The sequence below is a fragment of the Megascapheus bottae genome, chromosome 11 (genome assembly GCF_031878675.1).
Source record: "Megascapheus bottae isolate mThoBot1 chromosome 11, mThoBot2.hap1, whole genome shotgun sequence".
NCBI classification, from domain to species: Eukaryota; Metazoa; Chordata; class Mammalia; order Rodentia; family Geomyidae; genus Megascapheus; species Megascapheus bottae.
In genome coordinates this window covers 16,313,081-16,385,169 of record NC_143519.1, presented here as the reverse complement: position 1 = coordinate 16,385,169, position 72,089 = coordinate 16,313,081, and the positions used below count along the sequence as shown (strand labels likewise).

At 33.4% G+C, this 72,089-nt stretch overlaps 1 long non-coding RNA gene and 1 pseudogene across 2 annotated transcripts; one reads left to right on the top strand and one right to left on the bottom strand.

Annotated features, from left to right (window-relative positions):
• Nucleotides 1-8,245: 8,245 nt before the first annotated feature.
• Nucleotides 8,246-8,773, bottom strand: LOC150056779 (mediator of RNA polymerase II transcription subunit 21 pseudogene; annotated as a pseudogene).
• A 19,941-nt stretch (nt 8,774-28,714) lies between these two features.
• Nucleotides 28,715-64,456, top strand: LOC150056778 (uncharacterized). Of its 2 annotated transcripts, XR_016536984.1 has the most exons (5): nt 28,715-28,810; nt 31,985-32,005; nt 44,685-44,723; nt 47,834-48,034; nt 64,363-64,456. It is a non-coding gene; the product is annotated as an uncharacterized LOC150056778 (long non-coding RNA). The 2 variants fall into 2 exon arrangements; XR_016536983.1 differs by lacking the exon at nt 28,715-28,810 and having other exon boundaries at nt 31,908-32,005.
• Nucleotides 64,457-72,089: the final 7,633 nt, after the last annotated feature.

The following is a 72,089-nucleotide window of genomic DNA, read 5'->3' as shown; positions in this document are numbered from 1 at the left end:
TGAATAAAAGCTTATGGCTATTTGACCTGAAGAGCTCAGGGACAGCACCCAGGCCCAGAATTCAAGACCCAAAACTAACAAAAAAAATAAAAAAAATGCTTATGGCTAAAAGAATTAATCTCCACAACACAACAATTTTCATTTATTTGTCCAAATTTTATATATTGCTAAAATATTATGCTGACTAATTTAGAAACTTTAAAAACATAGTGTATGTATATCTGCATGTGTTAGATAGACTATATCATCATGTTAACAATATAAAATGCAAATTACCTGTTGTAAAGGGTCATGTGATTTAACCTCCTATAATTGTTGTACTATCTGTTTTTAGAATGAGAGAAATGATGCTAAACAGTGTATTAAATCATCAGACCTGAGTGAGTTCAGCCCTGACATTGCACATATGAAATTGTACTTTACTTTTGAGGCTAATGAAATCCTGAACTTCCACGTCTTGTTTTTAATAATTTCTTACAGTTCCTCTTTAGTGAGTGATAAAGCACATTTTAGACTCACAATGTCAAGGAAAGGTTATTCATCATTAATTAATAGCTGCTAAAATTTAATGTATTTCAGGAGACTGGCAGGTGTGAGGAAGCTCATTTTATAAGAAAATATAAAATGGACAATAATATCTTCATGTGGAAATCATTTTTTTCTTCAGTTCTTTTTTTGTATGGCAGTCTGCACGTGAAAAGTTGGCTTTTTGAATGTCTCAATTTCCTTATTGTATTTAACTTCCCTTTTAAGCATGAGTGAAGCTTCATATCACAGTGACTTTTTGGGGCTTCTGCATGTATTTGATTAGAAAACTTTCACATTAATTCCAGAAATAATGTGCCTTATCCCTCATTTTGGGTGTTACTCTTCGATTGGCAATTAAACAATACCATAATACCATCTTGTGTCTTAGTTTCTCAGGGGTCACAGACATCAGTACCCACTGAGCACAGTAGTTCAAGGTGAGCTTTACAGCATATTGAGCCCTCATCTCAGGATGTATTTAATACTAAAAACCTAGTCTAGGTGCCAGTGGCTCACACCTGTAATGCTAGGGAGGCTGAGATCTGAGGGTTGCGGTTCAAACCCAGCCCAGACACTAAAGTCGGAGAGACTGTACCTGCAATTAACGGCCAGAAATCAGAATTGGCCCTGTAGCTCAAGTAGTTGAGCACTATCCTTGAGCTGAAGAGCTCAGAGAAAGGGCCCAGGCCCCGAGTGTAAGAACTACGACCGACAAAGAAAAATAATAAATAAATAAATAAGAATAAAAGTCCAGGAGTGGCAGCGTGGCCTAGTGATAGAGTGCTCGCCTAGCATGCATGAAGCCATGGGTTCGATTCCTTGGTACCACATGAACAGAAAAAGCTGGAAGTGGCACCCTGGCTCAAGTGATAGAGTGCTAGCATTGAGCAAAAAGTGTCCAAGGACAGTGCCTAGCCCCTGAGTACAAGCCCCAGGAATAGAAAGAAAGAAAGAAAGAAAGAAAGAAAGAAAGAAAGAAAGAAAGAAAGAAAGAAAGAAAGAAAGAATCTCTATACTAGCATAAGTAATTTATTACAATATTGCAAGCCTAGCCTTCTGTCATTTATACCAGCTCTCAAATTCTGAACTTTTAGTGGTTAACTGTAGATGAGATTTTCATAGACTTCCCTGTCCAGCTAGATTCCAGTCACAATCCGCACATCCCAGCCTCCTGAATACCTAGGATGACAGGAGTGAGCCCAATGCATGTTTTTAAGATCTTTCAATTATGTTTCAGAAGACCATTCCCCAGCCTGCTGTTCAGACAATATATTCAGACGATATATTCTTTCCTGTATTAAACATTGTAATGTATGTATTTCTTCTCTTACATACTTCCTTGGATGAGGGCTGCAAACTTCTTAAGAATTGAACTTTGGGGCCAGCAACGAAGAGTAGTGAAAGAGTGCTCGCATAGCATGCATGAAGCCTTAGGTTCGATTCTTTGGTACCATATACTCAGAATAAGCTGAAAATTGCACTGTGACTCAAGTAGCAGAGAACTAGCCTTGAGCAAAACATGGCTAAGGACATTGTCTAGGCCCTGCTTTCAAACCTCAGGAGTGAGGAATAAAAAGAATTGAAAGTTATCTTTTTAATTTCTAGCATTGTTTCTAAAAATAATACAAGTTAATAGTCATTTTTTCGCAAAAAATATATTTTATTAACTTCCAAATTAGTGAGGTAAGCTCTATGTGCTATATAAAAATTGTCATTGGCATTTTATAACACATTAAGTCTCAACATATATTTGAACATAGTTATACTATATTTATTCTCTCAATAGGCTAAAAACGGGAGCAAAATGAGAAACATACATTTTCTTATCTCTTTATGTATGACCAAAACCTGGAAATAGCAAATACTTAGAAAATATAAGTTAAATGAATGGAAGGCACAGTGAAAGCTTTAATAAATGTTTCAAAACACTAGTGAAAAATGTTAGAGTCTTGGCTATTGTCCTGTAGTAAAGTACCTGCTTATCAAGCATGAGGCCATGGATTCAATTCCCAAGACCATACTTTGCATAAATGATCCTTTACTATTCCAGTATTTTAATCTATAGAATCTGAAGAAGTCATGCAGTTGTGCTTAAATTCCTAAAAACTAAATCATTCTGTGGCCAAAATTACAAGCAATTAACAAAGTTCTGTATAAATAAGCTGGCATAAACCTACTCTTACCATTCCCAATTTTACTGATATAATGATATTATGTTGGAGTTGATGGATACTTCATTGTACTTTATACTTTTTTATACAGTCACATGGAACGACAGGGATCTGAAAATAGCAGTGAATTCGTTCATATAGCATTCTGACAGCCTCTCTATAGAAGATTCCATTATATGATGATTCTGGAGTTTGTACTGTACATATGTATAAAGTTAATTTATACATATGTATAAAAGTAGTTTTCATTCCATTTCTATCAAAGTAAGTTAAATGTAAGTATTTCAGAATGTCAGAATACCATGATGAGAGGAACATTTTTCCAACGACATGTGTTTGAGCATCCTTCTCCTGAAGGAATTTAGAATGCAGATGTCCTAAATTTTATGTGCCAACCCATCTGTAAACCTCTAACTGTATCACAATTGTTGTCTCTGGATTTATACATATATCACTGTGCAAACACATTTAAATCTACTCACTCAAGTAGAAGAGCTATGCTTCAAGAAAAAAGGATAAAAGTATTGTGGAAAGTAATACTTTTTCAGATATATGTTTAAAAAGCAATCTTTCTCTTCCTGTTTTGTCATTACAGCCTTTTGGTAAATCTTTTAGATGATTAATAGTAAGGATTTATCCCTATCTCCCAAACCTAGATGAAAACTAAAACTCATTTCTTTTCAATTCTAAGTTAATATTACCTTTTTCGGTCTTCTTTGATTTTAGAGAATAATGATAACTATTTTCTGCAGAAGGAAAAATAAGACTTTAAAATTCAAGAACACGGAAAGATTTGTCTTTAGTTTCCATTCTGTCTTAGGGGGAAAAGTATTCACACTGTAGTAATTTCTGCTCCGATTTTTTTTTTCATTTCAGCTGAAGAGCTTTAGACTGGAGATGCAAGTGATAGATGGGTAAAATCTTTACATATTTATAGCATGCTGATTGGTACTAATTACAGAAGCATATAGATGTGGGATTTATTTTCAAGAGAGCTAGAATCAAATTTATAATACCATTTAAATTCTGTTAACTATACAATTAAACGTTCTCCATTTTTAGATTTGAAAATAAAAGTATTTCCCTCAATCAAATGCTAAATGACAGTTCAAATTCAACCCTCATTTTTAGGTGATATATAAAATTTAGAAAGCAGATTAATTTTGAAATGGTAAGGCTCACAGAAAAATTAATGTTTATCTTAGACGTTTGACATTTACACAGCAATAAATTTCGATGTCTTTGAGTTTACATGTCTTCTATACACTAACACACTCCTTTTACACTTATGCTATTATTTTTTCTTTTAAAAATTCTGAAAATATATATGTGCTTTACCAATTAAAATTATATTTCTTTTTTCATATATTTTATTGTAATTAATAGAAGGGTTACATGATAATTGCCAGATAGATGGTGCATTAATTCCCATAATTATATTTTTTCATATAATGATTTTCAATGAATTGTGGGGCAAAAAGTGATTCATATTAACAGCTAGATTATTTAAAATTTTGAAGATACTTTGTGATTTTGTTTCTCTTTTTTCCCTATACAGAAAACCAACCTTTCTAATAGTGGCTACTTTGAAAGAAGGTTAATGTCACAGATCAGAATCTAGATGACTCTGCTTGAATACATAATGAAGTGAGAATTAAAAATAAATCCATAAGGAAATAGATACACTTTTCAGCTTTAAAGCCTTGAAAGCTCAGAATTATTTGCTATAGCAGTATAAGATATTATAAGTGAATCATAACCCTCTTCACAGTGGTCAAACTGCGATAAGATTTGGTTGAAAATATGAAGGTTTGCTATTCTCAAGAGCAAGATTGTGTAAAGCATCAATTTATTGTTCATTTCTGATAGTGAGTTTAGGTATGTAAATTTCTTAGTTGTTGTCACATTTAATGTACATGGATGACAGAAATCTGTCATGAATTTTTTTTGGAACAAAACCTTTGCTAGAAGAGGAAGATAATGTAGTCAACAATCTAATGCATTTACTATAAAACTGAGACAAGTGGGGGAAGAAGTGGGTAAGGAAGGATGGGTGAGAATGCTGACAGGGATGACATTGATCAAGATATATTCACAAAGCTTTGTTAAATGGCAATTCATTTGTAAAATTGCTTCAAGATAATAATAAAAGAAGAGAGGAGAATACAAAACCCCTTTGTTATACAGTTCATTTTGAAAGACCACAGAACAATAATGCATTGGATTTCTATATAGAGATAATTAAGAGTTGTGTAACATAATTTTCAAAATTCTATATCATAAATATGTTTCATGTTTGCTTTTGTGACATATGAAATGCATTTAATAATTGATGTTCTTTCATTGTTAATTCTTATACAATTAGCTGCCAAGTATTCTGTCCTCCCAATGTACTCTTTTATTTATTGAAAACTCTGTTTAGATCTAGGCATATATTTTCATTTGCTTGGGCACATTTTTATAGTATGAATATGAACATTCCAATGAATAAATGATAACTCAGCCATTTCAATTGCATTTTTAACAGAAGAGTTTCACGTATTTACTTCATGGTTCAAATTTCTGTGTTATTAAAGGTCATATTTATTTTATCCATTTTTTTCCTCTAGATCTCACATGCTATGCAGAATGTAGATGTATAAGAAGATCCTAAGTTTGCAACAATAACTGTAACCACATTCCCTTCTTTCTTTCCTCATGATTATACTGGGTAAAGGTTCCTTCTGTGTGGCCCACCATATGCAGCCACTGTCTCCACTTGGTCATCATTCCAGTCCCTGCAGCTTATTCATGATTCTTCCCTATTCTTCAGACTTATGTACTTCTCAAATTCTCAAAACATGTCTAAGAGGACTGTAATAACTAGAAGATAGAATGTGTTAATAAAGTCTATCACATTTTCATTGCTGAAGAAAATTAAGATTTAATCACTGTATGACCATTCATCCCACAAAACTTTTAAAGTTTTTTTTATTTTAACTTATTATTTTAAATTTAATTTATTCTTATTCTCATTAAGTAGCTGTGCAAAAGATTTGCCATGCACAGAAGCAGTTTGTGAATATGTTACATAAGATTCTTTGTCTTCACAGGAAACACTGGAGAGTTTTCTTTACAATATTTCTTCATTTATAGATGGTGATAACATAAAAGTAAATGATTAGACAATTGATCAGACTATTTAAATTTGTTTTCTTATCTAAGTCATCAAATGCTCACAAATATCAACCATCTCATCTCTTTTTTTCATATGTTTTTGTTGTAATTAATACAAGGGTTACATTATATACATGCACCAGATAGAAGGTGCAATACTTCAAATACATTGATACCCTTTCTCATGTCCCAATTTCCCTCCCACCACTCCCACCCCTCATCTTGTTTTCCCGCTTTCCTATCCGATTTCAAATAACCAAATACGCATATATAAAATATATCAAATAACAAGGTAGAGTACTGCAACAATATGAGATAGCCAAGGGACAGCAAAGGAGATGAGAGATAACATACTACATTATGGACAACAATCACTCATTATATGGCTTTTATTTCTATATCTTGGAGATCCTTTCATTTAGTGTCATACTATATGGCCTTATGCATCTAGGTTTTGTTCTATTGTAAATCTCTGCTTGGAGTGCCCAGGGTTTCTACTGATTATGACAAATGAGGGAGACTACTGAGCCTATGTTCCTTTGAGTCTGGCTTATTCATTTAATGTGATTTTTCCTAAGTCTTTCCATTTCCTTACAAATGGGATGATGTCGTTCTTTCTGACCGCAGCATAGAATTCCATTGTGTATAAATACCACATCTTTTTGACCCACTCATCAACTGAGGGGCATCTGGGTTGGTTCCATATCTTTGCTATGGTAAATAGTGCTGCAATGAACATTGCTGTGCCAGTAGATTTAGTATGTCCTTGTTTCTGGACGATTGGGTAAATGAAAAGTAGTGGAATTGCTGGGTCATAGGGGAACTCTATGTTTAGTCTTTTGAGGAACTGCCATACTGCTTTCCATAGTGGTTGAACGAGTTTGCACTACCACCAACAGTGTAGTAGTGATCCCTCCTGGCTACATCCCCTCTAGCATCTGTTGTTGTTAGATTTCTTGATCCTGGCCATTCTAACTGGAGTGAGGTGGAATCTTACAGTTGTTTTGATTTGTATTACTTTTATGGCCAGAAATATCGAGCATTTCTTCATATTTCCATAGGCCATTATTATTTCTTCTTCAGAGGAGACTCTCTTTAAGTCTTTGGCCCATCTTTTAATGGGATGGTTGTTTCTTTGGAGGTAAGTTTTGGAGTTATTCAATTTTTTGAGCTTCAACCGGCACATTTCTGTTTATGCTCTCTATTTAGCTCTTTGGCTCTGTAGCATAATTCCTCCTCACTAAAGCCCTCAAGTCACAGATGTCATCCATAATTTTGAAAGTTTCTCAAAACTTCAATATACCATGCTCTTGAAAAAGGAAGAAAAACAATGGTAACACCAGAAGTTAGTAAAGTACACTTTTCCTTTTCCCTGGACAAGTTAATTAAAGATCATTATTAGGAAAATAATGTGTTTAGGTTAAGACGAGTAAAACATCTCAAAATCTCCAGATAGATGCCTCAATATTCTTCACCACTCTATATTTTTATCTTTGATTTGTAGCTTCATTTCACTTCTCTTGTCTCGATAGCTTGTTAGCAATTTAAAATTCACTTAACGTTATAGTAATGTGTTGATTCCTTGTCTAGAAGATCACGTGTAAATACAGTATTTACATTACCACTTTAGTTCGTATATGCAGATAATGGTGATAAGAGTCCAATAAACATTAAATATTGCTTCAAATAAAATTTATTGTGCTTTACAAATTCAGTGGGGTGTCTTCTGTAAGTACATTAGTTTTTTCATAGGTTGGAATTTGATGAACTGTTTCTAGAAATTACTATGTTAAGAATCCTAGAAAGGCTGTTTCCTAACATGAGACATTTATCACAATGACCTATGGCATTTGTTATATATGGATTCATAAGTTAAGATAGAACAAAAAGGACAGGCAGAAAAAGCCTGCAAGACCCTGGACAGAGGGAAGCTAGACATGGTAAACCCAGGAAGGGGGGAAGAAAAAGCCCCAAAGTAGGCAGAGCATATTCACCTCTGCAGGAAGTGAAACCTTCCTGCAGTGGCTCAGTAAAAAGGGCCTGACATACATAAAGCCCTGAGTTCAAATCCCAGTACCACAAAAACATATTTTTAATAAAATCAAAATAAGTACAAACAAAAAGATAGAGCAGGTTTAATTCACAGCTCAAATAGATAAAGTTAGGAAGAAAATAGTTGTTTTAGCTTGGAGAAAATGTAAGTATAGATAAAATAATCACTCTTTTCAACTTTATTATATGTTTATTTCTACATATTATGAACACAAATGCACACCTGCCTTGGTATCTTCATGCAGAGGGAGGGAAAACCCCAAAAGATGACACAAAGATGGCTTAAAGCAGATTCCATCAGGATTTGATAAGCTTGTTTATCAACAATGATGAGTGAATTAAAAATAGATGAAAGTTACTGTTGCGATGTTGGTATTTGTGCTGCAGAATTCTAATGGCATGGACAGTTTTTTTTCAGTCCATGGTGTGACGGTGGAAAGTAGTTGGGAAAGGCTGGGTGTGGGCCCCACTTCTTGTCTTAAGCTGGGATGGAATGATGCCAGCCAGTGCACTCTGAATCTTTCTCAGAAGCAAGTCTCCTCGATAAACAACATCTTCCAGACAGGTTAGCAGCCTTGTGGTTCTCTTCCTCCAGCTTATACAAACTAGCAGCCTGCAATGCAGCTGTGGATTCTTCACTGGGTAAGGAATCTATCAAAACAGCAATGTCTTTTGCTGTCCGGGCAATCAGTGCAGCAAAAAGCTGAGCTTACTCTTCTGTGGGGTTAGTGGGCTTGTCCTTGTAAATTGCTGCTTGAATGTTATTAAATGGCGTAAGCGGACCACACTGTTGCAATTCTCCAAGAACGAAACTGATCTACAAGCGAGTTCACCATGTCTTGGAGCTGCATGAGGCGGTGTGCCATGTTGTTCCCACACGCAACCCATGCTGGAGCTCAAAAATAATCACTTTTATTTAATACCTCTGTGACTTTGTACAGACTCAAAGTTGTACGATGTAAGTGATATTATACATACATATATTATTATTATTATTAAGGACAATCTTAAAAGAAACTAAAATTAAAATGTGTGTTAGTTATCAAATCAACAGTAGACACACATAAACCTATTTAATATATAGTTAGGGCCTTGGTCTGTAAAGAATATCTTCATGTTTATCCTATGTTGTCACTGTATCTGATTTTGGTATCAAGTGTACTGTTATATACCTCTGTTTGAATTAGGGAAAGGAAGAGGGAGAACAAGTTGATGAGACAAAGGAAAAAGGGTGAACCAGTGTATCAGCGATATTCACAGGACAATATGTTGGAAATGAACTTTACAACTTGGGAGTGGTTGAGAGGAAAGGGTAGAGGGATAAAAACATGGGAAAAAGGTAACAATGTTCATAAAGTGAGGTACTCTCTACCCTATGTATGTAAGGTAACCCCTTACAACATCACTCTGACAATGAAATTAAATTACAAAAGCATAAATATTCTATACTCAGGGAGTTTTATACCTCAATTAGCACCAGATAATAAATAATAATATTTTAAAATATATATTAAATTAAAAATTAGAATAAAAGCTGTGATGAAAAATCAAGAAAAATATGAAAATAAAAATGTTGAAAAAATCAGAGGCTAGTGTGGCCTATATTTATACCATTCTGTTCATTTTTATTAATGTTTTTTATTATTTATTTTATTGTATTTAATAAAAGGGTAACAAGATATTTGCCAGATAGAAGGTGCATTAATTCACATGCATTGATACCCTTCCACATGTCTTTGTCCCATTACCCTCCCCCCCACCCCCTCTTGGTTTCCCCCCCTTCCCTGTCCAATTTCAAGTAACCAAATACAAATGTATCCAATATATCAGATAACAAAGTGAGATATTGTGTCAATATGAGATAACAAAGGAACAGCAAAAGAGATGAGATAACATAGCACATTAAGGACAACAATCATTCATTATATGGCTTTTGTTTCAATATCCTAGAGGTCCATTCAATTAGCTTCATATTATATGGCCTTATGTATCAAGTTTTTGCTCTATTGCAAATCTCTGCTAGTAGAGCCCAAGGTTTCTACAGGTTATGATGAATGAGGGAAACCATTGAGCCTAAGTTCCTTTGAGTCTGGCTTACTTCACTTAATATGATTTTTTCTAAGTCTTTCCATTTCCTAACAAATGGGTCGATGTCGTTTTTTTCTGACAGCAGCATAGAATTCCATTGTGTACATATACCACATCCCTCCTGGTGGCCCTCTCAGCCTCCAGCATAGGGCCCAAGACTTCGCAGAAAGAAGCTTTTCAGAGAGAAACTTCTGGGATGCTTTGTCAAAGCATTTTTATTAATGTTAAGGTGGGTTTATTTCCCTTAAAAATGAGCATCCCCTGTGATGAGTCTTATATGCTTATTAAAAACACAAAACAATACCTTATCTTTCAGCTATTTATTAAACTCATTATTGTTTTTAAGGAAGCACACATACTGGGACCATTGTATCATGAACCACAAAAATTAAAATTCCAATGTTTAAATTAACCTAACTCTACAGAATTGAGAACTTCAACCTTCATTTCATTTTACTGGGATCAGGTAGATCCATGGTTGCATGTCTCGAGGATTCTGGCCTTTTCCATTTCTTAGAGCATTTGGATCCTCTGACTTTAGTAATAGACTGATAAGGGAAAAGTACTGGGGTCAGGAACAACTTCATGCATGCTACCACACAGGTGTATTTCAGCACATCCACTTCAGTTACAACAATTAAAATAGGTCACTTACCTCCTGTTAGAACCTAGGCCACCAGAAAGAATAGTTCTGTTCAGTGAGCTGCCCTTTATCTTTTGTATTTTAAGCATCACTAGCATGTTTCCTTGTTTAACATTTTCTTTCCAGATCACTCTATGTTAGTTTTGTTATGGTTGGACCTTATCCCAAAAGGGCTTTTATTAGCAAATATTTAAAGAAAAAGTTCAATTTTACCTTAATACAAATTAATTTTCTCTCCTGGTTCCCGGTGAATGGAAATAATTATTGATATCTATCTGATATCAGTCTATATCTGACTCTTATTCTTCAGAATTAAATGTGCAAATGAAGGCTTTGCTCTCAAGGGTTTATTTTTCCTCTTAAACTAAATGACATGAATTATTTCTTTCAGAATTATCTTTCTCCAAGTGTTACTGATGGCTTCTTTATTTAAAAAAAATTACTTTGCATTAGCAAGTGCCATCCAGATGAAAAGCCCATTTCAACTTGACATTAATTTCACACTCGATGCATAATACTGGACCTTGTCATTAGGGCAACTATAAACCATCACATCTGAAATGCAATTCTTCTACTACATTGCTATTTTTCCTCTCTTACTTAAACCCTGGTATGTACAGCTGACCTTTCCTGTCATCTTTGTCCCCTTTTCGTTTTTCTCTTTTACACAGTACTTTCACCACTAATATACCTTTTGTTTATGAAATATAAAGTTGCTTCTAGTATGAAGACACCTAAGTTCTCTCCTTATTTATAACAAAATGACCAGAGCAACAAGTATTTTTAGTGGCCACAATACTTGCAAGTATCAACCTAGACTACTACATGTGGAGGAGTGTTTGGTAAGTTGATATGCAGTTCCGTTGCTATTCTCTTTTCCCTTTTGGTACTTGATGAGGAAGTCTTCCATTCTGTATAGTCACAGACTGTGTATAATCTGTCATGTGTTAAGTCCCTTATACAGTCTGTCTTCATTTGGTGTGTATGGCGTGGGTGTGCACTCCAATCTATTTCTTCTTGATTTCACAGATTCGGTTTGCGGTCTACTTGTGTCCAAGGTTATTCTCCCAAATTAGTTTCACAGACAAAAGAAATACCTTACTCAAGATGCAAGATAAAAATTAATGTGCTTAATTGAGGTGATAAAGGTCTGTAGGTAGATTATCCCTTCTCCTTTTCTATCTCCTCTTTTTTCTATTCCCTTCCCTTGTTGGCCCTGCCTCTTCCATACTTTCTTCTCTTCTCTTCTTTTTCCTCTCCTCACCTTCTTTGTCCTCTCCCTTCTCATCCAGTAGTCTCATCCATAGCATCAGCTCCTCCTCTTCCCTCTCACCCATCCCTCTCCTTCCTCCCCTCCCCTTTTCTCCCCCTACCCATTTCAGATATTATCTTTGGAAGATGCATTTAAAACTGATTGTTTATATATTAATGTTCATTTTATAGTGTATTTCAAGAATTCACTTAATATGATCATAAATACATAGTGCATATGTTTTAATCCTGCATTTTCTGGTAGTTTCTTTTTGGTTCTACATGACTCATCAACATTTTTCATTTGCTTACAGTTGCTTTCTCTTGCATGTGAATATTTTCTTTTACCAAATCATTCTTCTATACCTATCATTAACACAAAAAATAAGCTAAAATTACTGGTAGGATAATATTAAGATTAATTAACTGTAAATTATTGATCCTATTATTAATCATTTCCTTTTCAATGCCTTTTCCTTTACCAAGAAATTCAAAATTTTATATCTATATTAAAAGTGACATAATTCAGGAGCTATATCTGAGAAGTTTTTAAAAGCTAGGACTATATTCAATAGCTACTTCATCTGGCTTTCATTTATATTTTCAGGGTAACTTGGCAGAATAGAAGATGCCTGCCTATAGAACTGGAGTCTTATTCTAGATTTGTCATTATGTAAAAACATCAGTCTCTAAGCTTCCTCATGTTTCACAGAATTCTTGTTTGTTACTGTCATTAGCATAAAATTAAATACAATGAATTTAGAAAGTGAAGATTTATAAAGTACAAGTTAAAGGTAAAAATCCTGAAAATTCACACAACTTGTTTATGATTTACTCTAAATCGCATAAAACTTATGATATGGAAGAGGAAAAACTTAGGTCCAAGCTATCTTTCCATATAAAGTTGTATCATAGTTTAAATACTTAAAAGTAGTTCAAATTAGACCACTCTTTTGTGGTCTTTTCCTTCAAACAGTATCAATGTATTTCTTAAGCTCTGATCCAAGAATTCTGTGAGAATTCTGTCTTTATGGCATTAAAATGATCAATTACTTCTGTTGATTATTGAGTGAATAAAAACCAAATACCAATTGAATGAGATCAGTTTTTTTTTGTTACAAATGATAAAAAAAGTTTTAATACATATTTCATAGAATCTTTATATATGACATGGAAAAAAATACAGCCACTCCATTTAAAGACAGTATAAAGAGTCCAGTTCCTTCCATGTCAAGTTCTAACTTTTCCAATTCTTAGTTACTTCATCTGACTCTATACAAAACCCCATTGAAAGTAAAGGAAACAGAGTTTTTAACTCCTCATAAAGTCTGTCTTCTTTTGACTGAATATGCAGTCCAGCCAATTTCATTCTTTTCTGTAGATTTGGTTTGTTGCCTACTTGCATCAAAACTTTGATCTCCTAACTTTAAATTCATCAAGTATTTCACTATTGGTAACTACATGGAAAGTAATAAGAAAGTATTATTTAAAGAGCAAATAAGAATAAATATTATAACATAATGTAACCCATCTATTAATCACAATAAAAGAATAAATATTATAATCTATTTTCTTAAAATTGAAATTAAAAAAATTCTGAAGTCTTGGTCCTCAGACCACTGAGAATAATACATTTTAGACAATAAAGTTACCCTCTGGATTGATTGTTTAGATAATTATTGTATTTCTATGAAGGCAAGATAAAGCCAAATTTTGTTATTACAATCAGTTTACCCCGTCTCTGCTACTTTTTTCCCTTTGGAATTATTCATGTTATAAATAAAGTTGATGTTAGGCCAATTTCTAGGACTTATAGTTACTTTAATAAGTAATAAAAGGTATACTTAATTTATCAATTCACAATTCATTTTTTCATAAATCTAATGCACATTATTGGTATTGAAAGCCTTATGGTTCTTTAATTTACATAACAGAAAGTTCAAATAATAAGCATTTCAAACAACATATTTTGAGTAACTAAAGCTCATTATAATATATTTAAGAAAAAATGGAGTTGTTAAAAGCTTTCAAAATGTTTCAAATTAGTAATTTTTACTTTTGCTTTTTTTTTTTCTTTTTTGTCTGTCATGGAGCTTGAAATCTGGACCTGGGTGCTGTCCCTGAGCTTCAGAGTTACTTCCAGTTTTCTAGTGGTTAATTGGAGATAAGATTCTCAGGGACGTTAGTGCCCTTTTTGACTTTGAACCGCGATCCTCAGATCTCGGCCTCCTGAGTAGCTAAGATCATAGGCGTGAGCCACAGCACCCAGCAGTAATCTATACTTCTTACTGTATTAATAAATTATTATGTAATGTTCAGAAATAATATAATATCAAATTGCTTAATCAAATGCTTATTTTCCCCGATAAGTAATTGTTAATGCAATATATGCAATGAATGTAATTTTCTTTTGTAGGGCAAAGATATAGGAGAAAAAAGCATTTTATAGGACTCAATGCCAAATATATTGGAATCTGAAAGATAATGAAGAAGTTTTGAGGGTAGAAAAATTTAAGAAAAATAGAGCAGTAAAAAGAAAATGAAAATAAGGATTTTTACTTTATATATATGGTTTAGATCTGAAAATAATGCAAATTATATATGATTTTTATGTTGAACAACAGAGAAAAGAGGGAAAGGAGAGCGTAATAGGAATGAATATTGCAACACAATAAAATATACAGTTCAAAATATAATAATACACCTAAACATGGTTAAATAAATGGTAAAGGAGAGTGTTATGAGATAATATTGTAATGTAGACATGTGAATTTCATGAAAATGTATTATAAACATATGTATCTCTTTCCCAAAGAAAATAAAAAGAAAGGTGTGAATGAGATAAAAGGAAACAAAATGAGGAAGATATCTTAACTTAGAAATCAAGTATTATATCTGTAGTTGTTTTTATTTGAAATAAAATATAGATTGATGCAAATAAGTCCATATTTGCCCAGTATAAACACTACTTTATACATTATTTACATAGTATATTATATTTCAAGCATTCTGTAAAGTGACAGGAATGTAGACAATGCCATCAATGTATGTGAAAGTAACTGGGCCCTGGTGAGTCAAATGGCAAACACAATACTGTAATGAATCCTTTTTGTTCGTTGGTTTTCAGTTTTGTTGGAAGAACTGTAGGCTTGAACACAGCAGTTTGAACTTGGCCTTAGCAGAACAGAACTTTAGCCTTGTAATGAATATTTTAAGAAGTATAATCCCATACTGCTATAAAAGGCCTAACTAGGTCATAAAGGTGTCAATAGGATTATGTTACTTTCTGGAGGCTCTTGGAAAAGAAAAGTAAAACCTTCTTATTCAGTTCTGTTGTTGCCAGAATTTGTTTCTTTGCAAGGGTTGGATTTAGAATATACCCTAATTCTCTTCCACTCCTTACTTCATCATTCTCAATCCTAGGACCATTACGAACTTTGAGAATCTGCTATATTCCTCAGCTCCTCTTTCATTGGTTTTTATTCCTGTTTTGTTACTACAAGATTACAGGACAGATTCAGTCTACCCCATTGCATATCTCCGACTAGCTGTCTATAGTTCATCTTTTACCACTAAACATTCAGATGATAGGACTGGGCCCACACAGATATGTCTTCCTACTTCATTATCTTTATCTTTATTTACAACTTCAGTTGTGTTTGAGATGGTAGATGAGGGCATCTTTGCTAATAGACAATATTTTTGTCTCCCAAAGATACTCAATCCAGACTGAATTAATGAGTGATGGTGCAGTCAAAAAGCAGTAGGAAGTTTTAAAAATACATGTCTACATCACTACCTCCCTACATACATATGTGAGTGTGTGTGTGTATGTACACACACACACATATATATATATATACATACATATTCCCAAACTAAATAAAATGTTCCTAGGTGAATTAAAAATTAGCAATTCAATGGAGTGAATGGGTGCTCATTAAGAGAAAATGAGAGGTTTTAATTTTGAGCAACAGAAAGGGCATCATTGAAAAAATGGAGTTTAGAAACTGATGTAGGTGGAAAGTATTCCTGTGTCATTCTTGGACATGTGAGCTTCATTTTAAATGCACTAGAAAGTCATGAGAATGTTTTAAGAAATAAATTTGCATGATTTGTTCCTTTATAAAACAAACTGGTAGCAGCACAGAAAGAATTGAACACAATTCTTTAAAAAAGTAGTGAAATAGAAAACATTTAGGTAATAAATAACATTCAACAGCAAATAAAATGATAAATAGCATCAACCTGGTCATGAGCCATGTAGAGATGATCTTGTGAGAGAATGGATTCTAACTGTGTTCTAGAGCAAAATTCAAATGAGGCAACTTGCCAGTCAACTGTAGGTAGAGGATTAAGTTAATGGAGAAAAAACAAATACTTAAAGATCTTACTCTCAGAAAGCAGTAAATAGGGAATGCAAGCAGGTTATTGTAAGAAGCCATCTTTATAAGATTTCATGAGACAGTTAAGACCCTTAGGAAACAATTTTACTATAGATTTGTTATTGTATATGATGAAACTGTTTTCAGGCTCTGGTGAAGTAGGCCGCTCACAGATCACCTGACTGTCATTTAAGCAGATATAGACACATACTCACTATGAATGACAGCATATCAATAAAGGATGCTTTCTGCTTCCATCTATACTGCAGGTCAGAATAAGAGCTTTTGCCAAAAAATGACCTCTTTCTTTCTCCACAGAGGGAGGCTAAATCATGCCAGACAACTGGGCATGCCTTCTGTGAGAAATTTAATTTAATCACATTCTTGGCACTCTCTCGAGATGAAGTTTTGAAGATGGAATTAAACATATCAGCTTTATGACATTGCCTATAGACAAAGAATCTGAATACCTAGTCGCATAGGGAAAAATGTTATCTATTAATTCACAAATATGGATAGTGATAGAATTTGAAACATATTTCTGTGGTATTCATATTATTATACTAAAGTATTTAGCCAAAGTCTTCCTTTAAAACTTTCCTTATGGATGAATACTACAGTGGAGACTTGCCAAAGCTCCTTAAATTTAACTTGTCATCATGATTTTTACCAGGATCAAATTACCTTTTCCCTTGACATAGTCATCGACTATATCCAAAATATCAATATATTCCTGCAGTATCTGCTCCATCCTTGTTTGCTTTCTATTGGTCATGATTTCTGAGCAACATTTTGTTTACTGCACTTATATTATGGTACTTGCATTAATATTTAAGAATAAAGTTTTTCTCAAGAATTTGTTTGGTATTTTACTCTTGCATGTTTTTAACATACTGAATGTCACTGTCTCAGGTATTATTTCATTTATTTGTTATATAGGATAAATTCTTGGCAATCTGAAGCTAAGCACCATTGAATGAACTTCAAGCTCAATTCAATATTCAAAGTTTTCTGAATCTATTGATATAATTAATAAATCAATGTCTCCAACATTGTTTTAGAAGCTATATAAAATTGGGCCGTGATGTATTCAACTGAAAAAAATTGAAAATTAAAAGAGTAAACATACTCATTTTAGAAAAGGTATTTTTATTTATTAGATATTACTATTGCTTTAATATTGTTTCTGGAAAAAATTATAAAAGCATGGCACTAACATCTTATGAACACTTGAAGAACTGAAACTCCTTTTACACACAATTAGCAATAACATTTTCAAATTCATTGCTGTCACATTGGAAAGGGCACAAATTTCAGCTGCTTATAAGATGATAACCAAAGAAGAATAAATGTTGAATAAATCCAGTGGTTTGTCCAGAAAACACAAAGGGTATCAAAGAGTAAAACAGAAAAGAAACAAATTGGGAGAATAAAACAAGTGATGGGTAACATGATCTAGTCTTCTGTCTTATTCCACAGGGCGGTGCTAGACAAAAGACAATGAGAAGGTAATGAGGTGTGGAAGAATTGTAGTGTCAGCTAACTGAAGGAGAAACCATTGCCTATTTCAATAAATGATTTGCTTAGAGCTTAGCAAGAGGCTGAAAATAAAACAATTTAAAAAGTATTTTCAATTAAAATGTAAAGTTACAGTCGATATAGACAAATGGAGAATTTGGGAAATTATTATAAAATCTAAATGAATAGTGCAGATATAAACATAGCTGAGCAGGTGTTCTTATCATATCTTGGGTTATGATGTTCAGGGTAGATGCCCAGGAGTGGTATGGCAGGATAGTAGGGAAGGTCAATTTTCAGTTCTCTAAGAAACCTCCACACCGCTTTCCATAGTGGCTGAACTAGGCTACATTCCCACCAGCAGTGTAGTAGGGTTCCTTTTTCTCCACAACCCCGCCAGCAACTGTCATTGTCTGAGTTCAAAACCTTGGCCATTCTTGTTGCGGTAAGATGGTATCTTAGGGTTGTTTTTATTTGCATTTCCTTTATGATCATGGATTGTGAACATTTTCTCATATTCTTTTCTGTCATTTTAAACTCTTCTTCGAGTAAGTCTCTCTTTAGTTCCCTTGCCCATTTAGTGAATGGTCTGTTGTGTTTGGGGGGGGGGGGGCGGTTATTTTCTTGACTTCCCTGTAGATACTGGATATTAAGCATTTGTCAGATGTATTATTGGTAAATATCTTTTCTCAGTTGGTTGGCTGTCTTTCTACTTTTGTGACTATGCTTTTATCTGTGCAGAAACTTTTTATTTGTAGGAAGTCCCATTTATTGAGTCTCTCTCCAATCTGTTGTGACCCTGGGATTCTGTTCAGGAATCTTTTACCCTACTGCAGATAAATGGATACAGAAAATGCGATCTCTCTCTCTCTCTCTCTCTCTCTCTCTCTCTCTCTCTCTCTCTCTCTCTCTCTCTCTCTCTCTCATATATATATATATATATATATATATATATATGCAATGGAAGTCTACATAGCCAACAAACAAGATAAAATAATGGCATTCGCAGGGAAGTGGATGAATCTAGAGCAAATCTTGTTGAGTGAGACAAGTCAAGATCAAAGGAACAAAAGGCACATGGTATCCTTAATATGTGGCTATTAGATCCAAACAGTACAAGAGAGAAGACTCAATATTTGCATATCCTATGCTATGGAAGTGGTATTGGAAATATAAAAATAACTACATAGACATAAAAACCTATGACTGTATAGACATAATGTTTTATTTCATAAATTAATATATACCTTAGCCTAATTTTGATCATGTTCTAAAAACTAATTGCCAGTGATTGTATATAGAGATTCCCTTCTTGAACACTTGTTTGTTAAACATGTCATTTGAAATATGATGTAAAAATCAATGTTAATAAATTCTTTAATAAAAAAGAACATAAAAATCTAAATGAATATGCATTTTGCCTTAAATTACTGAAATAATGAATGCCCAGCATTTAAAAATGTCACAGAATTGTAATATTAATGAGACAACCATAGGAAAGCAACAAAAAATACGTACATCACTTCTAGTGCAAATGTTAAGGTTTTCCTGAAATTGCACACAGTAATGGAATTATTTATTTATTGTACCATTTTTATTTTCATTGTTAATTCATTCTGTTGTGATGTTCTATTTTCCACATGAAGCCAAAAAGCTCTGTGAGTATCAGATGAATGTGATAGTTTTTATTCTTGTGGCAATAAAATTTGTGCCAGTAGTAATAATTAACATATTTAAAGGATAACACTATGATTATTTTCTTTAAAAATTTACCTCCTAGAACAATTTTGAAATAGGTTAAGAAATATTTCAGTGGCAAAATGACTTATAAACACATTACAGTATTTACACAACTGTTCTAGACTATTGTTATTCATATGTATAAATTATATGACTTTTGAATATGTTTGGTTGGGCCAGGAGTTTGGCCTAGTGGTAGAGTGCTTGCCTAGCATACACAAAGGGTTTGATTCCTCAGTACTATATACATAGAAAAAAGCCAGAAGTGGTGCTGAGGCTCAAGTGGTAGAACTCTAGCCTTGAAAAGTCCAAGGACAATGTTCAGGCCCTGAGCTCAAGTCCAAGGTAGGCAAAAAAAGAAATGTGTTATTCTAGATATCATAATAAATTCTCTACAGACTTGTAAAGAATATATATGGCTTTTATTTTAATTCTAAGTTATAAGAATATTTAATGTCATCCATTTTAACTTGGTAATTATCTGGCTAATAACTACTAAGAATAATAGGAATATATTTTGCTCTGATTTTCCCCCTAGTTTACTTGATTTTAGAATGTTACCTCTTTTGAAAAAGCCAAACTCCATTGTAAATGTAATCCATATTGGTTAATTTCTCATTTATGTTCTGACAAGGTATATTTTCTATTTAATCTCTATCTCCCAATACATGTGAGTATTTTATTGAGAGAATGTAATTAATTTGAAGTTTATTAATATACAAGGAAATGGATATACTTTCAGATGATATCTACTAGCCCTTTATAAACTTAAAAAATAACAACAAATGTAAATCCTATAATTTTGCAATATGTAGTTTATTTTTTCCCATTAAATGTATTTATTAAGTAAAGTATTTTATTGAGTAACATTTTAATCAAAATTCATAAATTTTTGTTTTAGTGTTTTTATATATCTGCCTATCAGGTAATATATACTTTTACCTTTAATTGTGAAAGTTGGCCATTCAAGAAATGATTTGTATATGCACTGTATCTTAACAAATATCACCCCTTTCATCATTCCACTTCATCTTTTCCAACCCAACTCTTTCCCTCAATTATATTAATTTCACAGGATATGCACTTAATGACTGAATTCACCCAATCTCTTTACCTAGCAGATTTTGTCTACAGCTCTCCTTTATAAACTTTGTGACACCTTACAAGTGTCAGTCTCTTGGTATTTATTGTGTTAGATTGTGAGTTTGTTTTTCTCCTCTTGAATTCTCCCCAATATATACTATACTTTTCATAACACATGTGTGTACAGTTGTATACAACCCTGTATTTATTTATTCACACATTTATAAATTAGTTCTTGCTTCTTTCTACATATTAGTGAAAGTGCATATACTTTATCTTTCTGGGACAGAGTTCATTCACCTAACATTTTTTTTCCAATTCTAGCCATTTCTTTGCAAATAATGCAATAGTTTCTTCTTAATGAATAAGTAAGATTCTATTGTGCATATATATATATTACATTTTCTTGATCCATTCATCCATTAATGAATTCAAATATTGAATACATTAATTTAAATATTTGTAGATATAAAATAAAGAGAAATAATATTGGGGAAGAGGAGCATTTTTTCCATGACAGTGGAAAAAAAGAAATCACCCCACAAATAGTGTTATTTGGATATGCAATTCTCAGAAGTGGCGCTTAAAATTACTATAAAGACTACAGAAAGGAAATATTGATTTTAGAATTGCTGTTCAGTTCTTTGCATAAAGAAAATTAAAGATGGTCTACAGTGTTTTTCTTTAAGCTTCTGTTGATTTGTTACAATCACATCTGTGACATCCCATTAGTATTTTTATGATTCACTCTGTGGGACCAAACTGTCATCAAGTATTAAACAACTGCACAGGATTTAGAAGTTTCCTCACCAAGAACAATGTGTTTTTGGCCAACCAAAATAAACTATGTTTACCATCTTTTATAAATTACATGGAAACATATAAATGGCAAGTTATATACTAGGAATAGCCTGCTATAATTTGGGGAAAATTAAGGGATTTGCTTGTTCACATCATTAAAGTGCAGTTAACAAAAGTTATTGACAGAGTGTTTATCTTATAGATTAAATTGCATAATGTCACAAACTATCTAAATGGTATACATTTTAGTTATCAGAAATTCAGTATTGTCATAAAATTCTTAAGATTGTATATTCATTTTTATTGCTGCTGTGAGAAATAACTAGACTGTGACTCTTCACTACACAGATATATTATTTGTAATTCTGTAGGTAAGAGGACCAGCATAAATTAGGTTATTGATAGAATACATCTCATTCTGAAGATACTGAGCAAATGAAATACAGTCTTACTGAAACAATACTGTAGCTATTATAGTGAATGCAGACCAAACACAATCAGAAGCCACTTTAAAAATAGAGAAAAATGCATTACTGAATCAGATATTCTTTACAAGGCAGTACCCTCCTGAAATGAAGACAGTATAGGGATTTCATTCAGGAAGCACAAACATCATTATCTATGAATGCACTTGGAAAGTGGACACATTTCCTAGAGTATACCATTGGTGATGTATGTCATTGTACATGCTGGATATGTTCTAGCTTCAGAAGTCAGACATATTCCTAGATACTTTTTAAGACTAGCTTATGGAACATATACTTGAAAACTTACCATCAGACAGGAATATTTATATGACAAGTTAGTCTGAGTAATAAAGATTCAAAAAGGAACATAGCATTCTCCAACCATTGACCTCATGCAAGATCAAAGAAGGGGAAAATCTCTAAATCTTTTTGTAAATCCAAGCAGCAACAAAGCTTTTATAATATCTACAGACATATGATGATTGAATTAAGTTAATTATTTATTTTTACATAGCTGAGATAATATATAAAGTTAATTTAATGTTTAAAATGAAAAAAGTTGACTTCTAAACACAATTCTACCTGGAAGTTATTTTTATTATATTTTAATGTCAAGGTAATTTATAGAGGAGTTACATTTACATTCATCAGGTAGTGAACATTGATTCCCATTCCATTTTGCCTCTCCCATCCCCTCCCAACCATATGGTTCTTCCCCTTCTTTTCCTATTTCAAATAAACAAGTTAACATATGTACTATATACCAGGTACCAAAATCAGATACAGTAACAACATGAGATAAACCCTAAAGGGAGAAAAAAAATGGCTTCACATAAGGACCTAAAGAACAAAAATTACAATGATAAACTTTTTGTTTCCATATCACGGGGTTCATTTTGCATAGGCTCATCCTATATGGCCATAGATACATTTTGAGATATTTGGACATTTATGGAAATATTCATAAACAAGAACATACTAAAGCTACTAGCACAACCATATTCATTGCAGTGATATTTCCTATAGCTAAGATGTGGAACCCACCCATATGCTTCTCAGTAGATGAATGGATCAAGAAAATGTATTTATACACAATGGAATTCTATGCTATCAAAAGAAAAAAATGACATCACCACATTTGTAAGAACTAGAAGTGGTTTAACTTTCATTTGCAATAGTGTATTAGTCTATTTTTCTAATAAAGTACTTTTCAAAATAATGAAAAGTTAAGATCTGTTTTTTTTTTTGTGTGTGTGTGTGTGGGTCCTAGGGCTTGAACTAGGGGTCCTGGTGCTGCTGTTGAGCTCTACAGTTCAAGGCTGGTGTCCTACCCCTGAACCACAGTCCCACTTCCCAAGATCTATTTAGATCATCTGAAATACATTCAAAGCTGAAGAGTCAAAGCGAATCACATAGAACATAGCTGAATTAGACATTTTTTATAGTACACTCTAAAAACCAGTGTTTCAAATACAAAATAAGTGTTGGCTCAGTTGTAGACTATGAAACTGAAAAGAATACTTGGTAAAAGAAAGCTATTTTGCAAGTTGCATATATATATATATATATATATATATTTTTTTTTTGCCAGTCCTGGGCTTGAGCTCAGGGCCTGAGCACTGTCCTTGGGCTTTCTCAAGGCTAGAGCTCTACCACTTGAGCCTCAGCACCACTTCTGGCTTTTTTTGTATGTATGTGGTACTGAGGAATCACACCCGGGTCTTCATGCATGCTAGGGAAGCACTCTACCACTAGGCCAAACTCCTGGCCCCAAGTTGCACATTTTTGACTATTATATTAATAATACAATTTCTACTTTTCAGCTTAATATAAACTACACACTGCTTACATTCTATGATACATAAGTTTGGGATCCAGTAACTGTTACTCTTGTCTTTTATGAGAGTTATATTTAACAGCAGGTAGTTTGATAAATGGATGTTTAAATGAGACCTTAAAAACACAATATCTTCATATTGTTAACAATGATAAAACTCATACTTATATGCCTTATGAAGAAAATTGCTGTGCTAAGATTTGTATATAGCTCATCTCAATTTATCAGTAATTTTTTTTCCGTTCACAACGATACTAATACAAACATGGCATTAGTATATTTTGTGATGAAATATTGGAAACATTTGTGATTGTCTCTGACACAGCATATTAATGGATAAAATCAGATGTACACTTAATTTATATAATAATATAATAATCAAAATCAACTAATATTTTATTCTACTCCAGAGACTATAACCCTAAAGGGTAAATATTCATACAGCTAGAATTTTTACTGAGGCAAAATATATTGCTCAACACTAAGTAACAAGGGAAATATTTTTTGTTGTTTAATAATACTAGAATGTCAAGAATTCAAGGTAATTATATAAACATATTGAAGGATCAGAGCTGAAATTAAAAGATGGGGAAAAAGACTTTTAAACTTACACTACAACATGGTATATTTAGAAGAAGCAATGCAAAATAATTTATATATATTTCAGTTTTTATGAATTGTAGAATGTAATATGTTGCATAAGACTTGGTAATAATGGAAACTAAACAAAACCCAATACAATATGAATAAAAGATGCCAGAAAATATACAAATTATGGTGTACTAATAAGTAGTGTTTATCACTATTCAATGTAAACCAGATGTTTTAAACAATTTAAAAGGGGGTTGATTTCCATTTAGAGCAAAATGTATTCTCTGCAAAATATTTTCAGTGCTTAGCAGGAAAACATTTTGTAACTATTCAAACTTTATAAAAATAGGAAAATGTGGAAGAAAGAGAAATAAAGATTTCTTTCTCCCCTTTATGGAGTTAAATGCAACTCTTCAGATGTGTGTATCATAAGAATTTATATAACAATGAATTACTTCAACTGGTACTCTTTGAATCTCAAAGCATAAGCATTGAGTGATATAATGTTAGATAATCTGAAGTCCATAATTATCCTGCTCTGTTATGATCAAAGAGATACCTGCATAAGGTGAAGAGGTGATGCTAAGATGCAGTCTGTTGTTCCATATTAGTCTGGTTTTAGTTGTTGTTGTTGTTGTTGTTTTGCATTGTTTTGGATGTGTAAGGATTAAACCCTTAAACTTAGCCTAATCCAGCATCATGATCTGGATAATGGATCTAGTTAGTACCAATAGACCTCATGCATATTCCATTGTGGAACACATTTGCGTCTCAATTCATAATTGATTAAATTTGCATTAATCATTATCAAAGATTCCTGTGCGCAAATGAAATGCATTTAGTTCATTTAACGTGTAATTGAGTTCTAATTGAGCAGCAACTGACTCAGAATTGTTAAGTACTGCTTAAATGTAGAGTAAGACAGGTACAATTCTGTAAGTCAAGTTTTCTTTACCACTCTTGCTCATTAACTTTGGTAAATTAGATCAATAGTTATTGTTCACCAGGGTAAACAACCTGCACATCCCTGACCTAATTCTTCACTGTTGTGTGGTGTTATATTTCCATCAGAGTTACAATTCTTAACACCATTTTTTTCATTATTTGTTTATTTATTTCTTTATCTCTTTAATTGCCACTTGTGGGAGTTGGATTGGGTACTTTCCTTGAATGTTTATGTTCAAGAATAGTGCTCACAGATCCACTTCTGGATATTTGTTGATAATCAGAGATAAGAGTAGAGTGGTATTTGGTTATTTGAAATTGGATAGGGAAGGGGGGAAAACAAGATGAGGGGTCGGGGTGGGGGGAGGGAAATGGGGATCAAGACATGTGAAAGGGTATCAATGTATGTGAATTAATGCACTTCCTATCTGGCAAATATCATGTAACTCTTCTATTAATTACAATAAAAAATATGAAAAAAAAAGAGTAGAGTGGTCTTATGGGCTGGGATTGTGCCCTAGTGGGTAGTGCCTAGTGCTTGCCGAGCACCTGTGAAGCCTTGAATTTGATTCCTTAGTACCACACACACAGAAAAAATTGAAAGTGGTGGTGTGGCTCAAATAGAAGAGCAGTAACCTTGAGCATGCCCAAGGCCAGTGCCCAGGCCCTGAGTTCAAGCCATGGATTGACAAAAACGAATAAACAAACAAAAAGAGACAATAATGTTCTTTCCTTACCTTTTTGGCTGACTTCAAACCACGATCTTCAGATCTCAATCTTCTGAGTAGATAGGATCACAGGTTTGAACCAAAATCTGTCTTTGATCACCTTTTTTTTTTCTGTTTTAGTTCCATAGCTTTATAATAAAAAGACGACTTGGGATGTTCTATTAGAATAGACACTGTAAATCATGTTATGTGTACGTCTGAGCAATGCTGTCAGACAGAAGAAAAGCATTTAACTTAAAGTAATCACAACAATAAGTCAAATTCTTGTATATTTTTACTTTCTATTCCCATTTGAAATTAGGAGCACTCTCCAACAATTAGTTTATAGTGTATTTTTGCATTATTCAGTTTTGAGACCCAGATTCTTTTCCATTAATAAAATCTGTATGTGTTCTTCATTACTTGTGAGCTCTTATTTATAATTTTACTAACTTACATAATTCCTTTATAAGCTCAAAATCAATGGTAGAATGACTTTGGTAGACATTTGTTGACATCATTGACTAGAAAAATATTGAATCATCTAATGAACAGGTTCTAACATAAAGTGGTATATTTAAGCTTGAGTCCTATAAATGTTTTTTCTTACAGTGTCCTCAGCACTACCTTTTCCACAATTTTGTCCTTTTTTGACAGACTGGCAGAGAGACAAGCAGTAGGTAGGTAGGTAGGCAGAGACAGACAGATAGTGAGAGATGACAGATATGATATATTCATATAAATATGGGAATATGCATTCAATCAGTCCTTCAGGAATGCAGTCTTTACCTGATCTGACTTTTCACACTACATCTCTTATGTTCATTTATATTTTTAGATGAAGGAACCTTTAGCAAGAATACTGAGAAATGTATGTATTCTGTCTTGTTTAGAGCTTGAAATCTGTTTTTCTTTTAGAAACAGATGTGCTGTGTAAAAATTAACTTTAATACCTGTTAGGTTACATGACTTCAGAGAACACAGTATTTTTGATATGTATTTATTCAGAAAATTCTAATGCTAGCACTAGGATAATGATCAATTATTTTGTTTTGCCAGTCCTGGCTTGAGCTCAGGGCCTGAGCACTGTCCTTGCACTTTCTCAAGGCTAGAGCTCAACCACTTGAGCCTCAGCACCACTCCCACCTTTACTATGTACATGGTACTGAGGAATCGAACCTGGCATGCTAGGCAAGCTCTCTTCCACTAGGCCAAACTCCCTGCCTTGGATGATGATCGATTTTAAGAAGTATCTACTCTATTTGAAAGACATGCTATGTAGAATTCCTCATTTATTTTTCTTTGAATTTATAGTAATAGTGGAACTCACATGCGACTGACTTAAGTTGCCCCACTATTTTTGTCTTAATATATACTTATAGCCTCTATAACCACTGAAAGCAATGTATTTATTTCAATATAAGTAATAAGACAAACAGATTTGTCTATTTATTTAGCATTAAAAAGGCAAAGAATGTAATTACAAGATCCTTGAGTTGTTTGGATTCTTCAATCCATTATACACATAGGTGTTCAGTAAAATGAAATGTGCTTTTTAAATTTTCATATTGTTAGAATCACATAATTGTTATTTATAAAACATATTCAAGAAGTGCATATAGTATAATGAATGACAGTAAAAGAAGCCTTTTGGCTTTTGAATGGGTCACTAGTATGGCCATGCTATAGAGAGGTGAAAAAATATTGCCTTTATGCTATTAAATATTGTTGGCCTACGCTTAACATTGGTTAGAGTTTCTTCTTTTAAATCTTTGTCTGTCTTCTCTATCCATTATTTTATTTCTTCTGTTCTGTTTTCATATCTCTACCTCCCATACCCTCAAGGTGCTAGAGATTTCCTCTTGAATAACTGACAGCAGACATTATTTATGATTTACATTAAAGGGTTTCACAATTTAGTTTCCCATGTAGAGAATGTCAGATAGTTTTTACAATGTTTCATTTTATTATTTCAACAAAAAGTGAGGACTTAAAACATTGTTTATATTCTGTATACCAAAATGCAAGAAATGTATATATTAGATCTACTTTGATTTGGGTAATAGTATAGGTAACTTATGTAACACATGTATCTATGTATATAATATTGACCATACTGGAGGATATTTCTACAATCATCTCCTTTACTCTTAGACAGAATTAAAATCTTGCTTTGCCATATGCAATTTAGAATTTTTTCATTTTGTTTTACTTCTATCTCAAATAGCTGAGGAAGTTCGAAATGGGACCTTAAAGAATGTCAGAAATTTCACATATTCTCACTAAATTTATAATTCAAAATATTCTTGTGTATTATAGCTAGCAGTATAATACAAACTGCAAAAATGTATGAATAATATATAATCTGCATTATATATTTAATATTACAAATATCATATTCCTTTGTTCAAACATCAAAAAATAAACAAATGTACTTCTCAGACAAAAATATTTCAGTAGCAAACATAGTTTCTTCCTTTTTTTTTTTTTTTTGCCTGTCCTGGGCTTGAGCTCACGGCATGGGCCCTGTTCTTGAATTTTCTCAAGGCTAAAGCTCTACCACTTGAGTCTCAGCACCACTTCCAGCTTTTTTCTATGTATGTGGTATCGGGAAATTGAACCTGGGTCTTCATGCATGCTAGGCAAGCACTCTACCACTAGGCTAAGCCCTGAACACTCAAACATAGCTTCTTTTATGATGATATCTTCTATGAGGTCATAATAAAGTGCATAGTGAATTTCTATGGAGAAACAGAATTACTAAGAACTAATACTAAAAAAGCTATCCTGGGAAGATTGATATACAGAAAATAGGATGAAAAGTTATAGGAATATGTGACACAAAAGGTAAGAAGTAATATACTCACTACCTTATGACTGTAATTGTAACCCCTGTATACATTATTCTGATGATAAAATTTAAAATTTTCAAATTTTATGTAAAAAAAGAAACCTAAAACCAGAAGACACTCAAGGAGAAGAGATTACAGGGATGAGAATTAGGGTCATGATGATTAGAAGGGTGACGGAAATAACAGATGAGAGTTTATATAGACTGTGGAAACAGGACAATGCAATGAGAGTTGTCATTACGAAGTTACATTGGTGAAATGCGTGATAGAATCACCTAGGTAACCATTTCAAGCCTGCTTGTAACATTCTAAGAACATTAGTAGGGGAGTGATAAGCAATCATTTCATACCCAGTGGTCACAGAAGAAGGAGAGATGGTCAATTTTACTCAAGAAACATCGTTTCTATATCATTGCACTATTCTGCATAACTAGGAAAAAATTAAATATATATAAATTCTCATTTCCTTGTCTGATGAGAGACTCTTAAGCACAGTGAATTTCAGTAATTCTAATAGAATGCTTCAAATAGTACAACAATTACCACAGATGTGATTCTATCAACCATTTTTAGACACCTTATATTCTAGACTTCAGTTCCAGTTTGCTTTCGTAACAGCTGGTTTTCACTTTGATTGGATATTCTGCTTTCTTCTTTGCATAAAACATCTCTTACATCATTTTCTATTCCAAACAGAACTTAAAATGTACATTGGCACTGAAATACTAGTTGATCATTTTCTGTGTTACTGTAATTCTCAGAATCATCAGTCTCTTCAATGTACAATGCATTATTTCTGTACAGCTCCCCCAAATTTAATGCTTGATATAAATACTTGATTTTTCATTTGAAATATTACTTACTTGAAGTATGTCTTGCTTACACAACCTGGGAAATACTATGAGATTTCTGATTAACTCAAATTACCCATTAATCTTGTGAATGGACCTGCTTTCTCATGCATGACATCCTAATGACTGGATTGTGGTCAATGGGAGAATACTACCTTTTCTGCCAACCCCACCTCAATTAGTAAAGACTTGCTTATTGCTTATGTTTTCTTTTTTCATATTTTTATTGTAATTAATAGAAGGGTTACATGATATTTGCCAGATAGAAGGTGCATTAATTCACATACATTGATACCCTTTCACATGTCTTGGTCCCCTATATTGTTTATGTTTTCTAGGTCAGTTCCAACAGACATTTAAAAACACCTTCTCTCCCTCAAAAATTAACTGTTTCCTATATGCCAAAACCAAGACTAGCAAGGTAAAAATCAGGAAATCAACTCCTTTTGCAATAGCCTCAAAGAAAATAAAATACTTAGGAATTAATTAAGAATTAAAGGACCTTTGTGATGAAAACTTTAAAAACCTGAAAAGGGAAATCAAACCAGAATTAAGGAAGTGGAAAAAAAACTCACATGCTCCTGAATTGGAAGAATTAACATCATGAAAATGGCAATTCGGTCGAAGGCTATCTACAAATTCAATGCAATGTCCTTCAATATCCCAATGTCATTCTTTAAGGAAATAGAGGAAGCAATCAAAAATGCATATGGAATAATAAAAATCCCCATATAGCAAAAATAATACTTAGCAGAAAGAACAGTACCACTGCAGGAATATTACTACCAAACTTTAAACTCTATTACAGTTCTATAGTAACCAAAACAATTTAGTACTGGCATGAGAACAGACCTGATGAACAATGGAATAGAACTGAAGAACCAGAAATCAACCGCAGACCTATGGCCATGTAACCATTGATAAGGGAGTCAAAAAATAGGATGGAAGAAAGACAGCTTCTTTAACAAATTGTGCTGGCAGAATTGGTTAAGTTCCTACAGAAAACTTAAGTTGGATCCTTTTAGGTCACCCTGCACCAGAATTAATTCCAAATGGATCAAAGACCTTGAGGTAAAAGAAGATACTCTGAAAACTTTATATGAAGGAATAGGAAATACACTTTATCTCTTTGGCACATGACCAGACTTCCTTAATAAAGACCCAGAAACACAAAAATTAAGGAAAGTTTGGACAAATGGGATTGCATTGAACTGTAGAGCTTATATATGGAAAAGGACATAGCTACCAAGTTAAACAGAAAGCTTACAGAATGGGAGAAGATCTTTACTAGCCATACAACAGACAAGGACCTCATATCTAAAATATACCTACAACTAAACAAAAATTCAATCACTCAAAAAAAATCCTCAAAGAAACATCCATCCCATTAAAAGGTGGGCTAAATACTTAAAGAGAGGCTTTTCTGAAGAGGAAATAAGAATAACCAGTAGACACATGAAGACACACTGGATATCTCTGGCCATAAAAAAAAAATGCAAGCCACAGTATCTTAGAAATTCCACCTCACTCCAGTTAGAATGGCCATGATCAAGAACTCTAACAACAGATGCTGGTGGGGATGTGGCCAGGAAGGACTGCAATTACATTGTTGGTGGGAGTTTAAGCTCTTTTAATCACTCTAGAAAGCAGAATGGTGATTCCTCAAAAGACTGAACATAGAGATCCTATGACCCAGCAATCCCACTCCTAGGTATTTACCAAAATATCCAGAAACAAGGACATATTAAAGCTACTAGCACAACGTTGCTCATTACAGCATTATTAACCATAGCTAAGATAGGGAACCAACCCTGATGCCCCTCAGTAGATGACTGGATTAAGAAGATGTGATATTTGCCTAGCTTGAACAAAGACCAGGGTTTGATTCCTTGGTACCACAGACATATAAGAACCTAGAAGTGGTGCTGTGACTCAAATGATAGAGCTCTATCCTTGAGAAAGCCCAAGACAATGCTCAGGCCCTGAGTTCAAGCCCCGGGACTGGAAAAAACAAACAAAGAAAAAAGACAGTATCTCATATGCTCCCGCCTAAAGGAACCACAGAAACTTGAAATAAGTTAGTGGAGCTGTGGCTCAAGTGGTATTGTACCAGCCTCTCAGTGAAAAAACTAAGGAACATGCCTGGATCCTGGGTTCAATCAACAGTCCTGGCACAAAGTAAATTAAAATAAGTTAAAAGAACTTTGAAAATTAGTTTGCACGTAGCCTTGCATTTACTGTGCTTTTTTATTGTCTTCATTGATTCCAATTGTCTTATTTGGCTTACCCGAACATGGGATGGAATTTGCTGTGAGAAGTCCGGGACCTTCTTTTACCAGGTAAAACTAAGCACGTAAATACAAACGTCAATATTTGATAATAAGCAATATGGTACTTACATTGAAGCTCAAGAATATTTTCCAATCAGGCTTTTATTTCCATTGTATTTTGGTTAAAATATTTTGTCCTTATATCACTGTTCTTATGTTTGATCATACTAGAAGTAGTTTTTATTTGTCAGATAAAATTTATGTTAAAGTACCCTTTAGTAAAAACATGTAAATAGAATAAGTTTCAGTAATAAGGAAATTCTGTTCAACATGTTTAAAGTTAAAATCTAGGTAGGACTCCTTGTAGGAATAGAAGAAATAATATTAGATATGTTGTCTTTGATAAATGATGCCATTATGGACAATGGTTCTAAACAAATTTTTCTAATTAAACATCAGAAAATATGTGGAAAGTTAAAGTAAGAATACACAGAGTTCTTACCACTAGTATTTTTCAAGAATGCAAAGCAGAATGTCATAAAGTCAGGATTTTGGTTAGGAAAACCATATGATGATTTTATACTAATAAAAAGCTTTTAGGAAGTAGGATGGATTTATTGTACCATCTCTAGTACTTGAGTAACTGTAAATATTAAATACATATTAAATAAATTAAGCAGTTTATTATCAGAAAGAAGATAAACATTAGTCAGTATATATGTATATATATATATATATATAATTTTGTCAGTCCTGGGCTTAAGCTCAGGGCATGAACAATGTCCTTGGATTTTCTTAAGGCTAGAAGTATACCAGTTCAGCCTTAGCACCACTTTTGGATTTTTCTATGTATGTGGTACCAAGGAATCAAACCCAAATGTTTGTGCATGCTAGGCAAGGACTCTACCACTAGGCCAAACTTCCAGCCCCCATTAGTCAATATTTAACAACATGTATGTGCAATGCATTTTCCTCAATGAGGTGATTTCTTTTTAGTTTAGTTAAAGATTAGTTAAATAGAACCGCTCTTCATCTATGATCTTCTATTTTACTTGAGAATAAAACAAAGAAGAAAATGATTAGTGGATGGTATTGATGTAGGAATTTAAATGAAGGAAAGGTGATATGTTGCAAAGGAATAATAAGCAAGAAATCACACCAGAAGGATGATATGAGCAAGAAACAAAGTAGTGAATTCTGAAGACAAGAAAAGATGTTGTAAAAAGGACAAAACATATCAGTGACAAAAGAAGGGATACCAAAATAACAGAGATGGGAAGAATTCAACAAGGAAAAAAAGAGAATGAAAATGAGGTCAAAAGGGGTAGGAATATATTAAAACATGCCTATATCTGTGACATTAATTTATTGCCATAGATATTAAAATAGTATATGCTATTACTCTAATGTGCTTAATTGTTTAACAATTGACTTCATATTATTGACTGTGCAATTTTTATTCACTTTGAACATGATAAATTGGTTGGCATCTAACAAATAAGCAAAATGTTATGTTGAACAATACTGGCTGAAATTTAAAAGGGTGAATTCTTGACAGAAACTTGCAGCAGTAAAAATTATTTTCTTATATAACATAGAACTTCCATTAACTCCAATTTAAATCAAACTGACAGATTTCATGAAGAATTTGTTATGAATGCCGAATATTCTTACAAAATTTTGTAGGAAATAAATCGTCAATTATACACTAGCAATCATGTAACAGAGTTTAAGAAGAAATGTACCCATTCCTTACTTATGTAACTGCAATCCCCCTGTTTATCACCTTTACAATATATGTATAAATATACATATATATGTATATATACTCCTGAAATATAAAAGCTAGATTTTATTTTCTTACCAACTTGGTTATTTGATTATTTATAGGAGTACTGTACATACCTAATTACAACATTTTTATCTTTAAGTATTGCATTCCTTTTATGTCTTACATGCACATGGCCACGCACATGGCCACACACACACACACACACACACACACACACGTATCAGTAATCTCAATGATTAAAAGTACACTTGAATTTTCTTTATCACTTACATTTACTTGTCTTTGTTATTATCATTTTTCTGTTAAGAATGTAATGAGATAACTTAATAAGAATGAAACTAGCCATGTGTTTCTTTCTCACATTATCCACATGATTTTTCATGATCTATCATAATATCTTTACCTAAGGGGGGAAAAAAACAAAGAACACCTGTGTCTCTTAAAAGACATTTTTGCATTATTAAGTATATATATACATACATACATATATATTCAGTCTAGTATCAACAAAGCATTTCTGATATTTACTGGTGTGGCCTTCACCACTGGTACATGTAAAATAGTCCGAAATATAATTTTGATATGGATGGATCTAAGTGTTGCAGCTACATTCTCATAAATTCTGAAATCCAAAACTGACTAATGAAAAAGAAATGCACAAAATCTAGGTCATTATTTTCAGCCTGTTGTTATTTCAGAACATGCCAAAGCATGTGGAATGAGTTGTTCATTAATATTAGGATTGACAAAATCTGGAAATGTGCCTGGAAATCAAAATCTCCCATAATGTCATTAAAAGAAGGAGTATCAGAAAACAATTTCTATTGTGTGTATTAGAACAGTGGCTTGTTTTCCTTTGCTAAACCTTAATTTGAAATAGTTCATAATTATAAAATGTTAGACCTTACAACTTTCATCATTTAAGCTCAAATCTGTGAACTAAATTTTATTTATGTGACCAAATTAAGGGTAGATTGAGCCAGGAAATATACATGAAGGCACATTTTAAGAGAAACCCTTTTTATTAATTTCCTAAGATTTGATTGCATTAACAAAATATCAAGTGTGTTGGTTTAGCTTATCATAGAGCTTAAATTCAAGAGGTTAACAAAATAGGAAGCTATTACTCTAGTTCATATAAAGCTTGAAAATGAGAATCAACATATTAATACTATAGATATATATCAATATTAATATAGAAAAGTATATTAGTTATTAATATACAATATATTAGATTTGTATATACATATATACTCATATTAACATGTGTATTGTATACACAGGTATATATATTTATTCACATAGGTATATATAAATACATAGGTATATACTGTGTGTGTATGTATGTATATATTTCATGGACTGCTAATCATCTTCATGCCCTTAGGATATCATATCATTTTGAAATATTTTTATTGTAGTTTATTGTTGAGGTTCTATATAGAGGGGTTAAGCTACATTTGCCCAGATAGTGGGTTCATTACTTGAAGTATTTTGAATATTCTTTTCTGACTAAAATCCAATTTAATCTCCCAGACATCTCTTCATAGAAGTGAAAATACCTCTTACGCTTCACCTCTTTTCTCCCACTCTCAGCCCATACTCTTAAGTTCCCTTATGTTTTATTCCTTTGTGCCACTTCATGTTAAGACATAGCGTTCCAAAATATTTACAATACCTACTAGTTTCCAGTGATATCTCAGAACTTCCTCAATCTCTTTTGATTCCATTCCCTCTCATGAATCTTCTGTGTTCCATTTCTTGTTAACTTGGATAACATATAAGTGTGATACTATTTCCAGTAAGTTCCTAAGTGTTCAAGGTATAATATTATGCAACAAACTCTTCAAACTCAATATTTCATGAGAACAGGGTAGGGGTTAGGCAAAAACAATGCTACTGTGAAGAAGAGAGGTAGTGAGTGGAAATCGAGAAGCAGGAGATGGAGCCTTATTCCCAGAAGCCTCCAGATACAAGTTTTATTTCTATTCATACCCTTTCCAGTTGAGTCTATCTGACAGTCTTTCTTCAACACTTGGTGGGTTTTTCCTTAGGATAGTCTCTCAGGCTTCTAATACAGCTTACAAGATAACTATGTTTTCTGCTCCCATGGAAACAAGTTTTCCAACTGTATCTATGTTTTCCAAGCATTCAACTTTTATTATTATATTTTAGGCACTCAAATGCTTGTGTTTGTCTCCATGTGTATATCTCATCTCAGTAAAAATGTGAAAAGTAAAAATTTTTAAATAAACCATTCAGAGTATGGTCTTTCATAGACACTGCTTGTCCTGAATAAATGTGGAGTTTATATGTACCATTTACGTGGAGTTTATGTGTACCATTGCATCACTCATAAATTTTATATTTTTATTAATCTTTTTGAATCTTAATGAATCATTTACAGAGTAGGCACAATTGTTCGCAAGAAAACAAACTTTTTAAATTCAAAATTATTTAAGTAAATTCTGTAGTTTTGAAGTGGTAGAAGAAATAGGAGAAATATATAATCCCAATTTTAGATCAGCTAAAGATTATTTTGACCTAGTATAGAGCAGTATGAGCAAAGTTTTATGAAACTTTACACATATGAATGTGTATGTGCCATTCAAATTAGTCTACTTACTATTTTATTGATCAACCAATCTTATTAATTGAAAATATAGTATCTTTAAATAATATAGGAAATCTATTCACTATATTCATAGTAACTACAATCTATCTATAAATGAATATTCACTATATATTTATTATATGAATATATACTACAGGTATATACTTGGAAATCCATGGACAAATTATAATAGACTATATATTAAAGTTAACTAATCTTATTTGTTGAATAGCAAGCAATGTTTGAACTTAGAAGTAATTTAATTTGGAAAAGGTAATGCTTTATTTTCCAAGTGCACTGAAAACATGTAAAGTAGAAAGATGACACATCCAGCAAAATACAGACTTGTGAGTGTGTATATGTGTGTGTCTGTGTGTGCGTGTGTGTATGTAAGTACACAAGCTTAGCACTTTTGCTTTACTTTTTTGCTCAATGATGCTTTGCCACTGCAGTCATCCCTCATCTAGTGCTTTTTGTTGGTTGAGATAAGAGTCTGCAGTGTTTGGCTTGCTAGGCTGGCTTGGAACCACGCATCTCATATCTCAGCCTCTTATGGACCTAGAATTACCACCATGAACAGATAATCTACCACAGTTTTCATTTGAGTAATTTTATATAGGTAAATATATTTGATGTTGTAGTGGTCAGGAAAAAAACTTAATATTTCAAGAAAAATGCAGACTTTCTCTGATTGACTCAAGTAACCAAAACAGAAAAATGTGAGTTTAACACTTGATGGAAAAATTTAGTATGAGAGCAAAATAACATAATATCTTAAAATAATTAAAACCAGTGACTTCATATTGGCTCATTTACAGAATGGATAAAATGATAATTATGAGGAAATAGCATATGGAAACAAAATATGGAAGCAATCAGGAAACAAGCAAATAACAGAGAAATAAAAAAAATTGCTTAAGATTTATACCTGATGTAGATAATTAGAAGTTTAAATCTTGTTCTTTAGATATGCTCTCATGTTTAGCATTGACATTAAGCATAAAAGATATTGGTAATTCTTAATGCAGTCATTGAAAATTCTTGCCTACTTGAAAATAGTTGAATGCCCTTTGAGACTGCAGAGCAAAAGGTTCATCACAGATTTTTTTGCACAGAGGAATTCTAGGCATACCAGTTAGAGATCAAATAAATATACTTAGAACAGTTAGTTAAACAAACTTTCTCAGTAGGAGGGAATCCTCCTTTATTGAATTAACAATTTCAAAGTTTACCTGGAATCTTTTGTATTTAAGAACTATTCTTGCAGCATCTACAAAATGTTCTTCAAGCGTGGATAATTAACACATTTTTGGTAGCAACTCGATAAGTAAAAATAGTTTCTTTATTTTTGTTATGGACTTTATCTCAACAGGATGTTCATCCCTGCCCACCCTAATTAAGAAAGCTAGCATATGAAACTTTCTGCAGATGGATACTCAGCAGGAGCTGCAAAGATTTCCTTCAAGGACTTAATGGTTTTACCAGCAGTCGATATCACTTGAAAACAGTCATGCTTTCTCCACTCCATGGGCCTTCTCCAGCCTCCACAGTTCCTGCCAATACTTCTAAATTACTCAAATACCCCTCAACCTTCTCCAGAATACCCTTTCACATGTCAGATTTTGTTCTTTTCTGACAGCACTTTGCCCTTTCCTTTTTCTCCTTTTTGCATTGTTGTTCTTGAGAAGAAACCATGTCTACCAAACTACCAATCAAAATTAGAGAATTAACAGCTTGAGAATTGGAAAAGGATAATGTAAAATATAGCGTCATTCCTAGCTGTGGAACCTCATTGAGCTCTATTTAATTTTTCACCCTTGGAGAACTGTTAGAGAGTTTCTGCACCTTACATGTTTTACTCACAAGTGTTTTTTTTGTTTTTTTTTCCCCCTAGTTTAGTTCTCATCCACCAGTTTATATCAATCTCCTATGGAGAAACAGCAAGAGAAATAAAGTGTCTCAATTTTATCCATATTTTTGCAGTTGGACATCACGTTTTTTCACTTTCTGCTTCTCCTTTTCAAAAATGATGTATTGTTTGAAACTCCTGTAGGTACGAAACAATAATAGACTCATCCATAGAATGCTGATAGTAATGTAGAATAAGCCGATATTGCCCCTGTATTGCTTTATATTTACAGTCTCTAATACGAAGTCAGAGTGTCAGAAGCATATACATAGACATAAAATCTGATTCTTAGTTCCTGTTTTCATAGAAATCATCCCTTGGAAAATGTTTTAGGACTCTGCTTGCAAGAGATGGCTGATGATATATGCTAATTTTCAATGATTGCAATGAACAAAGAAAACACTTTGATCAAACAATTGAGAATAAGCACATACTGAACTCCAGCAGTCAGAAAAGTACATAACTAATGTATATTCTAACTCCGTTAACAGGGGAAAAAATCACATAACTTTTATCTGCTCCAGGAAACTAAAATGTTGAATGTGTAGTTTGTACAAGCAGGGTGATATCCATCCCACATGAATCTAGTTCTTATTAAGGCAGGTTTCCTACCTCTCCTGTCAGGACCAAATGCAAAGAGTACAATTTTAATGCTTAAAAAGCAAGTCTGGCTCCAAAAATATTTTCCTTAACCAGAAGAAGATGCATCACTGGACTGTGCCCTGCCTTTCCTCAAGTCCAATGACTGGTCAGTCTTGATCAAATTCTGCCCCTATTATCTCAATTTGAAAACAAAAACAAATATGAGTTGCTATTCCAGACTGGGATGTTTCATGGGATGGATGTGGGCTCTGAAAAAAATCTTTATGAGAGCTCAAACTCTACCTAATCCTCTATCTTTCATTCTATTAAAAGCAGATTTTCTGAACAATCTCTTCAATTTGCTCCACATGGCACATTTTGGTCTCAGAAGCAACTCTATAAACCAATGGCATGGATGGTTTATCTCAGCAGAGACTCTATCACTGAAACCTTGCTCAGAGCAAAGATGGTTCTTAGCATTGCTCAGAGGAATGCATTGTTCTAATTGCCATTGACGGAACACATTTTATTATTCTCACTAAAATATGAAACAGCACATGACCTGTATTCATACATACATAGCTAACTTCAAAGTGAAAGTGTACTAAGACTACCAACTTTGTATAGCTGATATCCTTTGGTCGCAGTCACATATCAATGGCTTGCCCAGTCTTTAAATATACTTCCCTTACTGGGGAATTCACTGAGGTATAAATCCTCTTCCAACTACAAGCAAGAAATTTGGTTTGCTAATATTCATTTCTACTGAAGGCACAGATTTATGATTCATGCAGTCCAGTTACATATGAACAAAAGGAAATTGCCTTTGAAATAGAAAGTCTAGTAAAAATTCTGTACTTAAGGTAATTTTTCAAAAAATATCCTGTGTCTAATTTTACAGCTCTTACATAGTTTATATTGTGTTATACTAAACATTATTCTGTTACAATCTCATATTTGTGTTGCTCTGTTGTTTTGTTGGGAATAAACTGCTAAATATTTTTCTTTGAAGAGTTTATTTTAAAACTGCAAATGTGAAAAGTATGCGTATGGAATATTCTGGTAAAATGGAATTTGAATATTTGACTTATAAAATCTGTTTGTACTAATAAAGATGAAATAAACATTAAGTTTCTTCTAATAGAAAGCTATTGATCATCTTCATTTAGTTAAATTAACCACCTTAATTTTTGTCCTATTTGTCTAATCAATTTATATCACATAAAACAATGAGATGAGACCTTCATAAATAATTCTCACATTATTATCAATTACGGAAAGCAAAGTTTATTATAAGCAATCAGAACAGAAAATAGTACTGGGCTACAAAATTAAACAATGGTCACAGACTGCTTTTATTTTTTAGCATGCTAATCTTTAGTATTTTTTAGCATGTAGATCTTTGACAAAATAAAAACACATATAGATAACTGTGCAAATGTCCTAAACTTATTTAATTCTAAATTAAGTATTATAAACTTTAGGTAGAAAACTAGTGTAAACAAGTCTCTAATTTGGCAGCCAAGGGAAAATAAGATTCTCCAGCGCTCTACAAAATAAATGTTGTCAAATTGAGTAAGCAACAAGATGTCTCGAGGCAGTGTTGGAGGATCTGCAAAATTTGTCTGTGGCACATCTCCAGTTCCTCAGATACTTCTCATCAGTTCTAGCCATCTTGGTCAATAAAAATCTTTCTAGTTCTGGTTTTTATCATGCTCTTGTACATTTTTTAGCACACTTCACTGTAGAATATTAATCTTATTTCCAAGAAATTATTTTATGACTTCCTATCGCGCCCTAATGTCTAGACCTACTGTCTGTGTTACCCAATATATTTCTAGAATCTTACATTAATAATTCCCACAGCCTGAGTGAGAACTAGGACCCAAATTTATTCCTACAATAGAGGGTGCACAGAGTCAGCATAAACTTAGATGTATTAGCTGAGTCATTTCTTAAAAACTGGCTTTCTATACACTTTCAGTTATTTCTCTTGCTTTTCCTACTCAAAATAAGTAGACACCTATTGTTTCATTTAAAAATATTTTCTATTGACACTACCTTATGGATATATCTAATATGACATACATAAGTCATGTTAACAAAATATTGAAATATTTTCATTTGACATGAATGAAAAACCCTCAGAGAAATCAAGTATACCAGAACTAAGTTGTTAATGATTTATCATTTGATAATTATTATTACATTAATTGTACATGATAAATGACATTACACATCTCCCTATTATTAATTTGCATTCTGAAACTTGTTCTTAAAGCATTTAGCTATGCAACAATTATCTCATTTTATCTTTCTCTCAAATTTAGACTATTTTAATTTTGAATCAGATATGCTTTAGAATATTGTAACTTTTATGACTTAATATGTCCTCCTAGGCATTCTTCACAGTCTCATAGGTGAATTTAGTTAAACTTCCAAACTCTGGCACATCAACCAAGAGCAAAGTTCATGGTACATAATATTCAAAATGAAATATGTATTTATTTCCTTCAGCCTTTGAAATTCTCACTGTCTATGGCAACTATATGATGGCTCCATATTTACTTGATTCTAACATTTTGTTTACAAACTGAAAGCTTACATCTTATTCCATCTCATTTATTTCTGTTCGCAGAATGGCAACAATCTATTTTTATCAGTTTTAACATGTAACTGAATTATTTTATAAATTTTGTTAAGTATTTGTATTTTCTGTATTACTATTATTATCCTGCTCTGCTTTATTTTAATCTTTATTTTGATTAAATGGTCTAAATATGCTAACATAATGTTTTCACCATTTCTCTTAGTACTTCAGACAACAATTGCTTATGTTTACATTTGTTTATAAGTGAAACATGATGATAATATAATTTGAAGGTAAAAACTTTTCATTGAAAAAATATGAAAATGTTCCAAAAAGAGAACTCCTGCAGTTAGCTTTGAATCATCACAGCTTTCTCTTCAGAATACTAAGCCTTCAAAATTATCAACAAGAAATATCCTCCATGGTTTATTTTATTGGAAAGAGTTTCTTATAATGACCTAAAAAACTAACAACAAAAAAGATGAATCTAGAACATTATACCTAAGAAGAATAGTTATAACAAAATGTCCCTCATCTCTGAAATGTTCTTAACCCAAACAAAGGAAATAATTAGGTTCCATATTTAATTCCATAACAAAAAAGACTATTTTACGCATCTGAACTGTGGCATAAGACTCAGAACCTATAAAGACCATTTTGAACCAGGGGGCCATCTGCAGACGTGTTTGATGACATTTTTGAAGCATCTGTGATGAGATGGGTCATTCACCTGGACTCCAACCATGTCACCCTCACTGGGGTTCAGCGAAATTCCTTTGAAGCAACCCAATGAAGGGCCGCTATTGACATTTTCCAAAAATAAGAAGTGGAAAAGGAAAGTTTCACAAACTTCTTCAATTCATTTCAACTCAATAAACATTTTTGAAGTCTCACTAATGTGCACGGTCTATGCTGCTCTTTGCATCTTTCCTATCTATTAAATGTTCATCCTTCTTTAGATCCCTGTAAGACCTTTCCTTCACGCTGCTGTTCTAAGAATCGTTTTTCAAACATACTCCAGATAGGGTCACTTCCCCACCTAAAATCCGCAGGATAAAATCCAATAACTTTAGTACAATACAAAATGTCATTAATGATCTGTCCCTTCCATCTCCTTTCATCTTACTCATTCCCATGCCACTGCCATGTAATGCTATTTATATGTCTTCTGGTATTATTCTTATCTGAATCTTTTATTCCGTGTTATTTTATGTACTTTTTCTAAAATAGGCAATGATTTAGTTAGACAATATAGTAATTGGCCATTAGATAACACACATATCGCATTCTACATTGGTGAATTCTTGGTGAATTCTTGCTTAACTTTCTGTTGTTTTTCTTCTTTTTTTATATTTTTATTGTAATTAATAAAAGGATTACATGATATTTGCCAGATAGAATTTGCATTAATTCACATATATTGATACCCTTTCACATGTCTTGGTCACCATTACCCTCCCCTCCACCTCTACCCCCCCACCCTCCCACCCCCATCTTGGTTTTCCCCCCTTCCCTATCCAATTTCAAATAACCAAATACAAATAAATCCAATTATATCAGATAACAAAGTGAGATACTGTAACAATATGAGATAGCTAAGGGACAGCAAAAGAGATGAGAGATAACATAGCACATTAAGGACAACAATCATTCATTATATGGCTTTTGTTTCAATATCCTGGAGGTCTTTTCAATTAGCTTCATACTATATGGCCTTATGTATCAAGGTTTTGCTCTATTGCAGATTTCTGCTAGTGGAGCCCAAGGTTTCTACTGATTATGACAAATGAGGGAAACCATTGAGCCTAACTAAGTTCCTTTGAGTCTGGCTTACTTCACTTAATATGATTTTTTCTAAGACTTTCCATTTCCTAACAAATGGGGCGATGCCGTTTTTTCTGAGCACAGCTATCAGAAGTAAGAAAAAATAGGAGGAACATGATGTTTTCTACACTATTAATAAGTAGAAGTGTTGTCATTATTACTAAAAATGAAAATGATGGACGCAATGGCATAACTGCACCATCAATCCCAAGCTCATGTTAGGCACAAATTAGGTGCTACAACTCATGAAGTGTTGGTGTTGGTGGCCCGATGAGGAGAATGATGGCATTATTAGCAGAAGCTTGAACCAATTCAATATACATGATACTCTAGACTGGAAATGAACTATACAACTTTGGAGAAAAATGAGAAGTGGTAACAATATTTGACAAGAAATGTACTCATTTCATTACCTTACTAATTTGACTGTAACCCCTCTGTATATTGCCTTTACAACAAAACAAAATTAAATTTAAAAAGAAAAAAAAGAATAGTGCACCTCGCATTCTTGCCTCAACTTTATGAAGACACAAGGAGAAAGTAGAATCTAAAAGCAGACCTCACCAGTTACTGAATTTTCCTTCACTTTGATTATAATCGTTCCAGCTTGGAACACTGTAAAAATTGCTCTTAATAACCTTCTACTTCATGTGTTTCACTAAAGAAGCCAAAGTCAATATGATAGACTGAATACTTAAGTTGTTTTTGTCTCTGAGTGCACAGTAAAAAATAATAATTCAGTGATAACAAGCCTTAAAAGTTGCAACAAATATCAGCTAACGTGAAATGTGATCACTATGGATGAGAGGAGTTTTAGAATACCTGTAAAAGTCTAATAAATTATAAATTCACACTCATCTGCAGGAAATGAAGAGACACAAAGTTGGATATGTGAAGATAAAGTTCTCTCTGATGATTTCTTTACTATAAGAAGATAAGGAACTTTTGATAACTTGGCAATAACCTAAAGTGCAATACAGTGAAAAAAAAAGCTGTTCTCATCATATCGAATGCACATTATATAAAAATTAAAATTTGTAACTTGAGGTTACTAATGGAAAGGGAAAAATCAGAAAGGGCTGTGACATTGTAATTATATATTCTCTATATACACAGGATATTAAAAGACGCTTAAGTATCTTAAGGCATTCCTTAAGGTTTCCTTTTTAAATCAGTTATATTCTTATATTTGTATAATTTTCCTGTTTATAAGTGAAGTTTTGAGAAACTTCTATGATGAAAAATTAGTTCTTGGAGGTATTTCTATGACAACAGTAGTTATAAATTTAATATAAATGATATAACAAAATAGTTATAAATTTAATTGTCATTCTATATCATTAACCATTTATGATATTGTTCTAATGGCTTATTCTTATTTCTATACCTCAGAAAATTACTAATGAATTCTGAATCAAAGTGTGCCTTCTATTACAGTTACTTTGTGTGTGAAGCACTCAGACTAGATGACTTAAGGTAAGAATTCCCTGTCCATGTTTTCCATTGCTGCTGATTTCTGGAGATGATGACTCATCTTTCCAATGAAGCTTAATAATATCTACAATGGAAAGCAATTTTTCCTAATAGAAGACTGTTTTACTCACTGCATTCTACTTCTAGGCAATATTAAAAATGTTATGCATTGGAACTAGTAATTTCTTTTTCTTAATATATGTTGGAACATTAATGAAAACCAGACTTTTTAATACTAGAATCAGTGGCATGTTCTTTATATTGAATTTCTTAAATTTAATTCAGGTTAAGAGCCTAAGGTATACTTTAATAAATTCCCTTTGCAAGATTTAGATCCAGGCTCTGAAGTTAAATGGATATGAAAGTCTGTGGATGTTCAGAAGTATAAAATAAACATTGAAGTAAATATAAAAGTTAATGTTAATGAGTTTTTAAATCAAGAAGAAACAGTACCATAAAATATTTCCCAATTATATGCCAAGGTTGCTGTAATTTGTGAAGATGTATTCATACCTATCTTTATTATAATATTTTCTTCAATTTTCCTTAAATTTATTTTTGTATTATGATTTATTAATGAAGAAAATCTATCTATGACCAAGTCACAGACTCTAGAATGAGAAATCAATTCTTTTTTTATTACTTCCAGTAAACATAGACTAGAAGGTGACTTTAAAGTTGTTAATACATGTCTTTCCATACTTAGAAAAAAATCTATATGAATGAAATGTATTAACCACTATACTTATATAAGCTAAGGTAATATGTTAACCTAATAATGTAAAATATTCACACATAGTTTCTTTTTTATGTTGGATTAATAATGTATTTTTATGTTACTGAGATATTTTCAAAATAACACAGAGAGTAGAATGGTTCTTATTATTGTTGTTCAGGAAAGCTATCATGATGTCCTCACAAGGGTTTCCTATCATTCCCGAGCTACCCTTTACAAGTCCAATTCATTTTAGTGGAGGTAATAACATAATAAATTAGTCTTCACTTCGTCCAAAAATACTGAACTCAGAGGAATGTCTTCTGACATAATGATATCCAATCACTCAGAGCACAGACACATTAGAAAAGGTATTTATAAATGAAAACTGTACCATGTCACCTTTGCAAGAGCAAGGAAATGTTACTTATATCAAAAGTTGGTTTGGAGATACGATTAATCTTGTAAGGAACGTGTCTCCTAAGGTTTTACTTGGTTAGTTTCTATATTCTTTAATATTTCTCTCCTAATATCTTATTTGATTAGTTTCTACATTCTTTAATATTAAAATTACTGTTTTTCTTTGCTTTGCTTTACTTTTTTTTTGTTTTGGCGCTATTCTTAGGCCTTGAATATAAAACTTGTTCCTGCTATTGGATAGTGTTCTAAAACTTAAAGCACTGCTTCATTTTCCCCTTTTTTTCTTTTTCTTTTCTTTCTTTCTTTCTTTCTTTTTTTATTTTTGTATTTTACTGTAGATAAGAGTGTCATAGTGTTTCCTGCCAAGACTGTCTTCAAACCACGATCCTTGATTAGCTTGATTAGCTAGGATTACAGACATGAGCCACTAGCTAAATTATTGTCTTTTATGTTACTATCTCTTACTTACTAAAAGTGAAACAAGAAGGAAAAGTAGGTAGGTGTGGTAGTTCACTCAGGAGGCTGAGATCTGAAAATTAATTCAAAGCCAGCCCTGGCACTAAAGTCCGTGATTCTTATGTCCAAATAACCCCTAGAAAACTGCAACTGGTGCTGTGGCTCCAGGAGAAGGGCATTAGCATTGAGCTGAAGAGCTCAGGATAGTGCCCAGGCCCAGAGTTCAAGCCCCACGACCAAAAAAAAAAAAAGAAAAAAAAAAGAAACAAGAAAAAAAGATAATGAAGCATAACATATTTCTTTAATTTAAACTTGAGCAGAATTGTGCTTATTAAGAAATATTTATCAGTCAATTGTGACTAACATTTATAAGATTTGGAAATATATTTCTTTTAGGAAAAAGCAATACTTTTTTCTGGATTTTATTGCACGAGCAAGTGCATTGTAGAATATTTTGAGCTTCATCGATCTTATAGAGGGGTTTAAATAGTTACAGAAATTGGCATAAGGAAACAGGCCAATGTATTTGTGCCAAGAATAAGGTTTTCACATTGAAATCTCACTATTTACTTAATATAAGACTTAATGTTAATTTCAGACAAGAAATACCTAGTGAAAAGATAAATCTTGAAAATTTTAGATAAAAAAGATCAAGAAATTTCCACTAATCATTGAATAGCTTAAAAATAACAAAAAACATAGCATTCATCTCTACATTCTTGTTAGTGACTATGTTCTCAAGAGATAACTAAGTGAGAACATGAAAGTGTGATTTTAATTTTACTGAAATGGCTAAAAACACCGAGCTCATGAAATAGAAAATAGAAAATGTGGCCTATTTTTGGTTAAAAATCTCTCTGAAATGTGCAAAAAGAGTTTTAATTTATTTAAGGTGGCATTCAATAGCAAAAATTATTTGTAAATGGATTCTAGAATACAAGATTACTAATGGCATTTGCAGGGAAATGGATGAATCTAGAGTGAATCATGTTGTGTGAGACAAGTCTAGACCAAAGGAACAAAGGGTGCATGGTATCCTTAATATATAGCTATTAGATTCAGATAGCACAAGAGCGAGGACTCAATATTTGCATACCCAATGCTATGGACATGGTATTGGAAATATAAACACAACTACATAGACATAAAAGCCTATAACACTATAGACACAATATTTTATTACATAGATCAATATGTATGTATGATATAAAAACCCTTAGCCTAATTTTTATTACGTTCTAAAATAAGTGCCAGTGTTTGTATAAAGAGACTCCCTTCTCAAATACTCATTTGTTAAACATGTCATTTGAAATATGATGTAAAAATCAATGTTAACAAATTATTTTTAAAAAAAAAGAAAAAGAAACAAACTTGCATGAAAACTTCATATATGTCAGATTTGGCCCTTCAGAACAGTAGAGATACAGTCTTTCCAGTGCTTGGTTATATGAGTCCAATTTGTTTCTGTAACAGAATGCCATAGAATAATTGATTTAGAGAAAGAACAAATTTTTGCTTACAGTTTTAAAAGGCCAAGAAATTCAGTATCAGGGCACCATCATCTGGCAAGGACCTTTACTCTGCACCATCTCCTCTGGCAAAAGACAGAAAGGCAAGAAGACATGCATGTGGAAGACAGAATTGGGAAATTAATTGACCCTTTTCGTGTCTGCAGCTTTTTCATTAATTGATATTGTTAGGCTTTTCAATTTTAGCTACTTTGGTATGTGTTTTGTCACATTTCTTTGTGGGTGTTAAGTTTGTGTTTCTCTGGTTATTAATAAAATCAAGCACAAAACCCAGCAAAAAATAGTGTGCAGTGCAAGAATTTATATGTGAAAGCATACTATCAAATATATGATTTGATATATTAGTTATTACTTTGTTGTGTTTACTTGAAAGAATGAAAGTTTCAAATAAATTTTCAGCCCTAATTTTTAACTGTCATTACATGCAAAAAATAAAAAATGCAATTTGATATTTATAAAGCAAAACTAAATGTATAGTTACTGACATTCTTAAAACAGTCACATAGGATTAATCGATTGCATGAACTCAGGTTCTCAAAACCCAGAATGTGCATGTATTAAACCTATCGTATAAAAGAAATGTGAAAAGTAGGTAAGACATTTTAATCTTGAGTTCATCCTGATTTTTAATCTTTCATTGAAAGACTTCCAAAACTGGTAATCTGAACTGAATCTTGATTTGTAGTCTTGAAGTAAAGTAGTTTGTATTTATCAAGAAATTCTCCGAATCAATGTTGAAATCATGAATATAGAAGTGTTTTTAAAATTATGTATGCTTAAGTAATATATAAGCAATGTCAAGACAGAAATGATACAGTTAGAAAATAGTTGCAATTTGTATCGAAAGTAACAGATTTCTCTCCTTCCTATATAAAGAATCATTAAAATTTAAGAAAAATATTCCTAGATGCAACATGAAATTGACAAGAAAGAAATACAGCATGGAGCAAAAAGCAATGATTGCATGAAAGTTTGTTTCTGAGTTCATTCATAAGAAAGATACAGCTTAGAGTATATTGAAATATAAATTATCAGCTCTTGACTTGACAAAAACCCAAGGAAATGCAAACATTAAGTTGAGGCACCATAAAATACTTATTTTCTATTGAATTCTAGGAGGAAGCACTAATCAATATATTGCTTAGGTAGGTAGTCTAATCTCAGCAATATAACTGGACTTCATGCAACAATGTCTCTGGACTTCAGAAAACCACTTTCAGAAATTTCCTTGTAGATATGAAAATATAGAAATTTATGTGTGTGCAGACTTTTATGATATTCTTGTGTGATCATAGTAAATGAAGCAAATTATGTTCTTATGCAGAGAAAACTAGGTTACAAAATAGGAGATGCCTAATCAAAAGAATAATATGTACCTAGAAGGGAGTAACATAAGCCAAAAGAAAATAGTAAAGGAATGAATTTTATACATTTATTGATATTTCAAGCAAAAATGAAATTTGTAATGCAAATTTGACAGTACATTTTATTAATGAAAGTTGTAAATATGGTATTTCTTTTTTTAATAAACCACTAGAGCATAATCAAGACTAACAAAATGAATGTCTAAAAGGACATATTGAATTGAAAGTCCTTGTTACACTTGGCATTTACCCAACCATCCAGAAACAAGGACATACTAAATCCACTAGCACAACAATGTTCATTGCAGCACTATTCACCATAGCAAAGATATGGAACCAACCTAGATGTCCCTCAGTTGATGAGTGGATCAACAAGTTGTGGTATTTGTACACAATGGAATTCTATGCTGCTGTCAGAAAGAATGACATCACCCTATTTTTAGGAAATGGAAAGACTTAGAAAAAATCATATTAAGTGAAGTAAGCCAGACTCAAAGGAACTTAGGCTCAATGGTTTCCCTCATTCGTCATAATCAGTAGAAACCTTGGGCTCTACTAGCAGAGATCTGCAATAGAGCAAAATCTTGATACATAAGGCCATATAATGTGAAGCTAATTGAAAGGACCTCCAGGATATTGAAACAAAAGCCATATAATGAATGATTGTTGTCCTTAATGTACTATGTTGTCTCTCATCTCCTTTGCTGTCCCTTGGTTATCTCATATTGGTATAGTATCTCACTTTGTTATCTGATATATTGAATTTATTTGTATTTGGATATTTGAAATTTGATAGGGAAGGGGGGAAAACCAAGATGGGGGGGGAGGGAAATGGGTACCAAGACAAGTGAAAGGGTATCAATGTATGTGAATTAATGCATCTTCTATCTGGCAAATATCATGTAACCCTTTTACTAATTACAATAAAAAATAAATTAAAAAAAGATCATTAAAAAGTAAATTGAAAAAAGAAAGTGGTGTTTGAACAGGTCAGTGAATAACTTTGTATATAATTTAATATCTTTTGGGAGGGGCGAGCGGGAGGCTGGGTCTGGAACCCTGGGCCTGGCTGTATCCCTCAGCTCTTCAGCTCAAGGCAATCACCCTACACCTAGTTACAGCCTACTTCACCTTTTCTAGTGATTAATTGGAGTCTTAAGGACTTTAATACCAGGGTTGGCAACTCCTGAGTAGCTAGGATAACAGGCACAGGCAAGACACAAATTTTCTATAGATTAAAATGGAAAGTTATTAATGTGTATACAATTTTTAAATAGCTGCTTTTCCGAAGTGATTTCTACGGACAAAATTTTATATATCTTCGGCAATCTGATGTTGTAAAAATGATATTTCTTAATCATCTGGAACCCATAAGCAAATATTCTTCTATTAAGTCATTGTGGTATTTGCTGTTTTCCCTTTTGCTAATGATATTACCATTTAAAGTATTTAGCTTGGGGTTGGAAACGTTGCCCAGTGGTAAATTGCTAGCCTAGCATGCAGAAAGTCCTGGGTTTGATTCTTTGGTACCACATACACACAAAAAGCTGGAAGTGGCATTGTGGCTTTAGTGGCAGAGTGCTAAAATGGCCAATGTTAGTGATTAGGCCCTGATTTCAAGCCCAGGATTGGTAACAAAAAGGATATAAATATCTATGTATATATATATATGTATATATATATATACATATATATATATACTTATATGTGCCTGGAAATTTATACTTCATTATCTATTTTATAACTATGGAATATTTAAATCTATTCAACTGAAAAAAATATATCATTCTGCATATATCTATATACATGTGTGTTTGTATAGGTTCATGTATGTATGTATGTGCATGTGTATTTGTGTGTACCTTTGGCTGGGTATATACATGGAAGTTGAAAAAGCCAGCCATATTTTTCTAAACCTGCAAATACAACAATATAACAAAAGAATTGTGATGAGTTCTCTGGAAAATAGTATTATCAAGAAGTAAATTGCAGCACTTTATAGACAATGTCATATTTTAAAAGTATATATGCAAAGAAGAAAGCAATACCAAGAATCACAACAAATCAGAGAAAGGCTGGATAAGTGGGACTGCATTAAACTGCAGAGCTTTTGTATGGCAAAGGACATAGCTAGTAAACTAATTAGGAAGCCTACAGAGTGGGAGAAGATATTCACCAACCATACAACGGACAAGGCCTCATATCTAAAATATATCAATAGCTCAGTAACAAACATCCCATTAAAAGATGGGCCAAAGACTTCTCTGAAGAAGAAACAAAAATGGCCTATAGACACATGAAGAAATGCTCGACATCTCTGGTCATAAAAGAAATGCAAATCAAAACAACTAAGATTCCACCTCACTCTAGTTAGAATGGCCAGGATCAAGAAAACTAATAGCAACAGATGCTGGAGGGGATGTGGCCAGGAGGGATTACTACTACACTGTTGGTGGGAGTGCAAACTCGTTCACCCACTATAAAAAGCAGTATGGCAGTTCCTCAAAAGACTACACATAGAGCTCCCCTATGACCCAGCATTTCCACTACTAGGCATTTACCCAATTGTCCAGAAACAAGGACATACTAAATCCACCAGCACAACAATGTTCATTGCAGCACTATCTACCATAGCAAAGATATGGAACCAACCAAGATGTCCCTCAGTGGATGAGTGGATCAACAAGATGTGGTATTTGTACACAATGGAATTCTATGCTGCTGTCAGAAAGAATGACATTGCCCCATTTGTTAGGAAATGGAAAGACTTAGAAAAAATGATATTAAGTGAAGTAAGCCAGACTCAAAGGAACTTAGGCTCAATGGTTTCCCTCATTTGTCATAATCAGAAGAAACCTTGGGCTCTCCTAGCAGAGATTTGCAATAGAGCAAACCTTGATACAAAAGGCCATATAGTAGGATGCTAAATGAAAGGATCTCTAGGATATAGAAACATAAGCCAAATAATGAATGATTGTTGTCCTTAAGGTACTATGTTATCTCTCATCTCTTTTGCTGTCCCTTGGTTATCTCATATTGTTACAGTATCTGATTCTTCATGTTACTTTCACAGAAATTTTAAACTTCCTGATGCATCATTAAATTGTATTTACACATACATACTGTTATATATTTATATAGAAAATTGTTATTAATACTGAAATAATTTTATAAAATGACACTTAATTTTTAAGTAATTCCACTTAGAAAATAACTCTTATTGTTTTCTGATTGTATTTTAATTTTTAAAATTGTTTTAGTGTTACTTTTGGTTTTTGAGACAAGGTCTCACTAGCTAGCCCATGCCAGTCTTGAACTTATCACCCTCCTCACTGAACCTCTAGAATGCTTCAATTGAGGTAAGTACCGACCCATGTGTCATACAAAAAGACATTTGAATCACTCTTGAAGGGTGGATTCCCCAATTCAATTAAGTATTCACATAGCTTCCAACAAACGAGAGATTCACAGTCTACCAAACTGAACAGAAGCTTATAGATGAGGATCAAAAGGAAAATAAAATGCATTGAAGTCATACCTGCAAAGGGTACAGCTATTTGAAGTTTAGGAAAAAATTGCAAATAATTACTTTCTAAAAGCTTAAATAAATGAAAGTTATAAAATTATTAAGAGGGTTTCCAGAAAGAATTTAACCAATTTAAACAAAATTAAGTCAAAAATTTCAGAATCATAACTATCAATGTGATTGGAAAGAATATATCTATAACTTCATAATTTCCTTTAGGCTCTCTCAAGATCAAACAAATTCACACAAGACAAGAGTTCCTTCACACTGCATCAATGAAGTGGGCCCAGTGTAACGTGAGTTAGGTCAAGAGTCTCTTTTGTTTTTTTGTGGTGTGTCACGGGGCTTGAATTCAGCCTGGTGCTCTCCCTGAGCTCTTCAGTTCAAGGCTACCACCCAACCCTAGAGCCAAGCCTCATTTCCGTTTTCGAGAGGTCAGTTGGAGATAGGAGTCTCTGGTACTTTTGTGCCCTGGCTAGCTTTGAACCTTGATCCTCAGGTCTCAGCTTACTGAGTAGCTAGGATTACATACGTGAGCCACCACACCCCACAGTCAAGAGTCTTTGCAACCCCGGAAGGTTGATAAAGGTAAAATACTACTGTCACTAGGAGGTAAAATTGGGTCATCTTCATCACCTGTCCACCCTTTATTGATGTTAGAATCCTGCTTTCCCACAGAGAGAGGGAGATTGAATTTTTTATCTTATCTTATGATTTTGTTTCAAAGAATGGCTCCATAAATATTTTCCTAAGACAAAAGATTCCCATAAACCTCACCAGAAAGAATGATCTGTAAAATTGAATGAGTTCTAAATCAATGCTCTTTGTAAAAAGGAGGGAAGGAAGCCATTTAGTACATGTTTAAGATTTTCCTAGCAGAGGATCACAATAGCTCAAAAGCTATGAACATACTGGATGAGACTAATGAAATGAAATCTAGGATATGGAAACAAGAGGGTTTATCTTTGTGATTGTTGTTCTTAGTGTAGTATGTGAAGTTATTTCTATTCTCTTTTTTTTCCACTTATGGTTACTCTCATGTGGTTATTGTATCTGACTTTGTTACCTGCTTTATTGTATATAAGTTTGTCTATTTGAAATAGGGATGGGAAGGGGGAAAGCAAGATGATTAGGAGCGGGTGGGGGGAAGGAAAGGGAACAAAAACATGAGCAGGGGTATCAAAGTGTGAGAAGTAATGCAAATACTAAATGAATGTAATCTCTCTATACATTAAGCCATCAATAAAGTTGTTTTTAAAGAAGAGGGAGATAGAAATCCAATCATTTAGATATTTTTTAGCTTAAATTGTACATTTTCTTGGCAGGTTTATATTTTCTCAGGCAGACATTGAGTGGAGGGATCCTTGGATCTCCAGGGATAGAGTTTAGAAGTCATGTTGAAGTTTAATGAAATTGAGAATTTTGGAGACTCTTTTAAAGCCAAGAATACACTTTTCAATTTGCTTTTGTTTTCTGAACTTTCAATTCCAAAATCAAGATTCAGGTTAAGAAACTTGAAAAGTTTCGTAACCTTCTTAGATAAAATTTAGGACTTTTTTTTTTTTTTTTTGCCAGTCCTGGCTTGAGCTCAGGGCCTGAGCACTGTCCTTGGGTTTTCTCCAGACTAGAGCTCTACCACTTAAGCCACGGCACCTATTCTGGCTTTTTGCTGTGTATGTGGTACCAAGGAATTAAACCCAGGTCTTCATGCATGGTAGACAAGCACTCTACCACTAGACAAAACTCCTGCCCAATTTAGGACATTTTTAAAGGGAGAAAGTAAGCCAAAAAAGAAATGAAGCCAGGTGTATTTTAATAAATAACAGCATATTGATTTCTATTGAATTTAATTAATAGATTCCACATTGAATATAAGAAATCTTCCCTGCATATATTGAATAGGTGCATTGGCAGAATGCAACACAGATAAATTGAATGGTATTGTTGTAAAAAAAAAAAGTTTTCATTTTTGCAATCACTTTTTTTTTGTGGGTCATGGGCCTTGAACTCAGCCCTGAGTTCTTCAGTTCAAGGCTACCACCCTATCCTTGGGCCTGGGCAGTGTACTGAACTTTTCAGCTCAAGCCTATCACCCTACTCTTGAGCCAAGCCCCACTTCCCATTTTCTAGAGGTTGATTGGAGATAAGAACCTCATGTCCTTTTGTCCCTGGGATGGCTTTGGACCTTTATCCTCAGGTCTCAGCCTCCTGATTAGCTAGGGTTACAGGTATGAGCCACCGTGCCTGGCTACTCACTTACTGCAGTTCTAGCTAGGTGAGTTGATTTAGGAAATAAAGTACCGGTGTTCCTTTACTGAAGGTAGAATAAAATAATGAGAAATCCATTTCATTTAACAAACTATATCTACCAAAAATTCATATCTCCATAAGGAGCATAGTACACTAAGGAGAATGGGTTGTCTAGTCCTGTGATTGTGTGGCTGACAAAGAAGCTGTTTGCTGTGACTGATACTAACTTGGCTTCTACACTGATCATGAAACATGTCCAGCTCAGTAACCTTACGAAGAACCATGTGAATCGGAACTGAATTGCCTTAGTTGAGGCAATCCTTGGGCCATATGTGAACTACTGGACACATAGGAGCAAGTAAAAAATCAGGGTTTTAGTGAAAAACATTGCTCTTGGGAATCCTATTAATCAGGTAGAAAAATATGAATAAAATTTGGAGATTTAAACCAATCTTACTTCTTTTCAAAAGACATAGCTTAAATGATATCACACAGGTTAAGTGACGATCCAAGACAATTTACAGTACTTCCATGAAACTCTGGAGTATTAAAAACTACAAAGAAACATGAACTCTTGCTTTTATCTGTTTTTTTTTTTACCATTTCTTCCTTCTCTTCAATTCTTTTCCTCCCTTCCTCTTTCTGTCCCCCTTTCTTCTGACCTTTGCTCCTCTTTTCTTTCTCCATCATGCCAACTCATCCAATTTGGCTTCCATAGTATAAGAAAGAAACTCTCATCAAAAGCAGACAAAAAATTATGATAGGAATCAACTCTATTTCATAATAATTTTATAAACATTTCTTTCAGCACTACATTATGCAGAATAGTGACAATGCACAAATTAGATCATAAAAAGGAAAAATAATTGTTACCATATTTTTAAGGTACAAAGAAAATTGTTAAATGTGTTTTGTTTTCACTTTTGCAAATAAACTCCTCAGATATAATTTAAATAACAGTTACATTTAACATAAGTTTATTCACATCTTTGATCTTTTGCAGTACATTTCAAAAAATTATATTGTATCAAAACACATGCTACATTTATAAATTTGTAGCCACATATAAGCATTTATAATATTTGGTTACTAAAAAGTTTGGTGGAAATTCTTTTTAACTGTTTATGATGAAATAAAATATTCTTAAAGTGACTCTCTATATATCATTGCTAATGCATAAATCTTTTTTATGTAAAGGAACTTCCCTATCAATTTTGCCCAGTATGATATTTCAGCTACATACAATGGTAGAAATAAATGACAGTTTGCAACTTGTTTCATGCATTTTACTGTACAATTTCTCATATAATTAGGAGGAAGTTGGACCCTAGAGAAGCATATACTAAGTTGATTCATAAATTGTGTCTGTATGCATAGAGCCTGGAGAGTTGTCTTCCATGAAATTTTATTCCAAAGAGAAGTAATTTGTTAAATATATCTCTATGAGCCAAAGGATATATGAGATTCCCTAAAGCATTTTGACTTTTACTGGTTAAAAAGAAATATACAATAACTGTAATATGCCAGGAACTGTGCTGGAAACTGGAAATGCTAAAAAAATGAATTGGAATATACGAAACACTCTTTCTGCAGGAGGTCACAGCCTAAGGAGGAAGATAGATTAATACTCATCATTATAATAGACAAGAGTACACATCCTATTTGAAAAGTTCAATATACTCTATGGGAACTCTTCCTACAGAGAAAGGTCTTGCTAAAGCAATTACAAACTTTGAATTCATGGAGACAGTAAGTACCATATGAACTTTTCACATTCCACGGGATATGAACTGAACTGAAGTTCAGACTTCATGTGGATGCTGAAGATGGAAATGACCTATGACATTGTCAGAGGGTCATTACTTCACATTCTCCGTATGTGAATATTTTTATTTGGTCACAGAGAAATTAAGGAACGAGGGCAAGTGTCTACGAGTAGAATATTATTTAAATATCTTTGTTTTTTTCTATGTGATAAAAGTGGAAATTAAGCACAAATCATAATAAAACATTTTATAAAATTTGTTTGTAATAAAACACCATTTGTCTTGGTGCTTTAGTGCTAGTATGCCCAACTAATGATCTCAACCAGAAGAGGAAGCCTAATGATGAAATTTAATAGTTTTATAGATGACAGATTAACCAATTTATTGAGCAATCAATATTTTCCCAGAGACAGAGCAATGATGCCTCTTGGATCTTAGCTTAATTTGATCATTATAGGATTCTAATTGATTTCAGAAAGAGAAAAAATAATAATTGCATCTGGAGATGTAAAGGAAGCAATTTTTTTTAAGAAGGACTATTTGGCCTGTAAATTTACTGCCTCTATTATTATGCTTCAGAAGATCTGACACTGAAGCTTTGCAAGTGGTGAGTTTCTGAATACAAAAATAGAAATGTCTGTGGTTTTATTCATATTTAGGAGCAGCAGTTTGAAGGAAAGGAAGCTACAGCTGTACTTTCCAATGTTACTTAGCAACAGATATGAATCAAGAAAAAAATTGCTGAAACTCATAGGTGCCAGCGAAAGCATGACAAATAACATCTGAAAAAATATATCTTGTGAGGTCCATCTACCTGGTGACTTTAAACATGCCATTAAAAAAGAAAATGGGATTCATTACTACATTAAAAATGGAGATTGTTTTAAAGGTTGCTTGTGACTGCTATGCACAGGACATGTCCCTCAGAATTGAGGACAGTGCTTATCAGAATAGATATGCCTTCTCAGATTCAGTGCATTCAATTATTAGGCAAATAATTTGTTTTGAGCCACTTACTTTAGTTTACGCAAAAATTAACAAATTTTCAGCTGTTAATTGACAAAATATGCTAAAGATGTATTTATTATTTTGACATACATAAAACAGTCACAATAAATATATTCATATATGTACTGTTAAATATATAAAAGAGTTTTAAAACAAATGGAAAAGAGTAAAGTCAAATAAATTGAATAGTTTACAAAGTGAGAAGATAGTAATAAAACAGGAGTTACTTGATATTTAGGGAAGTATTTGAGCCTGGCACTATTGACTATGCAAATAATCAAGAAACTTCAGCTCTAAGAATCAAAGTTTAAAGCCAGCCTGAACAGTGGACAAAGTCCACTTTATTCTTATCTCTAATAAATCAGCGAAGAGCTGGAAGTGGAGATGTTGCCCAAATGGTAGAGTATGTGCTATGGGACCAAAGTCCAAGCAAGAGTATAAGGCTCTGAATTAGACCAAAAGACCAATGCTACCACTGCCACCACAGCAAAAGAAACAGAAACATTGAATGAATTAAAAAGTACAGAAGGAATTTCCTCAGACTATAATATTGCATATAATATTCAAAGATGTAAGGCAACTTGATTAAATAAAGAAATAGATTGTATGGGAGAGCACTGTTTTTAAACCCTAGACAGTATTTGTTCATGTATGTGGGCATTCAATAATATTTAAATTACTTTTTATTTTCAATTAGCTAATATATCTTAAAAATTAATAATAAAACTAGGATGAATCTTCTTTAGCAATTATTCTCTATAAATATTTACAATGTGATTTTTTAGTCACTTGAACCAATCTTTTCTTTTTTTAACTTCCTCATGTAAATTACACAATCCAGGCAAAAATCAAACTCTGGACCAATACCTCCTTTCTTTTACCCCTCTCTTCCCACATATGAAGTCTTCTGTAATTTCTCATCAGACATACAATAAACCTCACTAGTATATAATTTTTGATTTCCTAATACTTCCTCAAACATCTCCAAGAGTCAGAATGATATATGAACAGAGGAACACACTATTAAATCAACGCATCCATTCCTTGAAGTTTCAACTATCCTTTTCCATGTCATAAGCTACTTACTACCTGAGTAACTCAACTTCCCTTTCTTGTTCCAGTTTCAGAATCACTGAGGATCTTACTATAGGTTTAAAACTTTTGTTATTACTTTGCATTCTGCACATCATGGAGAAGTTTCCCTAATGTATAAACAAGCTCATTTCACTCCAGGCTACTGTTCCTCCAAGAGCGACAGTTTACAGAAAGACTTATGTTTTTTTTCATATATTTCTTATTGTAATTAAAAGAAGGGTTACATTATATTTTCCAGATAGGAGGTGCATTAATTCACATACATTGATACCCTTTCTCATGTCTTGGTCCCCATTTCTTTCCTCCCACCCCCGCCACTCATCTTGTTTTCCCCCTTCCCTATCCAATTTCATATATCCAAATACAATTATATCTAATATATCACATAACAAAGTGAGATACTGTAACAATATGAGATAACCAAGGGACAGCAAAAGAGATGAGAGATAACATAGTACCTTACGAACAACAATCATTCATTATATGGTTTATATTTTTATATCCTAGAGATCCTTTCATTTAGCATCCTACTATACGGCCTTTTGTATCAAAGTTTTACTCTATTGCAAATCTCTGCTAGGAGAGCCCAAGGTTTCTTCTAATTATGACAAATGAGGGAGGCTACTGAGTTCCTTTCAGTCTGGCTACTTCCCTTAATATGAGTTTTTCTAAGTCTTTTCATTTCCTTACAAATGGGGCAATGTCATTCTTTCTGACAGCAGCATAGAATTCCATTGTGTACAAATACCACATCTTGTTGATCCACTCATCAACTGAGGGACATCTGGGTTGGTTCCATATCTTTGCTATGGTAAATAGTGCTGCAATGAACATTGTTGTGCTGGTGGATTTAGTATGTCCTTGTTTCTGGACAATTGGGTAAATGCCTAGTAGTGGAAATGCTGGGTCATAGGGGAGCTCTATGTGTAGTCTTTTGAGGAACTGCCATACTGCTTTCCATAGTGGTTGAACGAGTTTGCACTCCCACCAACAGTGTAGTAGTGATCCCTCCTGGCCACATCCCCTCCAGCATCTGTTGCTATTAGTTTTCTTGATCCTGGCCATTCTAACTGGAGTGAGGTGGAATCTTAGAGTTGTTTTGATTTGCATTTCTTTTATGACCAGAGATGCTGAGCAATTCATGTGTCTATAGGCCATTTTTGTTTCTTTGTCAGAGAAGACTCTCTGTAAGTCTTTAGCCCATCTTTTAATGGGATGGTTGTTACTTTGGAGATTAGTTTTGGAGTGATTCAATTTTTTTGAGCTGTTGATATATTTTAGATATGAGGCCTTTATCCGTTGTATGGTTGGTGAAGATCTTCCCCCACTCTGTAGGCTTCCTAATTAATTTACTAGCTATGTCCTTTGCCGTACAAAAGCTCTGCGGTTTAATGCAGTCCCACTCATCCAGCCTTTCTTTGATTTGTTGTGATTCTTGGTCCTTATTAAGAAAAGTTTCAACCTGTGCCAAGGAGGCCAAGTGTATCTCCTATTCCTTCTTTTAAAGGTTTCATAGTGTCGGCTTTTACCTCCAGGTCTTTGATCCATTTGGAGTTAATTCTAGTGCAGGGTGACAAAGAAGGGTGCAACTTTAGTTTTCTGCAGGTGCTTAACCAGTTTTTCCAGCACCACTTCTTGAAGAAGCTGTCTTTCTTCCATTCTATTTTTTTGGCTCCCTTGTCAAAGATTACGTGGCCATAGGTCTGTGGTTTAATATCTGGGTCCTCAGATCTATTCCATTGGTCTTCAGGCCTGTTTTTGTGCCAGTACCAAGCTGTTTTGATAATTATAGCTCTGTTATAGAGTCTAAAGTTTGATATTGAAATTCCTCCTGCATTGTTCTTTCTGCTAAGAAGTGTTTTTGCTATATGGGGTCTTTTATTATTCCATATGAAATTTTGGATTGCCTCTTCTATTTCTTTAAAGAATGACATTGGGATATTGATGGGTATTGCATTGAATTTGTAGATAACCCAGAAAAGCTTATTTTTTTCCCTTTACCTACTACATTTCAACAGATCTTAACCAAGTCTTATGCCTATAGAGATCATTGCCCACCCTCCCGGAAAGTGTCCAAGTATCCTTTTGTAATGAGCACTTATTCTATAATTTATTACCTTGTAATTTTTTTTTTTTACCAGTCCTGGGCTTGAGCTCAGGACCTGAGCACTGTCCTAGGACTTTCCAAAGCTAGAGCTCTACCACTTGAGCCTCAGCCCCACTTCTGGCTTTTTTTTCTACGTATGTGTACCAAGGAATGGAACCTAGTTCTTTGTGCATGCTAGGCAAGCACTCTACCACTAGGCCCAACTTCCGGCCCCCACTTTGTGTTTTTTGAGGATACAATAGCATACTCAATTAAGTATTAGCTTCATTATTTACTTGTTTACACTAACTGGAGTCCTGCAAATTGGCAATCCTCTTCAGAACAGACCAATGTCTTTAGTGTTTGGCCTTAGAAGTGAATCCCGTGTTACAGCTGATAAATATCAGATAAATATACACCAATACACAGTTGTTAACTATAAAAATCTTCTTTTGGTAGGATGGGGAAAATTCTAATAAGTGATGAAAAATGAAAGTGGTAAACAAAGAAAAGTGGTAAGAATGTTTACCATACTAATTTTCCATCCATGCTGTGAATGGCAGCAGCAGGCCCTCACAGGCCTTTGTACAGGATGCTACCCATGCTGGAGCAGATGACATCTGCATCATCTTGGCTAGGCTTCAGCCTTTCATTGAGGGAATGGTGTATTTTTCTCTCTGATATCAGTCAGCTTAGATTCTTTCAGTGGTATAACACAAGAAAGAAGTGAAGAAAAAGCTCAGTGGAAGTCTGGAGACAGGCTTCAGGAAGTCAATGCATTTCAAAAAATATATGCTAGCCAAGTGCAGGTAGCTCATACCTATAATCCTAGCCATATTGAGATCTGAGGATCATGGATCAAAACCATTCCAGGAAGGACATTCCATGAGACTCTTGTCACCAATTAACCAACAGAAAAAGAGATGTGGCTATGGTTTAAAGTGGTAGAGCACTAACCTTGAGCAAAAGAGCTCAGAGTTTGTTCCCAGGCTCTGGGCTCAAGCCCCAAGACCAGAATATAAAAATTAGAAATTAAATGATATGCTAAATGTTAGATATATATTTTTTTCCTTGTAAGAAGGTTCACAGATTCAGCAGGATTTCAAAGTTTGTCTTTGTTATTATGTTTTCCAGAATCTCAAAAATGAAACTAGCCCCCAAACAAAATGGCAACAAGATAACTTACAAGCTTTATACTTCAGATTTATTTAAAAATCTGAATACTGTAGTCCATTTTTGTAAAAATATTTAAGAATACTTTCATATTTTAGTTTGTTTCTGGCCTTGAACTTGGAACTTTTACATAGAAATATAAATTTTTTAAAGTAATGAAGCTACTGAGTGTCTGCTTTTTGTCTCTGGGCAAAACTAACTTTTTATGCATTCTATGAGAAGATGAATAAATTCCAAGTCTTCAGTTTTTTTAATTTATTAATCAGAGATAATATAGCTACTGTGAGAAGAAGTGTGTGTGTGTGTGTGTGTGTGTGTTTGTGCATGTGTGTGTGTGTGTGTGTGTGTGTGTGTGTGTGTGTGTGTGTGTGTAACACATGATTCCTTCCTGGGATGAGCTATAGGTTTCACAGTTGTTACTGTTATTAGAAACTACAAATAAAACTGTAAGTTGGAAAGTTAGCTATTGGAGAAATAAGTCATTTAAACTGTCTTTCGGAAGCTATTCTCAAGGGAAACAGAAACACAAACACTCTCTAGTAGCAAAAAAGTGAAAATAAGAAATACAGAGAAAGACCAGAATGTTCCTTTCCCTAAAAAATCGAATTCATGGCAACAGAAGAATGAATATAGAAATGATGGTTTCAGGGAAATTAAGATGAAGGAGGATATGAGGATTTGCTGAGATTGCATGTAAACATGACTATCAAATCCAGGTAAGTGTGGGGGAACCCTCGCAGCTGAAAAAAGGAAATTTTGTAAGTGTGTGTCATTAAAGCTCCTAATGAATTCTATAAAGGAAACAGCAACATATAGTGTTAAATAAGCAGACACATGGTCAGGTTAACTGTATTGAGGATGGTATGATTGCAAACATGGCTCCAATTCAGACAATCTAGTCTATAAATGGAAAGGAGAATGGATTGGCAGGAACAGGTTATTAACAAAAATAAAAGGAGATTGTGAGAGGAGTAGGAAATTGATTGATAGCAGTAACCGTGGCTGGAAAGAGGGGCAGCTTTCAACAATGTTATTGAAGTAGAAATCTACAGACTTGCTATCAAGGAATGACTCAGTCACAGAAGAGAATGAATTTGCACATGAATCCTTGAAGGCAAACTTTTCTTAATAAGTTTTCTTTTTCTAAGGTTGTGCTATTATTTTGAAATGCTGGTCGACATGTTATTTTCTCTACTTATTGATTAATAATTTTAAATGCAATTTCTTTCCTATAAAGATAATCTCTTATTTGTTTTTAGAAAAACTAAAAGGATTACATAACTGTGCTGTATTTCAAAAGCTGTAAAGTTCAATAACAAAGAAATCCTCAACTCTTAGGAGTGGAAAGTGACATTTTAGTATACTTGACTCCTTTGCATTTCAATGTTCTTTTCCTAAGGACCCTCAAGAGACAGCGCTGTCTGATTTAGATTTGAAATATGATCTATTTCCTCCTTAGAAGTCATTTTTTATAGTTCATTGATGTTGTAAATTTTATTCCTTACAATCATTTGCATCAGTCATGTCCATCTTTCTGGTTTATCCACAGTAGGCTTGTAGGTTGTCATGACATATATTTTCTCTTTTTTAGCCTACTTTCCTCCTTTTTGTGAAATGTTACTCTTTCTATTTTATGCATGTTTGTAAGATATTTTAAATCACATTGGGTACAGTCTATCACATGCATAATAGATTTAAAAAACTGTTCCTATCTTGATTTTCTCTGCTTTGAGTAATGCTTTCTGTTCATTAAAGGAGGAAGAGTTATTCTGAATCCCTTCTTTAAAACTAAATTTTGTGAAATCACTTTCTATGGAGTTGATTTTTAGAAATATATGAAATGTACAGGAATGAATGTCAAAAATACCCACGTCTGTGATATGAAAATCCTGATTTGGGTTCTGCTTTGGCCTATTTTCTAGAAAATAATGAATTTTGACAGATGAGATAGAATTATCATAGAATGGCTCAGATAAAAATAAGGATCTAGCCTCAATGTATAACATAATGTATCTTGACTAGTTAATGAAAAGTTTGCTGGGAAAAATAAAAATTGACCAAAAATGTTTCACTGATAATTAGTGTCTGACATTGCTTAAATATTACTAAATGCTTGTAAAGAAGCCCTACTGGGAATTTCAAATTCACTTGTTATGGAAGAATAATAATAAAATTCAAAAGTATTTCTGCTTTGATAAAAATTCTACTTTTAAAAATCATATTTCTTATTTCTTTTTTCTGGTTGCATATGAAGTAAAAGAGAACATATTTGACAGCTTCTGAAAGATAATTGATGGTGATAGAGAAAACCATACAGCTTTGAACTGAAGCGTGAAAATGACAAATCTATTACGTGGGATCATCCACTCCTTCTTCTGATTTAGGTCTTTGGTCCTGAAATAAATCTAATTCATATAAAGACAGCAATGTAACATTTATGGCTTATGCTTTGATACATCAGTTATTAATGTAAAAGCCTACAGATTCAAAATAAGATATTTGTTGTGCCTGATCGTAGTGCAAAGTAGACTGTCTTTAGGAGACATATTGGTATTTCTTTCCTCTGAAAAGCGTCTTTCTTCACGGTAGAATACTTTCTACATTTTAATCTCCTAGTTTCAAGGATACTTAGAGGTAGATTAAACTGGAATTAATTATATTCTGTATATAATAGATAATTTGCATCACAAAATATTTACAATTTTGGAATATTTGCTAGGATATAATTCCTCATATTTGTTATTTAGGAAAGTGCAAAGGGGTTACAATGCCATGAGTCAGGTTCCCCTATGACCCAGCAATTCCACTACTTGACATTTACCCAACCGTCCAGAAACAAGGGCATACTAAATCCACTAGCACAACGATGTTCATTGCAGCACTATTTACCATAGCAAAGATATGGAACCAACCCAGATGTCCCACAGTTGATGAGTGGATCAACAAGATGTGGTATTTGTACACAATGGAATTCTATGCTGCTGTCAGAAAAAATGACATCGACCCATTTGTTAGGAAATGGAAAGACTTAGAAAAAATCATATTAAGTGAAGTAAGCCAGACTCAAAGGAACATAGGCTCAATGGTATCCCTCATTTGTTATAATCAGTAGGAACCTTGGACTCTCCTAACAGAGATTTACAGTAGAACAAAACCTAGATACATAAGGCCATACAGTATGACACTAAATGAAAGGACTTCTAGGATATAAAAACAAAAGCCATAAAATGAGTGATTGTTGTTCTTAATGTCCTATGTTATCACTCATCTCTTAAGCTGTCCCTTGGTTATCTCATATTGTTACAGTATCTCACTTTGTTATCTGCTATAATGGATAAATGCTTATTTGGTTATTTGAAATTGGTTAGGGAAGGGGGGAAAACAAGATGAAGGGTGGGGGTGGGGGGAAGGGAAATGGGGACCAAGACATGAGAAATGGTATCAATGTATGTGAAAAAATGCACCTTCTATCTGGTGAATATAATGTAATCCTTCTATTAATTACAATAAAAATATATGAAAAAATTAATACAATGTTTCTTGGTCACTTCCTTCCTTTGTTTCCCTCATTTCCTACTGCAATCCCTAACTACAAGTTACATAGTTGGTAATTCCTATAAGGTATATTATGAATACAATAACTACATTTACTCATACTTGTCATCTCTCCATTCCTTTACTCTTTCTTTTGTCCCACTCACAAAATAAGAAAAAATAACTTAAGGGAGAATCCAAAGATATAATTTCTCTGAATAATTAAGTACTGTTTGTTAAAACAAATTCCAGGAAATGGAAATACAGAGTGTGCAGATGTGTATATGTGTGTGTATGTGTGTGTGTGCATATGTGTGTGTGTGTACATGACACTTAAATAAGTACTTCTATTAAAGGAATACAAAAATAAACACATAAAATACTTGAAAAATGGACCTGGTATTTATTAACAGAAATGAGAGCTGTGTCCAGGTATTCTACAATACGACAACGGGTGTTCTGAAACATCTTCTTTAATCCATGCTATGATACCGTCCTATTGCTCTACTTCCATGGATATTTACACAAAGCCAGGTCTACATATGATTAAATATCTGTGCTAGATATGGAAGACACAATCTGGCATCCAACACAGTTTGACCTTTGAGTCTTGGGTTGAGGTAAAAAATCTTGTACAACTATCACCCCATCACCCACCTCGCAAATGCTCATTCAAAAGCAAACAAGTAGTGAAATAAAAATAAACATTGGACTAGTGTTTGTGGGATGAATATTTTCCATGTGATTCTAGAATAATGGAGGGATTTAGAAAATTAGCAAGTTCTTCTTCTAAGGCCTTTGGCAAGACAACATGACTTGTCATTCAACGCTGTAATTGTGTGTTATTGTGCTCATGCTTTCAGGGTTTGCACAATAGGAGAACTGCATTTTTAAAATGAATCTTTCAGGAGAATGATTTAAGTTCACCTACAAAAACTTCAATACATCCAAAGAGATAAAAATCAGAATATATATTTATGATAAATAAACTGTGTATAGAGGAAAGAAAATTGAATAAAAATTTAAAGAAACAGTGAACGGTATTATAAACTCAAGATTCAAACCCTAAATGAAAACAAATAAACATACGTCAGTATAGTAAGAAGTAAAAATTATCTCAGATCTTAAAAATATAATTTGACCTACAAAATTCATATTCAAAATGAAAGTGAAAATCATCTCAACTAAAATTAAAATAGATAATCCTAAAAAAAATGGTCAGCAAAGATTTGTTCTAAAGACCCAACTGATGAGTAATTTACTTTTATAGACAACATAAATATTTGTTGTATTTATCCCTGTCATGGTTGCAAAAGTGTAGCTGTGTGAACATATGGCTATTTTCCAAGAAAACTAATGCAAAAGCAGGAAGCAAGCTCCATTTGTCTTATGGAGTTTAGTTTTTCTAATGTCTATATTTTTATTCATCATTTGTCTGTCTTTTTATGCATATATCGTAAATAAGATAATCACGTACATATGCAATTTTATATATTTAAATACATTTCCGTTACGTATGATAATGCAGTGCAAAAATATCTCAAATTTTAGAAAAATATATTTGAAATCATGAGAAAACGTTAAAATTATTACAGCAACCCATCTAGAAAATAATACTGAAACTTAATATTAGATATCACAGTGTGAAAAGTATCTAACACATATTTAAAAGCAAATAAATATATATTACTCAAAAATAATTCTTGAGATGAGCAAAATTATTCATCTGAACCATTAAGTCAAATTAGAAGATTGAAATGATATAGAAGAAACAAAAAAGAAAAGAAAAATAAAAAAGTAAGCTGTGCTTGGTGGTTCATACCTGTAATCCTAGTTACTCAGAAGGCTGAGATCTGAGGATCAAGGTTCAAAGCCAGAGCAGTCATTAAAGTCCATGAGATTCTCATCTCCAATTAACCACTAGAAAACGGGAAGTAGAGCTGTGGCTCAACAGGTAGAGTGATAGCTTTGAGCTGAAGAGCTCAGGACCAGTCCTCAGCCTCAGAGTTCAAGCCCCCTGACCCACAAAATAAAATAAAATAAAATAGATAGGAACACAAATTTTCACATATCTTTGAAGACTATGAAAAATCTTGATACTTTAGTGGGAAATTAATTATTCATAAGAAACTAACTATTCATAAGAAGTCACTACTCTTTTCCCTCTAACTGCCATGCCAAGAACTAGCCATACTCTAATCATTGTCCATTAAATGCCTTATTTTTAAGGGTTTCCATTGGGTCCTCTTAATCCAATCAAGGGATCATGACCACATATGACCACTGAATAAACAAAAGCCCTACTATGGGAGGCAAAGAGAAGAATAGTGAGAATGATTGCTGGAAGTAATCTTCCATCTGTCTTTTATATGGACACAAGCATGGTCACCAGGTTTTCACTCTATCTTGTCAGGAATTTTTGCAAAGCAGCAAGCTAAAGTAGAGAGATTGTCTCCCTACCTAGGAAGATGCAGTCTTACATACCAATAAATGCAAGATCATGAAAGTAATGTATCAACTGGAAGACTTTTGACAGAATAATTAGATTTCCTAAGTATATATTTCTTGCACTGTGTGTAAAGCAGACACCTTGATCACTCTCTGCTGCTAACATGGAGACCTGAGGTAAAAGACAAGTCCATGTGGGTCTCAGACTGCTATTATAGAGTTATACAGTTCTTTGTATTATTTTTTTCAGGAGGCCAGAACCAACAAAAATGTGGTAAGCAACTTGGTAGTTTGTATAAAGAATAAAAATCTCACGTTTTGATAATAAATCCAACAAAAAAGAGAGAAACTTTCCTTTTACAAAGTTGATATCAATATTTACTTTTACTTTACCTGAAGGAATATTTACTCATAATAAAGGAAAATCTAACACAAAATTTAAGTCAGTAAGTCAGTAAATGACTAACTAATTTTTAGGACACTTTTATACATTGTGCTTATTCTTCTATTTATGTAGATGAAAGGGTGGCAGTATTTTAAAAGAGGGTAAAGTTACAGGGAGAGAGTAGAAAACAGTTTTGGAAAAAAATAAAAAGAAAATTAATCAAGATCCAGTGTAAGAAAAGATTACACAAACCATAATTTATAGTAGTAATTTTCTTATTTTGTTTGTATCCAGTGGGCTGTGCTGACCTTGACTCTGCCAAGCACATTATTTACACTAAACAGTTACATGAAGAATGATACACTTGAATTCTAAGAGCTTGGAGGGTGGATGTCAGAGCACTAAAGGCCTCAGTAGACCTAAGACAGTCACCTCATTATACACATGAGGGAATTATAATGTAGCAGACTGCCAGACAGTGAACAGGCCTGCAATGTATTAACAGGCAATGCAAAATAATTTGATGTAAGATTTCAAAAGTGCATCGAAAATAAACTAGTCTCTGTCATTATGCCAGTTCCTTCTGTATACCGGTGAGTACTGGAAGAAGATCTTTCATCAGCTTCTTATAAAAGCATAGTCACAGTCACAATTTCCTTATTTTATCTTGTCATGGCTGTTTGCATCCTTGTCAAGGAGTTTACATAACAGAAAGCATCAGTTATTTTTTTTCTTTCTGGCTTAGTGGATATGCATTCATTAAAAACGCAAACCAAAAGAAAACAGCACTGAGGGATGAGTACCAAGAAAAATCTCTTTTTTAGGACAAAGATGGTGGCTTTTGTTATTGTATTTACTTACAGCTCCTAAGGGTTCTCTTTGAGTTTTCCTTTTGACTTTTTTTTTACTTTAGCATGTGTAAATTAGTTTTTCCTATTTATTAATTTTCCTGAAATGGAAAACTATGGGCTGAGGAGCCCTATCATTTAAGAGACTAAGCTTTAAAATAGCTTTAATTTAAAATTATTGTAAAAACAATTTTGTTTTTCTTGTTATAAGAATTGCACCCTTATGAACAAGAACAAATACCAGTTCCTGATGATTTTTAGTTTTGATTGTCTGCTTACAATGTCTCCTACCATAAGGAAAGTTGTTTATAATATACATTCAACACAAGGAGGAAAGAGAATATTCTGGAGTTTTGTTCTGTAAGTGAGGGTATATATATGTGAATATAAATTGTATATACATATATATATATACACACATACATACATGAATTTTCCCTTTATGTATATTACCCCATTTTGTTCCTGTCATAAATGCAGCACAGTTAATGGTTTAAAAAAATCTTATTTTCATTACTATGGATGTATACAGAGGGGTTGCAATCTATAAGTCATATAATCACTCGAACAATGTCATCCATTCCTTCACTTCCTTCAGTTTTCCCTTCTGTCCCTATACAACATAAGTTATTATTCTCAAAATGCAGTAATAACAAAACAAACAACGGCACCAACAATAACAACAAGAACAAGAACAAGAACATTTCCATCCTCTGGAATTCATGAACGGTTCAGATGGATTACATCTCTCGGTTCCTCCCCTAGGCGTATCCTCCTTAATCAGCTTGTTTGTGTATTAATATACAAGTAATCTTGTCTAGTTGTATAGTGTACAGATAGTTTCCATATAGGAGAGAAAATAGTCACTGTTTGTCTCTGAGCTTGGCTTACTTCACTTAAAATGATTATCCTAGGGCTGTCAAATTTTCCTGCAAATGACATAATATGGGATAAGAAAAATTTCATTGTGTATATGTACCACAGTTTGCTTTTTTAATCCACTCATTTATTGTAGGGCACCTAGGCAGTTTCTATAAGTTGGCTAACTTTAGGAGTTTATCTATTTTAGAATCGTGCAGGCAGAACTCCCCTAGGGGAGGGAGGAAATTGTAGACAGAATGTGAAGTTTGAAAATCTGTCTTTACCATAGGATGAGGAAATTGAGCTTTCAATGTAGGAAATGATATTGGAAACATTTTAGTGGACAGGCATCAACTGCCATTTGGACCTATTTAACACTTAAGTAAGAAACTAATTAGACATCTAATTCAAAGAACAATAAATAACTTTTAGGCATATGACCTGACTAAAGTGGCCATTTAGTTGGTGATCATCTACTTTTAACTAACCTCAATCGTTTCTTGCATCTTAAACACACTGTAAAGTGCACCAAGACGGAACACCTGGTCAGTTAAGCTACAAGCTATTAAAGATCAGCTAAGCTTACCATCTCTTCCCAGCCTTTACTATCAGAGCCTTTCACCTTTACCTTTGCTTTCTTGCTTTCTTATATTTATGAGCATGTATGTGTGTATGTATGCATATATGTATGTCTCTCTCTCTCTATATATATATATACACACACACACATACACAGAGATTTTTGTACACCTTCTATATTCAGTTATGGCTGCGTGCTTATTGAATCAAGAACGTTTTAAGATATTTGTGTGTACCTAATCTGACATGATTCTTTTAGAAGTTATTTGCTTCAGAACCTCCTATATTCTCTGATGCTATTTTTGTACCCCTATATCCATTCACCATTAAAGAATAAACATAGATGTCTAAGTAAATACATTTAGTTACACTTTTCACAACTCTTCACCTAAAAAATTCTAATTTATCTAGTTGCTAGCAACCTCACAGGTTCTCTTAGCTCACAAAGTTCTGTATTATTATTATTGCTATTTTCATTATTATTTATTCTAACTTATTCTAAGGTTTAAAACTCATTCTCACTTAGGGTCTTCATTTCTTGGGATATTCTCACACTTACTTTCTGCATGCCAACCATGATTTCAACATTTACTCAGGGAATAAACCTTAGACCGCGGTTCCCTCTCCTGGTACTTTTACTACAACACTAAAAAATAACTGAATTCGGGGCCGGGAGTTTAGCCTAGTGGTAGAGTGCTTGCCTAGCATGCACAAAGAGCCGGGTTCGGGTGGTGCTGAGGCTCAAGTGGTAGAGCTCTATCCTTGAGAAAGTCCAAGGACAGTGCTCAGGCCCTGAGCTCAAGCCCATGACTGGCAAAAAACAAAACAAAAAAAAATAAAAAATAAAAAAACAAAAACCCTGAAATCACTTTGTCACCTGTGAGGCTTCCTAGCTAGTGGCATAGAAGCACAGGTGGCTATCTGTGCTCCCAAAACTCTGTGCCTTTCCGCACATATGCTTCTGGGCACACTCAGTGACATAGCAGTCAGGAGCCAGAGGGCCCTGGCCCCTCCAGCATGGAGCAGGAGATCCTGGAAACTTCAGGCAAGTGGGGCGTGGCTCAAAACACCATTGACTGACAGTCACATTCAGGAAAGACCCAACAACTGCTGCTGGTATGACATGGCAGCCACCACTTGAGCTGCATTTTAGCGAGCACGTTTTCTAAAATAAAGTTGGATCTGCACCAGAGTCTGTGTTCCCAGGATTATTCCTGGGCTCCATCGCCATTTTACCCCCCTCCTAGACGTCCGAAAAGGACTCCAAAAGTCACCATATTAATTTCTAGTCAAATTCCATGAGAATATTAGGTCCATGACAAGGGA